The sequence below is a fragment of the Argentina silus genome (genome assembly GCF_951799395.1).
Source record: "Argentina silus genome assembly, chromosome: 11".
Lineage (NCBI taxonomy): Eukaryota > Metazoa > Chordata > Actinopteri > Argentiniformes > Argentinidae > Argentina > Argentina silus.
In genome coordinates this window covers 11,075,897-11,147,985 of record NC_139665.1, presented here as the reverse complement: position 1 = coordinate 11,147,985, position 72,089 = coordinate 11,075,897, and the positions used below count along the sequence as shown (strand labels likewise).

The 72,089-nt window shown below is 42.4% G+C and overlaps 3 protein-coding genes across 5 annotated transcripts; 2 read left to right on the top strand and 1 right to left on the bottom strand.

Moving 5' to 3' along the window:
• Window positions 1–41,429: 41,429 nt before the first annotated feature.
• LOC310811898 (uncharacterized protein) lies at window positions 41,430–45,404 on the top strand. Of its 2 annotated transcripts, none has more exons than XM_083680240.1 (5): window positions 41,430–41,563; window positions 43,264–43,566; window positions 44,018–44,284; window positions 44,472–44,624; window positions 44,789–45,404. In XM_083680240.1, the coding sequence occupies exons 2-5, from the start codon at window positions 43,278–43,280 to the stop codon at window positions 44,956–44,958; spliced, it is 879 nt and encodes a 292-aa protein (XP_083536366.1). In that variant the 5' UTR covers window positions 41,430–41,563; window positions 43,264–43,277; the 3' UTR covers window positions 44,959–45,404. The 2 variants fall into 2 exon arrangements, with proteins under 2 accessions (XP_083536366.1, XP_083536367.1); XM_083680241.1 differs by having other exon boundaries at window positions 41,503–41,563; window positions 43,271–43,566.
• Window positions 45,405–45,780: 376 nt separating this feature from the next.
• gart (phosphoribosylglycinamide formyltransferase) lies at window positions 45,781–56,817 on the top strand. 2 transcript variants are annotated; one of them, XM_083680350.1, is made up of 22 exons: window positions 45,781–45,839; window positions 47,252–47,401; window positions 47,526–47,621; window positions 47,799–47,973; window positions 48,281–48,392; window positions 48,978–49,046; window positions 49,230–49,355; window positions 49,792–49,879; window positions 49,972–50,057; window positions 50,148–50,316; window positions 50,776–51,007; window positions 51,609–51,703; window positions 52,181–52,290; window positions 52,431–52,629; window positions 52,824–53,075; window positions 53,190–53,342; window positions 53,509–53,709; window positions 53,862–54,017; window positions 54,981–55,111; window positions 55,356–55,497; window positions 55,629–55,744; window positions 55,959–56,817. In XM_083680350.1, exons 2-22 carry the CDS (start codon window positions 47,257–47,259, stop codon window positions 56,154–56,156), a joined length of 3,051 nt encoding a protein of 1,016 aa, XP_083536476.1. In that variant the 5' UTR covers window positions 45,781–45,839; window positions 47,252–47,256; the 3' UTR covers window positions 56,157–56,817. The 2 variants fall into 2 exon arrangements, with proteins under 2 accessions (XP_083536476.1, XP_083536475.1); XM_083680349.1 differs by having other exon boundaries at window positions 51,606–51,703.
• A 9-nt stretch (window positions 56,818–56,826) lies between these two features.
• Window positions 56,827–60,510, bottom strand: hemk2 (HemK methyltransferase 2, ETF1 glutamine and histone H4 lysine). Its single transcript, XM_083680353.1, has 7 exons — window positions 60,436–60,510; window positions 59,099–59,241; window positions 58,929–59,015; window positions 58,562–58,652; window positions 58,368–58,451; window positions 58,102–58,243; window positions 56,827–57,858 (listed from the first exon to the last, which is right to left on the bottom strand). Exons 2-7 carry the CDS (start codon window positions 59,224–59,226, stop codon window positions 57,752–57,754), a joined length of 639 nt encoding a protein of 212 aa, XP_083536479.1. The 5' UTR covers window positions 59,227–59,241; window positions 60,436–60,510; the 3' UTR covers window positions 56,827–57,751.
• Window positions 60,511–72,089: the final 11,579 nt, after the last annotated feature.

Below are 72,089 nucleotides of genomic sequence, written 5' to 3'. Positions count from 1 at the left end.
CAACCAAATGATTCTTCTTGTGAAGCAATCATGAATGTGTGCATTCATGTATTCAAGAAAAGATAGTGAAACAATGTTAACTGCATTTCCAATTTTAAAAAAGCTCTATCGCTGCACAAGATGAATTATATTGTTGAGCTATCGTGGAAACCCTTTTAAATAATTCAGCGATTGAATTAAGGCCTGAGGCATATACATTGTACTGTTGCTCTGAGACAGATCCATATCTCGGAGCATGCGGGAGAGGCAGGGTTCGTACCTGAAGAGGATGAGGTAGGAGTCTGAGTGAGCAGATGGGAACCCTCTCAGGAAATGGAGAACTGAGAGAGGGTATTGATCTAGTGGCTTAATTAAACAAGGTGCCTCTTACTCTTCACTCAGCACTGCAAGACATGGACCACATGGTGGGTGAACTACCTGACATATGGGTGAACCCTAGAGGGTGAGTATTAGGAGCACGGATGTGTGCGTGCTGCGCTCACACACACACACACACTCATACATGCACACATACACGCTGTATACTATACTCATTCTGTCTGACGCACACACACACACACACACCCGCACACCCGCACACACGCACACACACACACACACACACACACACACCCACACACCTGCAGAGGCTGATGTTAAGTGTGGGCTCCATCCTGGTGCCTATCAGAGGGAGACTGATGGAGGTTGGCAGACAGGCGTTTAGGGAGGAGCCCGTCTGTTCCACTGTGAAGCCGCGCCAGCCTCCATCCATCTCCATTACAGATGTCCACATGGCAGTGGGCAGGGGACAACTCAACAGAGACAGAAAGGAGGAGAGGGGAAAGAGAGGAGAGGGGGGGAGTGTGGGAGGGAGGGAAAGAGTAAAGGAGAGGGAGGGGATGGGGTGAGAGAGGAGCAAGGAAGTGAGAAGCAGGGACATCGGCCCCTAGCCCCTGCCCTCTAGCTACTTCTGTTACCCAAGGCAAAGAGAAACAAATGCCATCTTGATTATACTTAGCCATTTTTTTTGTCGTCAGGATTGGCTTGGGGCTTATTTGGAATTCAGCAGGAGAGGGAGGAGGGAAGGGAGAGGGAGAGGGAGGGAGGGAGGGAGAGGGAGGGAGGGTAGTCTGTCATAAAACACTTTTTGCTCTCTGTTCTTTTTCTATTTCTGCTCTTCTCTACATCTGTATGCAGCCAAACCATGGTCCAACAGACAGACAGAAACAAGCAGACACTAGAGTCCTCTAGTCAGAGAAAGGGTGAATTAAGGTAGTAGTGAAGTCGCGCTATTCGGTCACGGCTTTGCACTGTCCCGGCGCCCCGCTGGTGGAACAAGCTTCCCACTGCTGTCAGGACTACAGTCACTACCTATCTTCAGCAGTAGACTGAAGACCCATCTCTTCAGGCTACATCTTAACTGTCCCTCCTAAAGACCTCTTCATCCCCACTACCCCCCTGTACAGTTTCTTCCTTCTTCTAGCATTGTGACTGCTAATGGCCCCTGGTCCTAGCGTAGATTTGTTTTTCTTATGATGACTGATGTATAGATGATTCACTTACTTAGACAAATGTACTTTTTGTAAGTCGCTTTGAATAAAGGCGTCTGCTAAATGTCTAAAAAAAACATTTACATTTATGGCATTTAGCAGACACCTTTATCCAAAGCGACTTACAACAATACATTTGTTTGAGTAAGTGAATCATCTATCCAACAGTCATCATAAGACAAAAAATCATTTGTCTATGATCCCACTTTCACTCAGTAAGTATTTTTCTGGTTGTCAGACTGACTCAACCTCGAGGTCAACATGTTGGCACAGCAATTATCAGCAGCATGTGGAACTCTACCACATTTGGTGGATGAAGATTGGCATAATGAATCGGAGGTTTGGACTTGAAGTTCATCACATACATGTATTTGTTTGTTGAATCAAATACAGTGGCTTTATCCCTCAGGGTGGTCTACTTCACTCAGAATGTTACCATTGAAGCTTTCTCATAAACAATGCATTTCTCCCCACTAAGATTGTGAAATGTCAAGTTTAGTGCTTCATTATTCCCCCAAAAAGGCTAATTACTACCCATTTGATGGGATTAATGAACATCTCAGCATGATAATCTTCTGGGGGAAAGTGTTGACAAAACAGGAGCATTAAATCACTCTTAACGATCTGTTTGTGGCATGCATCAATAGCTCGTTACAGAAGTGATGTTGTTGTTGTTTTCATCAACATCAGCATTTCTCGCCAACAATAATGACCACTTTGGATGAGGAAAGGAAACTACGGATAAAAAAGCTTATTGGGTATGATGAACGTCTTTCCTTCAGGAAACCCCCCACCACACACTTCACACCCAGCCTGTTGTTGTTGTTGTTGTTGTTGTTGTTGTTGTTGTTGTTGTTGTTGTTGGTACTGTAGCAATGCCAGCCGAAAGCAGGGATGATGAGTGTATGTGGAGTGAAGGATGAGGAGATGTCTGGAGAACTCCAGCCCTCAAACTGGGCTGTCTTCCAATCACACTGCTCCACCGGATCCATATTTCTCTGTCCTTGGTGGCAGTGAGCGTTCTTAAATCTCCGCTCTGCAATGTCCAGTAAAGCCTCTTGTGACAGCCACTGTGTCTTCTTCTTTTGTGTCATCTACAAAATGCACACCTGTTCAAAATGAAAAAAGAAAGATTTAATCCAACACCTTCCATCATTGTGAGAGCATGATTTGCTGAGTCGGAGACACTTTGGCTTGTGAGATGTCAAAAACCTGCTCCAAGTGCTCCACAGGAAATTGCATCATTGCAATTTTTGGGTTTCCCATATGTCTTTGGTTTTAAGTAGAAGACTAAAATTAGCCATAATTGAATGGTATTTCTCACTTATTTTCTCACTTATTTTCAGTCAAAGCAGTTTATGTGAATACTTTGCATATTAAGGTGACCTATAACCTATGGTGCACTTCCTGTTGAGGCAGCCATTCCCATTACCATAGGCACTGGCTCTGTTCTCTGTTCACTACTCGGCAGAAATCACTTAACGTGAAAGTTTTGAAAGAAATGTCTTGACCCTTCAAAAACAACTACAGGTGGGTGAAAAATCGGTGAAGGGCACTCACACTTCTGTGTATGTAATCATAGGCCTTCCTTGAGTACAATTTGGGCAAAACCTCTGGGGCAGGTGGAGTCATTGCTTATTCATCACTCTGTAACAAGTATCCCTAGCCAGTGTGTGGACAGCTATAATACCCTCTCCTTATTTACTCTGACAAGCTCCCTGGGAGGTAGTCCTTCCAAGTTTTCTAATTTGCTGAAGTACTGAATCATTAATAATGAGTTGAGATGAAAACATCAGATCAGGTCATCATGGTAATGGCATGAGGACTCTCCTATTGTTGGTACCATCAATCAAAAGGTTGTCTGACAGGTCTGTGTATGTGTATCTGAGTGAATTAGACATAACAATCGATTTAGTCTATCTTTTATGACATTGGAATAACCTTCCAATGGTGGTTGAAATAAGAGAGGTGATGGGAGAAGCACTGAGGAAGGTGGAGGATGTTCAATGTTAGGAACTCTATGTTCAATTATCCACTGCTGGTTCTGTAAACCATCATTGTCTGGAAGGACATCTACAGGAGCCCTCAATGAAAACCTGTGCCGATCAGAATTCCAGCAAGACGTGATGGTTTAAACTGGGGACAAGAACATATAGTGGAAACACACACACACACACACACACACACAAAGATGTAGCTCTTATGGTGGAGCTTGTCTATTTGTTGACTTCTCTTTCACTACATTTCGCTGATGACCTTAGAAGTGGATCACATTCATGCACATTAAATACACTGCAGAGTACAATACCCCAAGGATGTATTGCATTACCATGGCAATAGTGTCTGACTCTACTCCATGTTTGATTCAAAAAGCTGTTGTCTAAAGACAGGCCTTGGCCAAAATGAACTCTGAGAGGATATCACTTCTAATCATCCAACATATGGTATCGGTCTGGAATTGCCGTGGCATGATAAGCCTGTCAGAGCCAAGAGGATCAGCTTGGTTTGTAAGTATTGGGATTATTATTTATTTAAAAAAAGTTATGCTTCCTTTACAGTAAAGGATAACACATTGAAAAATAGTTATTGCATGTAAAATTGCAATACGCTGCCTCATATAGCTATAATAGTGTTGACTATGATAGGAAAAAGATGTATTGTCTATGTCATGATACAAAAATAACCTCTCTCTCTCACTTACACACACACACACACACACACACACACCCTTAACCCTACAGCAGTTCCAAACTCTGAGCAGCTAAATTTCCCCTCAGACAAATGGTGAGCCTCTGTCAAGGGGCTGACGTTAAAAGTAGAGCCTGCCAGCTGGTGTGTAATCACTGTTTTAACCTCCCTCTCGGTCATTAATCATAGTCAGAGACTCAGTGAGGGGACATGATCACGCAAGCTCTGCCACCCTCCACAGCTCACTAGTTCAAGGGAGCTGGGGACCAAAGGGGGCTGGGAGAGACAGTTGGGGAATAAGAACAGAAGACGGACAAGTGCAGACCTCTGGCACTGGATTCCTCATTTCAGCTTGTAGCAAACATGCTGTGGACATTCAATCAAAGACTCGGTTCAAGGACCAAGCTGGATTGGTGGGCTAGAGATGCAATTTTTACCCTACTTTAAAACAGTACCAGATGTTTTCTTTCGTCAAATGATAGCACTTTTTTGTTGTGAACTGGTAGATATGTATGTCGAATGTCCGCCTTGTCTTTGAAAGTCATCCATTAATGCATTCCAACTTGTACTATGTTTGGCTTGCAATTACATTTGGAGCACTCAATATGGCAGACGCTATGAAGCTAGTTGAAGACTCCAGTATCATTTAGATAAAAAAGATAACCTTTTCAATATTGAGGGTTAATACACATTAGCATGTTTATAAAGAAGGGTACAATGCTGAAAGAGAAGAAGTTGCTATTCTAAGTGAGTTCTTCTGAGTGAAGATCTACCTAATTGAATTAATATGGCCCTGTATCGGTGCTGATCCAGATTGACCCTCTTAAATGAAATTTCAAATTTCATGTTTTAAACAGCCTTTCTCAACTATATGCACTCTCGTCTAATGGCCTTAATTAAGACAGCTCACTAAATTCTCAAAACGCACAATTACTGGGTTCCTTTTGATGACCCACTGTGATTATGCTTCTCGTAGCGTACAGGGACTCGTAGCGTACAGGGATGATGATAGTGTGTGAGGATGAGAGAGGAAGTGTGTGAAAGAGACAGAGAGAGAGAGAGAGAGAGAGAGAATACATATAGAAAGAGATAAATATGTCATACAGTATATAAGAGAGAGACCCTGATTTATACCACTGTATATATGTATGTTGTTAGAGTAGTTACAGCATACCATGGTACTGTACATACAGTAAGTCTACCATCAGTCATGGGACCATGTAGATGAATGTTAAAAGAAGACGTCATCATTACAAAGGCACTGGATCAATGGCTGATCAGAGATCTGTCTGACCTTTCATTAGAGGAGATGAAACAATGCAAGGCAAACCACCATCCATCTGCAGACAACATATTTCCTCACGATCATTTGTAATATGTTGGATTTCATCATCATCTACTGGCAAACGATTAGCTTTCACAGCAGCCCCCAAAACTTTCTGTGGCATCTGTTTTCGCTGAAAATTAGCATCATTAGTCATAATTACCCATATTTCCACCGGTCTCTCCATGTCATGCAGAGGCGTCCCATTCATTTGAGTCTTTTTGATTTACTTGTCATCTTTCAATGACTTTTTGTTTTACTACTCGGACTCATTAACTAATGAACTGACATCAGCAGCTAGGCTGTGGCTCAACAGAAATAATACGCATCAGCGCAAAGCCCTGGAGCCATGCATTTCATTTCAGACGTCACGTTCTCCATTTACCTGGCTGGTCTATGTCGTTTGTCCTGATTTATCGTAATTGGGCACAGTTCATTAGTCCAGCTATTCATTTCCTCTCAATCAACATTGTTTATAAAGTCAACGTGTGTTATAGAATACCAAGAACGCCCACTTGGTTAGGGCTGCAGTAATGGAAGCTAACAGGTGTCATGTTTTTACCCCGGCCATAAAATATGAAACACATTACAGCGATAATGGCTCTATTATTCTAAACGGTGTTGCTATGCTTTAGCGGCGAGAGCTTGTTGGTTTAGTCACACTTATCGTCAACTCCAGGGTGACTTGACTTCAAAAGGCATATGAGGCAGAGGAATAAACTGGCACAAAGAGAATGCCACATTGTCTTTGTTGTCTTTGATGGCCTTTTCTTCTAAGTCAGGATGACAGTGTGAAGTTCGGACAAAAGGACAAACATATTCACGATGTACTCAGTGCAGTCCTTGAGAGTTCAACTGTGGGACAGGCTGACTATAGACTCATTGTTATGGGTAAAGCATGGTATTTGATAGCGCCTGCTTATAGAGTTATTTTCCAAATTGACATAGAATCTCAAGAGTTGTATTTGCTTATATTGGATATAGTATAGTTGTTTTAGTCATAGTTAGGAGAAAGAAAAGAGAGACTGCTGAAAAAACAGCAATTACCACAACTTGCAGTGATTATTGAGAAGCAATATAATTGAGAAGCAATATAAAATGTCTCAGTAGACTCTCCAATCACCCTACCATGCTGACAATCTGACCACATTGTACAATGGAACTAATGTATTCATTTTGGAGCACAGTCATGCAATTCTCTGTGAATAACTGCCTGACAATGGGTTCATTCTGTTGAATTTAGAGATGTGTGCTGTATGTCTGTATGGTTCTTAAAGGTGAAATATTTAGAGTTCGGATGGGCCTTCACGCTTCAGCAAACAAAGGAAAGGAGAGGTGCTTGACAATTTTTTAAAATAAATCATGAGTAGGGCTTACCAAGACTAATTTGAGGCTGGATGGAGTTTGAACACTAAACAAAATAGGCAAAGTGATTTAGTATAGCTCACTGTAATCCATGTTCACAACGAGTACAGGTGACTGATTTTTTTGACATCAAGTTGACGTTGTCCTCAGATATGACTTTATAGTGGCTTATAAGTATGCTGTCACACACCATAACAATAATTATGATGTGTAGTAATAATGATGTGCTGCTCATTGACAAAGACGTTAGAAATGCATTACACTGATAGTCATTATAATATTGTATTATCCTTGAATTAAAAGTGACCAGCAGTTATGAAGCACTGTTACTGTACATTATAAGTGATTATGATTATACTTATTATATGCATTTGGAGTTATATGGAATTATGAGTCTTTATGTTTATAACTACATGTACAATTTATTATACATATGGGCTTCATAGAAAGTGTTACCCATATTTCTTCTATGGCCTTTAAATATGTATTTACAAAAGTTGAGTCTTCTACATAAAATCATGGTACCCTGGGGTGGTTGTCACACCCAGATGAAGAAGATTTACCCCTAAATCAAAGGAGTTTACTGTGAACAGTGACTGTTCTATCTGGATGTCTGATGACTGGCTCTACAATCGTTTGAAGACTCTGGCGGTTGGCTCCAGAGGGCTGCTTTCTTGGACGCTGGAACATTCTGTATGTTTCAGCCGACATTTCAGAGGGAGCCCTCCCCTCCTCCGAAGGGAACGTCCTCTCCACTCAAGGGCTTTTAAAACTCAAGCCACACAAGCCAGACTTTAAAGGCTCCTACCGATAATCCGATGAGGGACTGAACCAGTCGTTCATAGTGTACAGGAACGATAATCAGAGGCCTTTTTTCCTCCCCCTTGATGAAAAGGCAGCTGCTGGGGGCAAGATTTCGCAGGCCTCTCAAAAGAGGCCGAACATTTCAGAGTGCTCGGTTTGAATGTGCTTGGCTATAAACAAGACATTTCGGAAAAGTGTTTGAAGTATTAAAGAAGCGTTTCTGAGAATCACTGTGTACGTGTGCGTGTGTGTGTGTGTGTCTGTGTCTGTGTCTGTGTGTGTGTGTGTGTGTGTGTGTGTGTGTGTGTGTGTACATAAAATATGCCATTGTGTTTATATCTAAGAATTCTATGTCCAGAAATGATTTGACTCTGAGTTGAAACTAATCAGACCCATGGAAAGACAACAGACTGATTTCAAAACATTGTACAATACACAAGTCCTACCCACCCAAACACACAATTGTGCATTTGTCTGCCAATGAAATACTCACATAAACGCAAACCCATCAACACATAGCGTATCAAAGAGCTATGTCCACACACACACACACACACACACACACACGCTTGCCTTTATATGCATATTCACGTCAACGCAGGGTTACTTAAATTTGTAAACCCAGAAAAAGTGCAGCAGCTGGTGTGTATGCTAGGCAGGTGGGTTATAAGCACATGCTAATGAGAAACAAACATGAGCCAATCAGTATTCCGCTGGCTCTGCTTGGGGGCTGCCCACTGGGTGAAGTGTGAGGGGAAATACCAATGACAGTGGTTCAGGGGGAATGACCATCCTCTCCTAGGACTGAAACAACAGTCATATAAATATACTCTGAGGTATAGATTGACCCTGACCCTACAGATGGGGTGGTAGCCTGGAGGCTGAAGAAACAGGAGCTGTTGTGATTACCTTCAAAGCATGGCTAATCTTCATGACTGGATAACAGGTGTCATTGTCAGACACTTGTGTGTATTGTGTCTAATAGGACTGTATGGGTACAGTATAAGCATTATATTGAAAATGTCACCTAGCTAATCAAAGACAAATATGAAGCTACTAACATCTTGAGTATAGCGCTCTGATCCTTTAAGATCTACACAAGTGCCTAGGGGGCAGAGTAAAGACTAGATATCGATCGGGATTTAGGGAGATTTCCTGTCTTGTTGTTTAAGATGGGTTCCCATGATGCTCCCCTAGGTGAACTCCAGGCGAAATGTTTATCCCTTTAGAGAGCTTTAAAGGTTATAAAAACCCATACTAAGACATTTGGATGCACTGTTCATGCTTACAGTCACAATAGAATACAACATCTGTTGACAAAAATAAGGCCTTGTCATACTAACAGAACATGGGATACATATTCATATCACCAGACAAAACATAGAAACGTTTACATCAGCTTTGCAGGCATTCTCAAAACAATAGACATTTCATAACCCAACACTGGAGAAAAATCGAGAGCCATCCACATGTGCATTCACATATAATTCACATAATAACATTTTATACCAGGGACATTTCTGGGCCTCGTGGGCCCATATAAAAGTTGTACATCACTGATAAACAAAATTAATTGCCCTCTCTCTTTCCTTGAGTTAATTGCCTTTGTTTTTTGTTTTTTCTCTATTCTAGAGCTTACCACTGTGTTTGTTTTATTATTTATTCATATGCCAAATTATCATTCTTAGCTCTCTCTCCGCTCACCAGCTTCATTTCCCTTGCCAGCTAAGAGCTGAGGTCCAAGTTGAAGCTGTAGATATTTTCCTATCATGAATAAATCATTCCGGCATTTCCATACCCTTTCAACAGCGCCAGGAACATCAAGCAATGAATCAGGTGGGAAAAGTAATATACTGTATATACTGTATTTGTGTAGGGGAGACCGGGGACATGCATATTTGAATTCAACTCTATTACTCAGAGTACGCGGGGGCAACTGTAAACCTTCCAAAAAATGACAAATAAACCCACTGAACTCCAAACAATGCTGAAGACAAAAAGACACACACTAATGCTCCTTTAATGGATCCATTGTGTACCCCCCCCCAAAAAAAAATGCTTGATTCTATGAGCAGCAAAACAAGTTCAGAACTAACAATGCATTCAATAATTACCGCCTAACGAGATCTCATGAACAGGTAGGCTAAATAACAGTAACGCTAGGGCTTCTGGTTAAAAACAACACGATGGCCAGCCACAGACTGATTAGTCTGATTTACAGTCACTGTGTTACAATTTCCCCCCAACCCTAGCAGCCATGACAAACCTCATGGGCTAGCTAGCACAGAACAGTTCTGACACATCTCTTTAGCCAACAGAACAGTAATCATAATGATACAAATTAGGATTCATAGACATAAAACCTCAAGACAGCAGAAGAAATACTGTACATCAAATACGTTTCTTTCATACCTCAAGAAGTATGTTTGTAGATAAATCCTGCAGAGGGTGAGAGATTTGCTTGATTGGTATTAGACAGGAAGAGACCACAATTGAGCATGTGCAGAAGGAACATGATCACTAGCTTGTTTCTCATTGGAGAAAAGCAGGTCCCCGTTCTCCCCTACAATGTCTTCCCACATTGTCCTGTCTCAATGAATAAGTTGAAAGGCACATGAAATACATATGAAAAACAAACACACTTCATTTCTCTCAGGTGATGATTCTGTTTTTCTTTACTGGTCACAGCGGTTGTTGTAATCCCTATCGTCACAGTAAGAGACACTTTGAGCTTTATGTGACAGGCATATTTTTAGATGGCATTGTTATGCATGAAAAACTTCATATGTGAGTAGGTAACTCATGTCCCACCCAATATAATTTCCAATGTACATAAATTAATACTTTCTTTTCTATATCAGAGAGCCTTCACTGAGTTCTGAAAACATGATTAATATTTCATGCAGGAATAGTTCATAATGCATAATGAAAATGTGTCAAGATATGCACAACGGAGCTCCTGCAAGTGAAAGCCAGATTTAAAAAAAAAAAAAAAAGTTGTATATGAGCACAAGCAGCCAAGTGAAAGAAATATTCTTCTTTCATTTGGCTCTCAAATTACTTATTTTGACAACATTAAATTGGAATATTTTAGTTGGTATATATATATATATATATATATTCAATCCAAAAAACTAAACTTTTTGAAGGAGCAGGGCATAAGTTTGTTGGAAATCGTTACCTCTGGCCACCGCCGCAGTTGGAAGTTCCAAACAACATCTTCCCTAATAATAATATAACCCCCCGAAATGGACTTGCAGTGTTGGACATTAGCTGTTGTGTTCCTGCATGCGTGCATGATTCAAAGAGGCAGCCACCAGAGACACTCCCGTGGAACACAATCAGTGAGTCCAGTTCCCTAGAACACCCCTGGCAGTAACATGTTTATATCCAAACCGAGTGTCAGGTAGGACACTCCATTTTAGAAAGTGCTTTTTCCGGAAATATTTTTTCAAGGGATCTCATTCCCTGAACGCTACCATTTAAACATAGTCACAACAACCATTAGGAAGCATTTGAAAAGCTTGAATGTTACATACTGGACCTTTTAGTTAGATATTTTGATATTTTGATAATTGTCAATAGCTGAAAAAAGACAGGAAATTCAATTGAGCACCATACCTCAAAATCTGACCTATGGCCTGATAGGGGTTTTCAGCGTACTCCGTTTTGACTGTTTACTTTAGATTTGAGAATCCATTCACTCCCATGGATTAGCATTGACCATTTTTCCATGGACAAAACATGGGAAAGTGAAATCGTATAAGATATATTTTTACTTTTATATGAAAACTGCCACACAATATTATAGACATACGACTGCTCTTCTTCATGTAAGTAACTGCTTTTGTGCTTGTGTTGCAAAATCAGTGCCAATGTAAGCCTTCAACTGTCTGTCAGAAGTGTCATGAGCACTCAAGTGTTTGCAAAGCTTGTAACATTTGTTCTTGAAAGTAACTTTGGAAAAACAGTCATCAACATCGAATGGAAATATACTTCCATCAGCTGTGCCTCTATGACCGCAAATTCCGCAACACGGCAGTTCCACAATATAGCACACCCTTCCTCTCGTGTGTTATTGTAAAGAGGAGGGCTTGCGAGTAAGTGTGTCATTGAACTGTCATCAACTCTCCTGTATACCAGTACATACAGTAATATGACAATAAAACTTTGAACTGTATGCATTCTGTTATTCTGGGACTAGATTCCCTCCATCAGCACAGTCATTGTTTTCTAATTGGTAAGCAATAATGACGACATATTTGAAATTATATACGTTTAGCTAGGCTATTTAATAGCAACTAAGCCTGTCAAGGTCGGCTAAATGACCGAGACAACTGAAAAGTGAAACGTCTACCCCAGTTAAAGGTTGCAGTATGTTACGAACCGGCCTACCATCTGCCCTAAACCTACCACAGCTTTGATGTCTAGGGGAAAAGATAAGCTAACTAGGCTAGTATTTGCAACCTGACTGGGGCCTCCTCAGGGAACATTTTGCACATTGAATGTCAGATGAGAATGCGCATACCTATTATATTCATGAGACACACCGCTTAAATGTGTGTTTCTCAGCCACATACACGCATAATGAAGAGCACTGGGCTGTCATTACAATACGCACATTTGGCATATATATATATTAATCTGAATGAGCTCTCCCCTTCTTCAAAGCAAAACTGAAAACAAAACCAACCATAAGACAAAAAAGGTTGTTTTGGTATGTTCTGAATTGTATTTTTGTTTCAGTGGACGCACACGGGGAATGATACTGTGGATGACCATAACATTATTATAACTTCATGGTGCAGTTGCTTCTTACCATTGTGTTGTCATCACACCTGATCCATTTTTTATTAAGATTTAATCCATTTTAGAATAAGGCGGTACCATAAAAAATGTGGAAAAAATGAAGGGGTCTGAATATTTTCCAAATGCACTGTAAATGGGTACAGAATAGCAAAGAAAAACTGTAATCCTGATAAAAAACTGACTCAAGTCCAATTGTATAGAAATGGAAAATGGCCTTCTTCAAACAAACAAACATGTACAACCCTTTATTGAGGAACTGAATACATTGTGATCATGGCCATTCTCTGACAAGGCAGCCTACTGTGAACGGCTGTGTACACAACACTGTAACACATTGAGAGAGTAATAACGTATTGATAATAACTGTAATAATGAAAGAGATACTTTATTCTATGCTTTTGTAATCAATAACTCATGTGATTTACTGCACACGCGTCGATATGAAAACACATCGTTATTTCCACTATTGCAAGCATAAAAGTACAATTCAATTATACCTCCCTTTGGTTAGGAATCAATAGGGAACCATGTTGTGTGATGACTGTCAAATGCAGATTTTCAGAAAACTTGAATTTTCAACTCATAAACATGATGGATAGCAATGTTGGATGATGAACATCAAATGACAGCCATTAACCAACATGGTATTATGGTGTTAGCATACTGTGCACCATTGGTTTTAACATTGTCACAGTTATTTTATTTTATTTTATTTTATATCTCTCACAGGAATGTTCTCTCTATTCTTGTGAATCAACAGTGAATCACTGTCTTTTTACATATGTTGACACTGTTTGGATTCTGACATTGCTGCACCATACAATTTTCTGTCATGATGGATATACAATGATACAGCCAAAAAACTATGTTTCTGCAACATACGTTTTTCTAAAATGCCCATAGGGTAATGCTCTTTTTACAACTCAACTAAAAAAGTCTCCCATGGCCAATATACTGTGCATTCGGAAAGTATTGAGACCCCTTAACCTTTTTCCACATTTTGTTATGTTACAACCTTATTCTAAAATGGATTCAATTCATTTTTTTTCCTCATCAATCTACACACAATACCCCATAATGACAAAGCGAAAACAGTTTTTTAGAAATGATTGCTAATTCATTCAAAATAAAAACCTTAAAGATCACATTTACATAAGTATTCAGAACCTTTGCTATGACACTCGAAATTCAGCTCAGCTGCATCCTGTTTCCATTGATCATCCTTGAGATGTTTCTGCGACTTGATTGGAGTCCACCTGTGGTAAATTCAATTGATCGGACATGACTTGGAACAGCACACACCTGTCTATATAAGGTCACACAATTGACAGAGCATGTCAGAGTAAAAACCAGGCCTTGAGGTCGAAGGAATTATCCGTAGACCTCCGAGACAGGATTGTGTCGAGGCACAGATCTGGGGAAGGGTACAAAAACATTTCTGCAGTATTGAAGGTCCCCAAGAACACAGTAGCCTCCATTATTTAATCCATTTTTTAATCCATTTTTTATTAAGATTTAATCTATTTTAGAATAAGGCGGTACCATAAAAAATGTGGAAAAAGTGAAGGGGTCTGAATATTTTCCGAATGCACTGTAAATGGGTAAAGAATAGCAAACATAAACTGTAACCCTTTTATCCTTAACGTTTTGAGGGTTTATAAAGCATAATTACTGTAATAGACTAGACAGTTAACTAGAAGTTGACTGAAAGCTCTGAATCAATTGTAAAAAATTACACCCAATTAGTTAAAGGTGTGTGATCATCACTTTGATACTGGGGGTACCAAAAACTATCTTGCACTAAATCTATTACTCACTGCACTTAATGTACTTTAGTGCTTGCAGGATTAGAGCAAGCCACTTTTTGGTAATACTGAAGTGATGATCACACACCTTTTGTACCTTCAAGAGATACGTATAAATGAGTAGTAAATAAAGTAGAAGGATTGACTAAAGTTAAAGGATAGTTCACCCAGAAATCTAAATGTCTTAATCTATCAAACACCTTACTGTAGGTGACCAGTAGTGACACCATCTGTGAAGTGCCTTGCATTCCATTTGCCACAGAATCCATGTTAAACTGCTGGCTGAAGCTATGCGAACACGCTAGGCTATTGAATGACAGGCGCTTCAGTACTGGTCAACAGACAACTAAGGTATATGATTGTCTGAACTATCCCTTTAAGACCCACCTGATTCATAGTTGAATTCGATTCTGCTGGCTAATGATCCTATAGAGCCATAGAGCATCACCGCCCAGTCATTAACAACCTGAGCCTGTGGTAGCTATTTCCTTTAAAGTCCTGCAAATGGTCATTAACCTAGCTTAGCTGACGGTGCACTGTGCCTAATGGGGTCACTGATTTCCTAAACGATCTGTCTGCACCAGAGATGTGTAAGGTTACACCACTCTGCGACCATCAACCTCCTTGTGATTATTTCTTTGACCGCACATGCTCTCTTCACACCCCACTAATGCCCCTGAGGGAGGGAGAGGCTGTAACTCAATCTGACCTCAGATTCAACCAAGCACTCAAATAAAATCCAGTTCTTCTTGTCTTATCTCAATGTAAACAATATATTTGCAAGTGCTATCCAAAATGTATAGCTTGGCTATACTGTATGTGTTGATAACATTCTTATAAAGTTAGGAACAAACAAAGTCTCTCTCTCTTTCACTCACACACATGCACACACACATAAACACGTGGGCACACACACGTGCATGCGCCCGCACACATACACACACACAAACACACACACACACACACACACACACACACACACACACACACACACACACACACACACACACACACACACACACACACACACACACACACACACGCGCGTACTGAGTCCATGTCCTCTGAGTGATTAATGGTTGTTCTCAGCTCCTCGCACCCAATTCTCACCTGCAAGCACCTGTTTGATTGATGGAGCTAGCTTCTTGACAGATGGACGGATGCAATGTGGCAGAGAATCCAGGCAGTGTGAGTGACATCCCCTAAGTTCTGCCAGGCTCTGCAGACATTACCTGGTGAGTGAGAACATAGCTCAAAGAAAGAGAGAGAGAGAGAGAGAGAGAGAGAGAGAGACCATAATGTATTAAACAGTGTTCAGACCCATCATTTCTAATTGTCACTGATACAGTACATAGTTTCTAGTATTGCAGATCACAAAGCCCCTTCCATTGTCAACAAAATACACCACAGTCACATAACTTCAATCAAACATCACAGAACACAGTCAGTCTTATGCTCCTACTTAGAATATCTCAATTACTATTGTTTGAAGTGAGACGTCTCGCCTCAGCATGACGCTCTGGGAGAGTTTATGTTCTCTGTGATTAATTATGAATGATGCGCACATAGATGTCAACACATAGGAAGATATAGCCAAGCACAAAACCATCGTTAATCTTTATGTTCTGTTTATGGTTTTAAAACAATAATGTGATTAAACAGGAGTCAGGCTATGTTCGAGGAATCCCTCAGGGGGGAACAAAAAGAGACACATTATCAGCTTTAGCCCTTGTTGCAGTATGACATCAGTGATTGTCAATGTCCTTGTTTTATCATTTCAGTGGAAATTATTTAAGCATGTCTCCAGAATCACCGTTACAGTTTTTCTCAATCACTTGTCCACCATAATAGGCCTAATATACATAAGCACAACAGTAATATTTCTAGCAAAACAGTGAGTTATTTTGCATTGCTTTCACACAAAATGCATTTTAAGCACCTTTTGGCAAAACAGTTAACACAACTCATAAGACACACAAATCAACTGAGTAAGTGTTACATAACAGACATAACAGACTTATTTCCTTACAGCATATACTGTAGCTACAGTATGTCTCCCATTATAGAGAATCTCTACTCCATACATGTAAACTCTCATTGCTCAACAGAGAGTTCAACTGACAATCAGCAATGCATTTTCTGTTGTTGTAACTATCTGCTTCTTTCTGAATACTTTAGATGAATTTGATTTATATTTAGAGTAAGCGTTTATATTCGACACAAAAGAAGATATAGCACAAAGTTGTTCTGCTGAGTGAAGTTCTTACTGTGATTGTTCCACCTTTGTACTGTGATTGTTGTAATATCCCGCCCTGTTTCTTAGTTTATGTTTGTCTTTATTTCATGTTAGTTAATTTATTGTTTCCTGTTTATTTTTGTGTTACTCACCTTGTCTCTCCTTTCAGACAATTCATTACCTGCCCTTGTGTGTTTCTCATCTGTGTGATTGTCAGCCCCGCCCTGATTAGCTTCACCTGTTCCTCATCATCCTTCCCTGTGTATTTAGTCTGTGTGTTCCCTTGTGTCTGTGCCAGTTTGTCTTTGTACCTTGTGTCAAGCATTCCAGAGATTTTTCCTAGTGTTGAGTATTCCTGGTTATTTTGATCTCTGATAGTGTTTCTGACTTTGCTTTTTGCCTATCCCTTTTCGGATTATCTGCGTGACTTTTTGAACTGCCTGCCTGTGTACCAAACCCTGCTCTGCCTACCCCCTTCCTGGATTATCTGCCTACCCATTGACTGCCTACCCGTACTCACAAGTACTCGTCACCAACTTTATCATCCAAAAGGAAATTGCAAAAACAAATAAAAACCCAACAGATCTCTCTCTCCCCCTCACTCTTCCAGTGCAGTGCTGTGTGTGTATGTGTGAGTGAGAGCACCAGCCCCAAGCTAGCAAAGTTAGCTGGAAAGCTAGAAATTTGTTTACGTTGGTGGCTGATGCTATCTTGGAAAAAAAACAAAACAGGCTTCAGTTACTTCACCAACTTTATAATCCAAAAGGAAATTGTGAAAACAAATAGAAAACAAGCAGATTTCTCTCCCTCACTCTTCCAGTGCAGTGCTGTGTGTGTGTGTGTGTGAGAGAGAGAGAGAGCACTAGCCCCTCCCTCTCCCTCTCCCTCTCGTGCTCTCACAGCTGAGGAGAAAAGAATGCTTGCATTTCACGTTCTCCCTCATCTACCACCAGGTCAAAGTAGCACCACACAAGACTTAGAAATGGGGTATTTTGGCAAACGTGTTAACTGTTTAGGGGAATGTGTGTTTTGAAAAGTTTAATACTGTTTCAAGAAATGTGCTCAAGCAATCGAACAACTGTAATGCCATTTCTCTGAAATCAAGGGGAAAAAGGTTACTGCATATTTGATGTAGATGTAGCCTGTATAAAACAAAATACATTTTAAAAAATCCTAATTGAGACCAGTACGAGTACTTGTGAGTACATGTTCACACCGCTACTTTAGACTTGTCCACATCACAGGGAAGTCGTGAAGTCTTACCTATGATGTGTCTGGGTGTGCGTGTGACTTTTTATAATTTTTTGACTCCCACTAACCACTATTTGATTCTCACCTCAAAAGTCACCAGAATTTCTTGTTTAACAGGTGAGTGAAAGGCAAAATGAAAGGCATCTTCAAAGAGTGCAACTCTCTCGATCCAGGGCGAATAAATTAATAAGGTTCCCAGATTAATCTATTATCTTTTTCACTGGCAGTACGATGGCAAAGGACACAGACACACGCTCCATGAAAATAATGCAATTTTCCTCCCTCACATCCTCGCTCACATTGGTAATTGAAAACCTTCCAATTTTGTCCTCTTCGTCTTCCTCTGGAGATTCGGTCACCTCACTCCTATATAAGTCTCTCTGCTGGCCTGATGTCAAGCTTTCACCAGCTCAGAGAGAGAGAGAGATTGCACATAAAAAGATTGCACATAAATATAGTTACAAAACACTGACGTCATGAAAAAAGGGAGTCGAAGACCTCCTCTCAAAAGGCCATTCTGGGAGCCAAGTGTTTGCACCGATTTGCAAATAATTTCCAATAGGCCTTAAAACAACAACAAAAAGGTAAACAGCAAGTCCCTTTGGAGGGAAATATTGGCTGCAGGCTACAGTCGGAGAAGGGAGCAACAGCCCGTTGGAACCTTTCCCTGAGTCATATCATTTAGCATCCAGGGACTAAGAGCAGGATGCTGTCAGAGCCCTGTGGAAACCTTGTGTTCACAGCAAACAGCTCTGATACATGCTGCTGACTCATGGGAATCACAGATTCATGAAGCAAGTCTTTTTTTTCCAGGAAAACATCCCTTGTTGAACAAGAGGAATACATTAAGTATTATTAAAGTGAGTCCTTCTAGCCGGGGTCCATCAGTTGTTTTCCGAGCATGTTTGTGAGCAAGCACAGTGGAGTGAGAAGGCCCGAAACAAGCCTGTCTCCCTCCCTGCTCCCTGTTTTCTTGTCATCATCTCATACTTCCTCTCAACATCAGGGATTTTGATGTTATAGCGGTGGACTCCGGTGACGATCTTCTGCCAGCCAATTTTATTGCCAAATCACTACAGATATGCCAGGGTCATTTGGCAATATTTGAATATTTGAAAACTTGTCTAATGCAACTTGACCTGCAAAACACTGTAGTAAAAAGGGCAGCCTGAATAATGCTATTATGACTTTACTTTAGGTACAGAGGCAAAACTAGATATTATAATAGATATTTTGGATTTTTTGGATCAATTGCTGTTGAAAATAGTGGTCGTGTCTGTTGATTCTCTGAAAAAAGCTATATTTCGACAAAGCTTAGTAAATAGTCAGCCTCCAATTTACTCTGGTCCAGGTTACTGTTAATGTGTTTGTGTGCTGACACAGTGGGAGAGATGTACCAGAATGCCTCTGAGACACTGCAGGAGGGAAAACTGCATTGAGAATGAAAAATACCCCCACACACATTTTGCTGATCACTCTCTCCTTTTTTTAATCCATCTCTCTCTCTCTCTCTCTTGCTCTCTCTCTTTCTCTCTCTTACTCTCTTTCTGGATGGAGTGTGAGTGTAAGTCACTGCACCCGAAGTCACCAAATGGGCAGCATTTATGCTCCCACAACGCAACATGACTCCCTGTCTATGCCTTTCTGTCGGAGAAAGGAGGAATAATGGTAGTCAGCCATTGTTGGTTGGACAGGTTTGGTAATTACTTCTTCCTCCATTCAGGTCCTATCTTACTGAGGCACAAGCACATCACCCACGAACCCCATTATAGTGGTGCCACATGGAGAACAAAGAGACAACATTCAATGTTAGCGATGCTCGGGAAAGAGACACCTTGTGACACTGCATGATGTGCTCTTATCTCTGTTTTGAAGAACTTGTGAACTCTGCGCTAGCACGAAAGCACGATAGCACGATAGTGTTCAACAAATGTAACCGGTGGGGTTTGAACCACAGACCTCTCGCAAGGATGACATCCTCAAGGCCTCCTCAAGCCTCAGGCAGGCCTCCTCGTCACGAGAACACCCTCACTACACAACTCAAATATACGCTGCATCTCGGGGCCCCACTCATGATGCGTTCACTTTAGTCATAGTGGGATGATGATCTGTCCCAAGACATGTCATGATCATAACAGTTAATCCATCATTTCTTAATATTGCTGCTCCATGTGGCAGCGTTGTATTTGTCAAGGATAACATGGAACAACTGTTGTGGACGCCACAAAACAAGATCAATGGCGGTAGCATGGCGTTAGGAAACCGCAGGTAGCATCTCCATTGATTTGTAATCCATGTTTCTTTACAAAGGCTTTTCATGTTTTCAAAAGGCACTATTTCATTATCTATCTGGCTGTGCTGAAAGCAGTACAAAGCGTAGGAGTTGGTGCTGGATAATGGGAGTCTTTGAAATGGAGCGTTTTTATTGGCCGTTAGGCTGAGCCATAACTACAGCAGCTTAAAACAGTGCTCAGTAGGTCTATCAGAGCGAAGTGACTCCTCATAGCAACCAACTACTAGTGTAACACTACTGTTCGCTCCTCTTATTGGTCATCATTGGTAAGTCCTGAGTTGACGTGGCGTGTTGTTTTTGCTTTCCATGGAGCAAAAGGCCGCAAAACTGAAAACATTGATCAAGAATAATGAGTAAAACTCCACTCTTATTCATAAGAATGATATCCTTCAAGTCTATTCCTAACGATTTTAAATAGTTTAAATAGATGATTTATAGATGTTGTGGACAGGGTGCACCTGCAAAAGAGGCCTTTGTCTCAGTATGTTTTCCCCTGTATAAATAAAGGTTAAATAAAAAATGTGTTGTCCACAAAGAGGATGTCCTACAGCGTGAATCCATCATGGGATTTAAAACATACATTTACTTGGACACCGTTGCTTAGAAGAGGATCCATTCTCAATCAGGAAGTATAGAAAGCATCGCTGGAGCATATCATTTAAACAATGGGAGAAGACCCCAGTGTGAATCCAAATGGAAAGCCTGAGAAACATCACAAGGCCCCAACATGTCCAAACATCATGAGAAGTCCATGTCACCCCAGAGGACACAGCTGTCACACCATGGACATGTTCTCATAATAACCCAGTGTAAATGGTGTTCTACAAACTTATTTGCACCAATTGATAATCATTCTGAACCTTTAAAGTAATGCAGCGTAGATTTGATGCCTATTTCTTTGATGCATTTCTTCTTTTTTTCACAATCTAAAATGCAATTATCCTTACAAGGAAAATGAGGGCGTGTCCACTGTTTGTGAAGGGCAGGATGAGCCTCCCCATCTTCCTCATGTTCTTTTCTCTCTGTAGCCACTAGGGTGTAAACTCTGATTCATATTGATAAGGCATAATGTCCTCTTGCTCCAAAATTGCCCGGAGCGTTTCATCAAGAGTCCAGTAAACTTAAGGGCCATTGCCATGATAGGAGCGCAATATCATTTACTGGCTGTAAGACACATGCCGGTAAAAAGCAGGATCAGTCAAACTTTTGAAGAGACTGCCTGTCTTTTGCAGTGCATGAGCATGAGGAAGCCTGCTATTGGCCTCTTTTGACGCCTGTCACTCAATGTAATGCGTGATGGGAGATGAAGGAGAAGCTGAACTGGATCTGAAGGTTCACTGTGCACTTTGTGCACGTCAGTGAAATACATACGTATATACTGTACTTTGTCATGATATTGTTTAATTTGTCCTAGACAGATGTGCCCACATGAAATTAGTTTCATATTGCAATTGAGTGCCTAAATATTCTTTATGAAGCGTTTGGAAAAGTGGATTCTTGCTTTTTACTGTACTTGTGGAGCAGCAATGTGGCACAATGACGTATTGTGACACGAATTGCTGAATTCACTGACTACTTGGAAGTTAGATTACCGTTCAAAACCATATTTTTCTCACTTTTGAACATAGGAAACCATGGAAACCACATGAATTTACTCTTAGGGAGGATTATTCCTTTAAGGTATATTTCTCAGGCTTTATAGAGGTGTTCTGACAGGTTTCAAGTTGTTTTATTAAATTTCCTTTGGTGTGACATGATGTCCTTTGGGGGGACGCTTATACAATGAGTGGGAAAAAAGATTGAGTGCAAAGTAAAGCAATAAAATAGCAGTATGTGGCAGGTCCTGTCATCAAGTAAATTCATGGATTTTTAACAAGGGGACTTAAAATCGCAGCAAACCTAACTCGAAATGCAATATAACAGAACATGATGTCTTTTGATAATCATTTGATAATCAATTATGTAGAAACAGGAGTAGTCAAGGATAAATATAAACAAGTTTGTTATTAAAATTAGATTATTTGAAATGTCATATATTCATCTCTTATGGTGTCACACCACAGGACAAATTCAAGGCAGTGATGCATTCAAAGGTTAATACAATTGGACTGAAACCTCACATCCAATATTACAACATATTTGGTTGAGAACTTAAGACTCAATGTAATGTAACTATCTGATCTGATGTCTTTTCAAGGATGTTTCAAATTACTGTTAATAACTTGCTTACTTACTTACTCTTATTTATCCCCATTGAGACATAAGGCCACAGTGAGCTGCCTCCTCTGTCCTTGGCTACCTTTTGCGTCTTGCTCCATGAGAGATTGATCTCGGCCAGCTCATCCATCATTTCTTTCCCCAGGAGATATTGGGCCCACTAGGTTTCCTTTTGCCAAGTTGTGTCCACCTCAGGCTACGACAACCAACCACCCTTTAGTGGCCAGTGTTAGACATGGTTTTCGTGGTGTTACCTCATCTTTCTCAGATTGTGCAGATTGCGTCTCTGTCCTGTCATTGGTTGTTTCAAGTTTGAACCTCCAGGGTGTGAGTGATCATGTTTCAGTGACCTGAAAAGAGAGAGAAAAGGTAGTTCTTTCTTTTTATTTATTTTTCATATTTCCATATTACCATGATGGCTTTTCTACAAATGTGCATGTTTTCAGTGCTCCCTTCAGGTAGTCTTTAAAATTGCACACCAACTCCCTCATCACCCTTCCTCTTCCTACATCAAAGTAAAAAAAAAAAAACATTAGCATATACCAAAAGTCTTTTTAAATCAACATTCTAAGGACAGCTTTGAATGAATATCCAATTAAATGTGGTGTTCCTCTCCGTACATGGACAAGATAGGTACCCCATGGGCATTTTCTTTTAAACTGACGTTGCATTTTGGTTGTATCGTTGCATATCCGTCATGACAGAAAACGGTCTGGTGTAGTAATGTCTCAATTAAAACATTGTATAAAGGTATGTAAAAAGATGTTGATTCACTGTCTTATGCCAACCATAAAGAGACGATGGAAGATAACTGAATCAACCTTAAACCAAAACATTGCACAGACATGTGAAGTAGGATGGGGTAACACCGTCTCATGCAAGTTATTTTAGGATCACAGTGAGGCAGTCAGAAAGTGTCATTGAGGCAATGTCTCATAAATGTCATCCAAACCTCTAAACATAAAGTTTGCAAGACATTATAATGTTAACGTCCCAGTTTTAATATTAGTACGCACTGTTCCACTTACAGTAAATGTTGTTCTGGCGTATTCTTAGAAACATTGTATTAATATTATTTGCACCATTAGTAACATGACCTCACATTCATTGAAGTATGATAAAGGGCAATACAATTAACACTCTAATTTGATGTATGCATGTTGCACTGGATTTGAACCCCAGTCTCCCACATACTCAACTTAAGTAGTCACTGAGCTATGGAAAAATGATATACAGTATGATAATTGTTTATTCAGCATGTGAGAATAGGTCCTTATCCTGTTCTACCTATTAGAATACATTTGAAGGGGCTCCATTTGGACTCAAGCAGTATTTGACTCCTGCAGTAAATGGGTTAGGGTTAGCCCTACACCCCACACTTCTATCACTTCTAACACTTAAGCCAACAGAGCTACAGTGTACTGTAGGAGCAGCTGATCCTACGAGAATCAACTTAAGTAATCACCTCTCATATAAGGTTCTTCACACAGAAGTGGTTATCTGGACCTTGTTTGCTCATACTATGTGATGACAATCATGCTAATATCAGACACGGGGAATGCTGTACATATCAAGAGTGTCAGGATGATATGTTCTGAAATAGACATATTATTGGTCCCTAAACAAAGATGAAATAGGCTGAAATGTGGCTGCATTGCATCTAATAAATAAAACCTTCAACAACATTACTCATTTCAGAACCTTATTTTAATGTTAAGGTGACATTTCATACATGGTGCCCCATTCATATATCAGAAATGTACTTCACTGAATTGGTATAGTAATGTGTGTTTACAGTCATAAACAACTTGTGTTGTTTATATATTATGTAAATAAGCATAAAATAGCAGCTTAAAACAGATTCAGTGCAACCTAATATATGTTTTAGTAATGGGTGAATAACATTATCAATGTTCAGTATTTGTAATCAAGGAATCCTCAGTATGTAATACAACAGAATATACCACACCAACATTAGACAATTATGCAGAAAACACTGAAACACTGAAATCAATATAGATTAACTGAAATACTAGATAACAGTGCTCAGGCCAACGTTTTGTGCAGATGTGTGGTCTTCCCAATATGAAGTCATGAGGGGGTTCAGAATCTGCACTGACCTGGTGGCACAGCAAGTAACACACTGCAATGTCTTATAAGAGGTTATGAGTTTGAATCCCAGGTGAGGACACAAAAAGTGAGTGATGTCAAATAAAATGCAAAATGTAAGCCTGACTGTAAAATATGACATGTCATCATATCAATGGCACCATTCCTCGTTTAAATGAAATACAGAGCGGAAAAGTTATTTATTTTTTTGAGTATCAATTGGGGAAGGACGGTTACGTTCAATCAGTATTAGACTTTTAAAATGTTTGCGTAGCAACGTTAAGTGATGAGTATCAAATGACAACCTTAAGTCAACGTTGAAAAATAACCATCACAGAAATAAACTGTTAATTGCAACCAACATTTGATGGAACAACAAACACCAAATAACAACGTAAATCCAACATTGCAACAGCTATAGAGATCTAGAGTTTGCATTTTGAGTCAGTTTAGTTGTTTTTTTACTGTTCCACAACTGTGACACAATGAAAAATGCCCATGGGGTAGGTGCTCGAGAAATTTGTCGGCCATAACATAGTTGACACCTCCAATACCGAATAATAGATACTCTCCACCCTGTGCCTTTCAAGTCTTTGAAAGCATCATAAAGTTTCTGCTCTTTGGAGATGGAAGTGAATGTGAGCAGACTCCCTAGAGAGCTTGTCACTGAGGGTTTGGCACTCTTCTGCCCAGACTTCTGAGACCCCTTTAGTCATCTGCCTCAATGCAGATACAGTAGGTGCCCAAGCATGAACGACAGACACACCTTCAAACAGCTATGTTCAACAGGCCGTAAGACAAGTAAAACCAAGGGCCTGAAAAATAAAAGAAGACATTACAAAAGAAAAATACAGGACAAGAAAAAGACAGATAGGGAGGGAGAGAAAATGAGAAATGACTAATGAAGGTTACTACAGTATAAAATGAATGAGGAATTAAATTGAGAATTGAATTCAATTGAATTCAGTTGAGTCAAATGAAATTGATCAGTTCAGCATAGATACAAGTTTATCCAAAAATAAAAATGCGGTCCACACACATCACACTCAGCTGATTCTAGAGTGCACAGATGGTGTTGCAGAGCCTTAAAGTAAATAACACACAAAGCGATGTACTTGTCTGGCCCAATGAGAGAGCTCGTTTGGAACTGCCATCAGTAGACATATGATTTATAGTTCTGTCTACCACTTCTCTAATATTGAAGCCTGTGATTTCACTGGAACAACATAACTCTGGATTAAAAGTCAAAGGAAAACACCCACCAATCTCTCTCTCTCTCTCTCTCTCGCTCTCTCTCTCTCTCAATGACATCCACATTTTGAAGGCTTCGCCTGGAAACCTGAGCAAAGTTCCACAGTAGAATATGGCTGCAAATTGTGAGCACTTCATGAAGATGTTCGACCATTCATATGCTCCATCGCCTCATGTTTGTCAGTGATATCAGCATGACAGCATAATCAGGTGGAGAGAAAGAGAGAAAGAGAGTGAGAGAGAGAGAGAGAGAGAGAGAGAGAGAGAGAAGGGGGGGGGTTGTATAGGACAGGTATGATATCAAATATCAGGTTGCTTTTTCACAGGAAGTAGGGGAGAGGGTTTATGTTGATGTGATCGATGAGATCTCAGAGATCAGCCAAAGAGGCTTTAATGTGTGCAGCGCTCTTTTCCAAAGGTTGTTACAAAACAAAATTCAATATGAGGGCAGCCTCTTATGCAACTTTACGGTTATTGAATAAGAGTGTACACTCTAGAATGCCCCTTCAGCCAACCAGAACTGTGTATTTAACTAAGCCGTGGTAATTCTGACATTGCTAGTGTGAGGGTATGTCCATTATTAATATGCTTTCGGGATCAATAACTATGCTCCGATTTCATGTTTCTAAGTTTGGTGAACCATAAATGTTAATAGATCATGTCACTTTTGGAGTCAGGTCCAGCAAAGGTTGATAAGGCATAATATGTGCCTTCAAAACAGCCTCAATTCTTTGTGGCATTGATTCCACAAGATGTTGGAAATATTCCTTTGAGATTCTGGTCCATGATGACATGATTGCGTCATGCAATTCCTGCAGATTTTTCAGATGCACTTTCAAGCTGTGAATCTCCCGTTCTACCACATCCCAAAGGTGTTCTATTGGATTCAGATCCGGTGACTGGGAAGGCCACTGAAGAACACTGAACTCATCATCATGTTCATGAAACGAGTTTGAGATGACTTTTGCTGTGACATGGTGCATTATCATGCTGGAAGTAGCCATTAGAAGATGGGTAAATTGCGGCCATGAAGGGATGCACATGGTCAGCAACAATACTCAAATAGGCTGTGGCATTCAAACGATGATTGATTGGTATTAACGGGCCCAAAGTGTGCTAAGAAAACATTCCCCACATCGTTACACCACCTCCACCATGAGAAGGTGTACAGGTGTTCCTAATAAACTGTTCAGTAAGTGTATGTTATTAAGGGATCTGCAAAACCAAGCCCATTCATTGGGATATATGATTATACTCAGAGGTAAAATATTATTATTCAAATAGAGAGGTTTGACCTTTGCAAAACATCACAGTAAAATAGAAGGATGTATTGTAAAAGGGAATAGTAAAACAATAATATTCTTGGAAAGATGGGTTAAACCTGTGGATATCTGAAGGTTGTAATTAAAATTGGAATAAGTAATTGATTAACCGATTCACTTAAAAAGCCAATACAGGCAGTGATGGGAAATGATAAATCTCTATATGCATGTACTGTAATATATGTACAGCACCTTGGAATGAGAAATAGCTGTACAGTAAGTAGACGTAGGGCAGGACAAAATTAAAAAGGGACTAGAAATGATGCAAGCTATGCTATCTGTTAGTAAATTATATTTACTCATTTCAAAGTGGATCTACCCCTAAAAAAAGAGAGTAGGCTATGCAATTTGTGAAATTAGAAATATATGTTTTTGTTTCACAAAATATTTTCAAACTATTTCACACAGGAACATTTCACTCTTAAAATCATTGTGCCCTGTGTAAGTAATGGGACAGTGAACCATTCAGAAATTACAACACTTTTTATACATAGTCCCCATATTTCAGGGAACCAAAAGTAATGGGACAGATTCATATATGTCAAAATTAATCACTCATGTTTAGTATTTGGTACCTGCCTGAAGATTTCTGGAGTTGGGTTTAAATGGCATAACTATGCTAAGCTCGCTCTCACACACACACACACACACACACACACACACACACACACACAGCAATAGCCCCTTTCGGTATATTATCTCTAACCACTAAGTATTAGGCAGTTTGAGAGAAGGTATGAATCCTAAACAATCTGCCCAGTGCTGAGTATAGCCTGTCAAACCTGTACGCTGGAAAATTCAGTCAGTGCATCAGTCAGATTTAGAGTTATGGTGCTCAATTGAATGTCCTGTCTTTTTCAACTGTAAATATCTAATATATTTTTTGCATTGAATTATTCATATTCTAATGTTGATGAACGCAGTAGGAAAGCAGTCATAAAGAAGAAGGGGAAAATGAGAGGACCCTTTTATCTATTACAGCCGTATCAATTCATTTTATGCTGCTCTGTGTGAGATAGCCTTTTTATTAAAGCAGAGTACAGACAGAACTGCTGGTAACAGAAACCCTATGAATCTACACTTGTAGTGTGTGTGTGTGTGTGTGTGTGTGTGTGTGTGTGTGTGTGTGTGTGTGTGTGTGTGTGTGTGTGTGTGTGTGTGTACGTGTGTGTGTGTACGTGTGTGTGTGTACGTGTGTGTGCAGACATATCACACTTCCGATCAAACGCATGCAAAATCAAGCCAGTCGCACATCAAACCCGGCCACAATCAGCTGTTAGACCTTGCTGATGACATTTAAACCGTTATTTTGTTTCAACTAAAAGGGAGCCTTTTATCTGTCAATGTCAGTTTGGAATGTCATCCGTCTCCTCAGAGATTGCTTGTGATGTGTTCATATCGCAGAAAAGCGCCACCGCCGTCAGGAGAGCAAGGCAGGGAAGGGTGACATTGGAGCCCAATCACTCATTAAGGTCATTAAAGGACCATTAGCACATCACATTTTGGGTTTTATGGAAATCTGTTTCCGAGGCCGACTCCCTGTAGCTACATTCAGTGTATCTCCGGCAAACAGCTCAGTGGGACGGCAAGCTGTTGTGACCATAATTCATGTGCGCTTATGGAGGTGCCGATTTTCTGTTCAGTCACCGAGCCTTCAAAGTATCACAATCATGCTAAGATAATGGATGCCATTGAAACTACAAAGAGAAGAGTTGGGTTTAGATTACCCCAGGCCATTTAGTGCTCATGCTGAAGGGTGAGACAGGAGTGGCACAACGCGTATTTCAAGACTGATATTTAATCAGCGCCATCTCAGGAGAGAATTAAAAAAGAGAATTGCTTTCACCCACCAAGGGCAGGAGAACTTAATATTTACTCCATATAATACAGTTTTCCAGCAATACCTCTACAGTGAGGGTATGAGGGATTCATTAAGAATAGAGTGAGTGAGAGACAGATGCGGGGGATGGGGGGGGGGGGGATGGGGGGGGGGGGGGGGTTCATTTTCCATGCAGTTTTTCTCCAGCAGCGACATTCAGACTGGTACATCCCTCCCACTCTGTCAGCACACAAACACATTACAGCACCCTGGTCCAGCCGAGACATGGGAACACGCACACACGCACACACACCCACCCCCCCACACACACACACACACACACACACACGATATTCAGTAAATTGACACAAGATTAAATGGAGCAAAATGTTGTGTGTTTCCATGCTTAAAGACTGGCCAATGCACATACAGTACAGACAAGAAGTGATCTATCCTATCCACAGTGAGCCACGGATGCTGACAGCACAGTGAGTGGAATAACCTGTTAAACCATGCGAGTAGGTGTTAGTGCCCATGGTGTGAGGTGTGGCAAGACACCAGTGTACCTATTTTGTTCCTCACTTGACACAGAAGCAGCTACTTCCATCAAATTGACATGCTCAATACTGCATCACACACATGTCATTTTACTCATAAATCATACTTCAACTTCAGCAATGGTACATTCTCTACGGAAACAGCTGGCCTATATGGGACTGAGCATCCCAAAAAAACACAATTTGAGACGTACAATGTATTAACCCTCTACTGCCTATATACTGTAGACAGAGGGCTCATTGCTGTTCACTACTACAGTATGGTCTAATCGATCCTTCTAGAAGTACTTGTGCATCTTCAGTAGTAGACCCAGGTATTGTTTTAGGTTGTGGCACTTTCCTATTTCATAAATGGGTGTGTGCGATCTACTGAATCATGTGGACGACGGAGGGAGGAGAAAAAAGCAAAGTGCGGTACTGATGTGGTAGGTCTCTGTCAGATAAGGACTAGTATAGCTATCAAATGATGAGTATACTTATCAAATGACTAGTATAGTTATCAAATGACTAGTATAGTTACCGAATGACTAGTATAGTTATGGAATGACTAGTATAGTTATCAAATGACTAGTATAGTTATCAAATGACTAGTATAGTTATGGAATGGTGTGAATGTGACTCCAGTATCAGACATAAGACTGGTAGAGCGACTGAGCTTGTTGACATGGTTGTTCCCTCGCTCTTGACACTGACAAATGCACCTTGCAGTCACGCCTCGATAGGATAACTGGCGTTTTCGTGACGACTTCAAATAACTCCACATCCTGAAAATAGCATTGTCCCTTTGCTTTTTTTATACGCAGATGCGTGTTTAATATTTTTAATTAAACGATCCCTGTGTAAGAGGATTATGACTTGATGAGTGTTTCCTCGCTGAGCCACAGACTCCTTCCTCCCAAACTCATTAATTTTAGTTTTAGTTAATTCACTGACGGAGAGGCAAAATGAGATACAAGGCTTTCTACGTCTTAACTCTTTCAAGTATAGTGCCTCATCTCTAGCTTGTTTTGAGGTCACTGTATGTGCTTTGCTCTGAAATGCAGCTTAAGTAGTTCTGTAGATCCTCCTTTTAGTGATATCCATCTGATCCACCTTTCACAGGCAGCAGCCCTCGAATATCACTCGTCAATCATCAATTCCTGTCTTCCCATTCAGTGTCAATGATCAATATCATATTATCTGCCCACTACCCTCAACACTGAGCTCACCAGACACACATAGCAGGGTAACATAACACAGCAAGGTCATCCTATCTCCTATTGACGAAAATAAATATATTCCAAAATTATTATTTAATACGGCCGCCAAACTAACTACAAGTCACTTCTCTTGCAATAGTGAACTTCCCTCTTTTTTTTCTTTTCTTTATTCTGGACCCTGTTTTAAAAAGCTTTAATCCAGTCCCCAGCGACTCAATCCTAACCATCGTAAATGGATCTCTCACTACCGGATGTGATCCCAACCTACTGAAAGTGGCAGTAAAGCCCCTGCCAAAAAAATCGAACCTTGACCCAGATGATAAAAAAAATATACATATAGGTCTACTTCTAATTAACCGTTTTTGTCTGAAATAATGGAAAAGTGGTTGCTCAACAGCTCACTGATTTCCTTAACGTTAATCATGTCTAGAGAGCCTCCAATCGGGTTTTCAGCCAAAACTTAGCGCAGTGTCTGGTCTAAGTCATATCTCAGTGACATATACCAGTTTGTACAATTTAAAAGGCTGTCTAGTTTCCCCCAAAAACACAGTCAAAAATCTTGGTATTAGTATCGACTCCGACTTCACATTGTTCGTCTCACATAGCTTATTTCAACCGACACAATATTGCAAAAATAAGACATTCTCTCACACATCAATATGCTGAAAAATTGGTTCATGCATTTGTGACATCAAGGTTAGATTACTGCACTATTATCCACATCCGTTTTACAAACACAGAGTTACACAATTTCTAACTGGTCCAAAAATCAGTTGCAAGAAGTCTGATCAGAACCAGAAGAACTGAACACATTACCCCTGTCCTTAAAGTCACTGCACTGGCTTCCCAATAAATAATGATTTCAAAGTGCTCCTTATTACAGTCAAGGCACTTAATGGGTTGGCTCCATCTTACTTGGCTTCTCATTCTATGCCAGTCCGTCCCCTTCCATCCTCTGGAGATTTAGTCATTTCTACAATCACTAAAAGGACAGAGGGTGGCAAGTCTTTTTCTTACAGAGCACTATCCCTTTGGAACAGCCTGCCAACCCATGTTAGGGAGTCTGACACAGTGTCCGTTTTTTAAAGCATAAATAAAGACTCACTTTTTTGATCTGTCCTACTCCTAACTATTATTTTCCTAATTTTCAGAATTCATTTTTATTTGTATTATGATTATTTATTTATGTTTCTCTTTTTCCATTGTTATTTCTATTTTCTCATACTGTACACACATAGACACACACACATGCATGCACGCACACACACAAACACACACACACACACACACACACACACACACACACACACACACACACTTGCAACCTTGACCTTATGTTCATCTTCTCCCCTAGTCCTTCAGCACCAAGTGCTACTACCTAGCTGAGAGCATGCATAGCTTTCTTAGGTTGCTATTGTATAGGTCTTATTGTTGCTACATGCCCACACACACCTTTCACACAAATGAATCAGACTCCCCAGGAATACAGAAGGGGAATCCAGTTGGGCCTTGAGAAAGGAATGAGAATGAATGATTTAAAAAAATAAAAAAAAATAAAAAAGACTTTCAAATGGGATGTTATTGAAATGGGCCACCATGAGACTTGGTATAAATAAAAGCATTTACACCTGGTTTGCACCTGGGTTTTCTCTATAGAGAACAGAAAAGAAACAAGGAATGTATTGATTTATCTAACCTTCTTCTTATTCGTTTGAATGTATTTTTGCAGTTTCACCCTCAATGTTCACCTTGTGTAAATGTTTAGTAAAAGTGGCCCTTTTTGTTGTTGTTGTTGTTGTTGTTGTTGTTGTTGTTGTTGTTGTTGTTCTTCTTCTTCTTCTTCTTCTTCTTCTTCTTCTTCTTCTTCTTCTTCTTCTCTGTTCTCTATTCTCTGTTCTCTGTTCTTGTTAAGAGCAAGTCATTCATTTGTTTTGGCCATTGTATGACAGTCGGGTTATTAACCAAACCCTAATCCAATCTAACGGAGCAGTCAGTGGCCTACTGTCATCATCATCATCATCATCATCATCTCACTCTGCTTCTTATCGTAGATGATTCTTGAAAACCACAGGCTCATTGCCATGCAAAGGACTATTGTGTCAGTTGGGATATGGTCCAGAGGCAGCTTCAATGCTCAGATAACTCCTCCTGACAATTTAAACATATTATTTCTATGATAGTCTATCTTTGTCATCGTAGTTACAATGGTGTATCGTTTTCATTATTTTCCATTCACATTCATGTCTTTGAAAAAACTGAAGAGAACCATGGATGCGTAATTGAGACAAATATTAATATGGTTAATCAGTTATGCAGTGACTGATGCTAATGCTAAAGTTTAAATGGATTTCCTCCCCCAGGGGAAAATAAATAACAAAAAAACAGCAACATCCATAACATTACAGAATTCTGTGAGTAGAAAAAACACCACAATGAGATAGAGAAAACTATAACAGATTTAGTTTCAAAGCAACAGATACAGCCATCTGTATTTATTTAATGCATTTGTGATGCAACTTGAGATGTGCCATGCATCATAACTGTTTTTTGGCAGTGAGTCTGGTGATGTAACCTAAGTTGTCATAAGCTATCATTGAATGTCAAGTTATATTTACATGGTTGACTTGTAATGCTGGAAAGGTTATGCTGCTGGGGCAATGTCAAAACACCACAGCAAAAAATAAATTAAAATTTTCTAGTGTTGAAACTGTAAATTCAAATGAAATCTTACTTTGTTTGTTTTTTGTCTAAGGTACCCATCTCAGTTCAGTTGGCAACAACACATCATCTTTGGACAGGAAATGAGTGAGCTTGAAGCCATTTGGGAAATAGGAAGCTTAGCCACAGTGATTATCATGCACCATTATCTAGTGTGTTTCAGCTGTCTGACAGCTCTGTAATTATGTCCTTTGGCTTCCCTGAGCTCATTTCCAAACCTGTCCAACAATTAGTCATTATCGTCCTCCTTGTCTCAGCATGGGAACACACTTTTCCTGTGTGTGTGTGTGTGTGTGTGTGTGTGTGTGTGTGTGTGTGTGTGTGTGTGTGTGTGTCTGTCTGTCTGTCTGTCTGTCTGTCTGTCTGTCTGTCTGTCTGTCTGTCTGTCTGTCTGTCAAAGAGAAAGAGAGCGGAGACATTTGGTAAACACTGGAGTAGATGCCTATAGAACACAAGTGCAAAGGTCTCAAGTACAAATGGGCCCTTGTGAACCAATGCATCCAATCCAATTAAACTAAATTTACATCCTCCTGCACAGTCTTTTACTGAAAGCCCCTTTCAAAATTCACAGAGCAGGACTGTTCACTTATGTTGTCTCTTTAGGAAGAGGAATAGTATGGGGGCGTGATAGTATGTAACACACCGGGATTGGCCCATTATGGTCTGATGGGGTCATCCTCTCTGCCGTCAGGGAGCAGATGGGGAGATCAGAGGTCAGGTGACCCCCTCGGCTGCTCGAGGGCTCTTGGCTGTCTTTCGCCCACATCCTCCTGTGTCATCAGGTTGTTTTCTAAAGCCTATTCCCGGTAGAAGCTGCTCTGTTGCCACCCCGCCTCCCCTCCAGTATGACCCTGGTAATCTGGGGCTTTTTGGAGAGCCTGCGGGCCCTCGCACGGCCAGTCCCCGGCCCCCTCGGAGAGTGATGGGCAGAGCACAGCGGAGACAGAGGAAGAGACTCACCTCTGCCAGAATCTCATTACGCACCCCGCCGACTCCCAGCATGCACTTTTCTATCCGCACTCAGCTCTTTAGCCCTCGTTCTGCTGAGCATGACACCTCCTCATCCCTCCGTCTCTCCCCCTTCGTCTCTTTCTCATTCCGTCTCTCTTTTTTATGCATTAATTATTACCAACAGTTGGAATTGGGTGACATATGACTCCCCGACTGGGGCTAATCCCATTTTTCTGTTCTCACACGCACTTCCATCAAATGAGAAATGTGAAATATCACTGAGTTCACCTTTAACTCTAAATCTATATACCACCCCCAAATCTATATACACTTGGCATCTATGATGATTCAGAATGTGCTGTACTGTAGCTTTGCTGTTGATGATACAGTATCCCATGAAGAATATACAATGAACTTTCTGATGATCCATCGTATAATATGCACATGAATATTGAACGGCTGGGAATCGATTTTGATTACCAAACACATGTAAATTCCAAATATCACAAGGAGACACTGGGTTTGTGGCAGAGAACTTCTTTCTGCTGTGTTGCGTAAAGCCTCTCTCTGGTCCTGGCTCTTTGGTAAACAAGAAGTGCAGGTTCAGATCTATTTCTCATCATGACTTCCCTCTGATTCCTTGTCAAGTGTTTATTGTTTCCAAGTGATTGGGCCCCAGAAAGTTCGTAGGGGCGGATGAGATAGTGTGTGTGTGTGCGTGTGTGCGTGTGTGTGTGTGTGTGTGTGTGTGTGTGTGTGTGTGTGTGTGTGTGTGTATGTGTACCAGGTGAGGCTGGTGGAGGCAGAAATTGGAGGACAGGCTTATTATATTGCATGGAATGGAATGAGGAATGGTATGAAACACGTGTACCATTCCTCTTTTCATTCCATGCATTACAATGAGCCTGTCCTCCGATTTCTACCTCCACCAGCCTCCACTGGTGTGTACTTGCTTGTGTGTGTGAGCAGGGTCCATCTCTACATCTAGAACTCATTTCTATGCAAATGATCCAACCTCCTTTAGAGAGGCTGGCATATTCTACCATTAGGCTGGGTGCTGGCTTGAGCAGGAGTCGTGTTCAGTTCCAGTGTAAACTTACGCTATGGTTCAATAAACAAGAGGTCTTCAACTCGTCCTCAAACTATTCACATGCTTGTGGCCTCTACACTTGGATAACAAATTACAGACACTCTCTTCCTCGTCATTAAAAAACACAAGTATTCTATCATGCCAACCAAGATATTGTTTTCTTTCAATAGTACACACTTGTTGCTGTCCTAAAGATGATGTGCATGTCATTTGCCTGTACCAGAACAAGATCGTCCCAAAATGCTGGTCCCACAGCATTTCTTGCACACCCCTCTTTACTTCCTGTGAACCTCTCACAATCTCCACAATAAAACAGAAAAATTTGAATGGTTAACTGTGTTTTTTAAAGACCTGTGACGTTGAATTCAGTGGCAGTTTATTGTTTACCGGTTAGCCAGCTAGCATTTTGTTGTTGCGGAGCCAACTGCCTTTTAATGATTGTGCAGCTGTTGGACAACAATGACCAATACATATGTTAGTAACGACATCACAGGCATACTAGAAAGTCATGGTTTATATTCTCTATGGCTAATCTTTTGGAATAGTTATTTAGCTACCTAGCTTGCTGTCTTTGATCACAATGGTTTGGTGCATTGTGCCAGGATGCAGGGAATATAAAAAAGCACAAAAACGGGTTCCCCTGTAATGCATAATCTGTGACTAAGATTATATATATATATATTTACATTTGGATGTTGTAAATGAGCTAATAACGACAGTGATCGCCTAACAAAAACCTAATTGACAAATGGGACATGCAAGCGGAATGATTGAGATTCAACTAATCCAAAAGGCTAAACAATTCAGCCATTCCTTCAAATTGCTGTGGTCACCCATTCTGAACCCACTATCCAATATTATCCCATAAAATGCATGTGCAATATCTTAGAATCTAGCACTGCAGTGAAAGTGTGGATGACGTTGCTCTTGTTTTCGTTCGAGCTCTGCTCTCCCTGAGTTATAGAGGTGCAGACTTTGGCAGACAGTCCTCCACTCAGAGTCAGAGAGTCACAAAGGTTAAGGCACATAGACACTTTTCCCAAATTTGCAGTTGTTCCCCTTTAAGTATACTTTTTTCTTCTTGAGGTACTGAGTGCTTGGTTTTCAAATCTGCTAAATGTCACGAGTTGATGGCTAAATTGGCACAGTCAGCTAAGCGGCAGGGGCCAGGAAATGTAGCGGAGAAAATGGCAATTGGTATCAAAAACGCAAGGCACTCATCTGTGCTGACAACATCCGCAGTAGGCATCAGGGGCTAATGCCCCCCTGCCTACCATCCGGCCTGACGCGGACTTGTGAAGTGTCCGTCCTCCTACGGTGAACCTTTCATTCCTATCGTCTGAGACCCAATTGGCCTCATTCACAAGCTGGGTAAGCAGGCAGAATTGAACAAAGTTAAGTGGGATATTTATGTGATTACATGTTAGTCCTCTGACAATGTGAAAGTCTGTGGGGAGCAATCCCTTTAGGCCATTATTAACAACACACAGAATAACCAGGGAGAAGATGGACATGGGTTTCAATGGGAAATATGCAAATGGCGGGTACAGGAAATATACTTTGCTGCTTTGTTAAGATGTTGCTTTTGTAGCACACGTGTATCAGCTAGGCAGTGTTGGCTTGAAGTGTATGCTTACACTTGCTTTGTCCACTAGTGATTTTTCTTACCATGGTCTACTCACTCCATGGGAGCACACATTCTCAGTGACCCACAGGTTGAATAAGAATCATGAATAAATCACTAGAGTATAGTGAATGATTTAATCCAATAACACCCTTGGAGCTTTTCTAGAAGCTTCTCTAGTCATGCCCGGTGCTTGCACCTCTAGTTTGCTTCTCCTCTACGTTTATTGCTTATCTTTGGGTTTTGGGTGTGTGACTGTGAACTCTTGCTACGATCAAAAGGGAGGAAGATACTTACAGTATGCATTTGTCAGAACATCTCATTTTCTCACTCCTCTCTCGGTACAGCATGTGAGTGAAAATGGGTGTCCAGTGTTGACTTTGTGGACGAGGGAAAGAGGCATTGTGGGAACAGCTGAGAGTGCGTTGACAGTAACTCCCTCAGGCATGATTCCACGAGTGTCTCCCTGACCCAGAACCACCCACCGACAAAGTGGTCTCATTTCAATTCTAATGTGCCGTTATGGGCATTTTAAAGCATTTCTCCATTTATTATGAGTCAGCTTACCTCAGAGGCGGTGGTTAATCCTGTTGCTCCCTGCAGAGCTGAAGCACAGAGAGAGGTCACAGAGATAGTGTTTAAATAGACTCTGCTTTCCCCATTATTCAAAATGGGTGTCCATGGGGGCTGTGGGATTGTCAGCTTCTCCATTTGTGTTTCTTTTTTGCATGTGTAGCAAGGTGGACTAATCTTAGAATAATGTAACCTATTGTACTATGCCATTTTGGATAACGCGAGGTCTACGAATGAATCAAAACACTTTCTTTTCAGTATAGTACACACTATCGCATACAACGCCAGTCTTGACACTAGTCAGTGTGAGAAAAGTGAACTAGGTGGCTTCTTTCCACGCTGTCTCAGTTCCAAGGACATGATTAGTGGTCTCCTTTCAAAGGGCTTCAGCGCAGAACTTTACATTTGATACTGTATTTAGTTTCCCATGGAGGATTAGGGAACTATTTGTGATCCGGTTATCCTACATACCCTCTAAGAAGAAGAGATCACATGAGGGTCAGGAATGGCAGCAGCTGCTTGACTGATACACTCTTGTCTGGACTCTAGATTGTGCTTAAAAAAACCAGTCATCCACGGCACCTGTCAGAATTACACTCCCCTTGTAGCAATTCAGAGGACAGGGGTATAACCTTAGAACGATATGAGCTAATGACACAGGGTGGAACTGCATACAAAGTAGTATATGCCGAGCCCGTAGCTATCAAACCTCTCTGAATTACTCATAGGAATCATGCTGAAAGGGTTAGTACGGCAGTTATGACAAAAAAAAAACTCAGCTCAGGGTAGCTAGTGGGAGTGCGTTATCAATATTCTTACGCACACTCTCTGAGGAGTAGGACCAACTCTAATCAATGAGTTTCTTGTTGATTATATGGCATATTTCAAGCCGCAAAGGACATTTTGATGACATTCATTAGTTTGCTCCCATATATCGGGTTTGCTCATTGAATATCCAATACAATCATAGTGACACTCTAAATGTAAATAATAAGTTTATTTTGGTATAGGCCTCATCGTAGTATCATAATAAAATAGTAGGCTACCACAACACATATCGTGTTTTATCACTACTACGGTTAAGGGGTTACACCGATATGCATGAAGGCAGATTGTTTGCGATGAAAAACTTCGATTGATGTGTGGTGCTGTAATTAATTAATGTTGGAGTTATTGCGCTGTTAATGGTTGTCTGTGATAGACCCAAACCGTCGCTATTGTACTGCTGCATTTCCCTGTTGCCAAAAAGCGCGAGGATTATTTTAATTTCTCCAGAGAGCGCAAAAGACCTTCCTGTAGATGGGTTTGTGACAGAAATTATGCTATCCCTATTCAACCGGTATCTTTAAAGGAGCTAAGCATTGTCAAATGTTTGTAAAACATCCTGCTGTTTCCTACACCGAGAGGCTTGATAACTACCATCCCAGGGCTACATTCTCCGTGTTGTATGTACGGCTTTTGTCAGGGCCTTCCCGTGTATCAGGAATTTATGGCAACCAAGGCAAGGAAAAAGGTGTTGATAGAGACCATATGGAGATTTCACTCGGGATCAACAACACAAAGGTGGTGTGTCTCTTGGTGGTAAAGCCACAAGTGTGTGCAGAGTGTGAAGCAACACTGACCTCTAGAGGTTTTATAACTTGTTGTCACAAGTGACCACCACTCTCTTCATAGGAAGTCAGGGGTAGAATATGGATGACAGACTATATAATTATAATGCTTCCTTATCCACAAGTTTAGATCATAGTGGTTGAGAAATGCCAACAGAAGTTTAGAACCCATCTCTAATAATGTGTCTAATGACCATGACTAAAGACTAAATTGTGACAAACTGGCTTTGACAACAAACTCTGTATTGTTGTGTTAACAATGAAAATGAAAATGAACTAACAAGGAATACAAGCTGCATGTGTTGATGACAGTAACACCACTTAATTCGCTGGCACTGATTCTTACATCAGGCACATTATTTAAAGTGGCTATCAAACATCGATTCAAACCACAACAGAGCAGTCTTCCCACCACTTGGGGCTGGAGAAAGCTTTAGATGCAAGGCTGACCAAAGAGTAAAGCAAGATTAGATTTTGGGTTCTGATAGGGTGAGACCATTGAACTAAGCTCATGGCATTTACCAGTTATATTCTTCAAGAATCAATGGCCATTGATCACTGATTTACAGTAATGGTCCAAAAATGGATGTACCAATCCCAGATTTCCTCTTTAAACTAAACTTAAACTATCTAAACCTAAACTAAACAAACCTGGAGACTGACACAATACTGTAGTAAAAAATAGTACAGTGCCACATAATAGAAACCACACAGAAATACCAAACATGTTGGCATTGCATCTCAAGGTCAAATTAGCATAATACATATTGTGTCACTTCTTAACCTTGAATGCAATGTGAAAAGTGGCCACACTATAAGTAAGTATGTAGCAAATAAAACAGAAGCTATTCTAAATACAAAAGTTGACATCAGTTGAATCCCTGCCAATTGATGCTTGTCCAAATAAACAATGTTATTGTTGACTTCATACTGTAAGTCTGACTATTTCTTAGAAAATGCACCACATATAACACATCTGTTTGGAATTAGTGCTGTCAGTCAATGAAAATAGTTGATTAATTGAGTCATTGTTTCCTATTTGTTTAATTATTATTATTATTACTGGTTTTCCAGCAGGTTACTAAGAGAGATGTTTAAAATGGGCATCCAATGTTCAAAATGGGCTTCTTTGCTTTTATTCAGATGAAAACTGGTTTGGCAATGGCACATTGTTTAAATTAGCCATACAGAGTTTGCTACAATTCCAATTTCATCCTCCAGAAAAGACAGAACAAATATTACAGCAAATAATATGGCTAAATTCCAATATACTGATAGTGAAAAAGCCAATTTTCTTTTTATTAATTACATTGTGAACAAGGACAATAAAATCATGTCACACAAGCAGCTAACAAAAGTGTATGGAGGTGAATTCTCAATACAAATGTATAACCAATCGAAGCTTTGGCACAGAAATGGAAGTAAATACTTAAAAGAGAAGGGAATTAGTCTGTCTGCCACACATTAAAAACAAATGGCTTAAAATGGTTAATATATGGTTAATATAAACTGTGTACCAGTTTCACTTAAGGTCAAAAGGTTTGACAACTATGCCATATACAATTCAAGATAGTTGGGAACAGATTCTTGATATCCCAATACCATGGCATCGGGTTTATGATTTAATATACAAAACAACAATTGACAGAGCAATCCATTCTTTTCAATTTAAACCCTTATATACAATTCTGGCTACAAAAAGAATGGTCAATATCTGGGCCATTGACCAGTCAGCCTTGTGTAGATTCTGCCATGAGGAAACAAAATCAATATAACTATTTTGGTACTGTCCATCGTTGACTCACTTTTGGATTCAGGTCCAGGAATGGTTGTTAGGGCATATCAGTATGCAGATATACTTGTAAACTATATTGTTGGGGGATCCGAGGTACCAGGCCGACTTATTGGGAAATATGATTCTATTCTTAGATAAAATATTTATTTTTATGGAAATTTAATTTTACATTTTCATGATTACTTTTTTAATTGAATCGGTATACTATTTAGCAGATCCACAGGCAGAGAGTTTTGGTAAACAAAATATAATTTGTATTGCTTGTCGATTTCACATGTAAACTTTGGAGGAAGAAAAACTGTACAGGTTCTGTCATGATGTTCTCTGTCCTGGCATTGGCTCCTGTGGTAACAGTGAACGCCTACTTTGCTACTTGTGCAAGTACTTCATCGCTTGTCTTTGACTGGCATTTTTGTACACAAATAGAAATACGCTGCTGAAATATTTTCTTCCAATCAAAGCAACGTATAACAAAACAACCAGAGTTAAAAATAGAATGTGGCTTTGCATGTTTTACAAATAGAATATATGTTTAGCATGATATATTAAGATTAAAGAAACAACAGCTTTCGATTGGACTGGAATAATAAATACATGGATTGGACGGATTAAACAATTAGCTGGGTGAGTAAAGGCTACTATGGTTACTTTCGTCCTCACACGTAGCACGATTTACAGTACTGTGCCACAGCAAGTAGAACTGGGCAGTGGTGCTTATTTCCATGTCGGACAGGACATCTCACTGACCTATTCTGAAAACATAATTGCATGGTTTCAAGTTTCACAAATCCATAATGCTCAATAGAGACACAGCTACTGAAATAGCATAACGTCATATTTGTGGCAGACTGCACTGCCTAACACTAGATTAAGAACAGTAGACCAGACACTATAATAACTAGCTAGATGCAACGCTATATGTACAGTTATGTATTAGACTTGTTATAAATAGCAGTCTTTACATACTGTTATAACAGTATTTACGTGATCGCTTGTAACTGCCTATCACCTAGATGAGTCTCGCATCTTTATTCATTATGTGGAGCCTGTAATACGAACTGAATGTCCAGTCAGAGGAGTAACTTTTAAGGTAAGTATTGTGTTGAACGTCTCAGGAATGTCCATATGTTAACTGACAGTAAACAAGCAACCTACGTTGGACGTTACTGCTTTACAACATGAAGTAACACTGTCATGCATACTATCTCCCCTTTTTATTTATCTTCCTTTTCCTTTTACACCTTCTACAACATAGTGTAAACAACCATGCTTCTGTATAGCAAAAAGCAGGAACAATGCTACTGTACAACAATAAAGCAATAAAGCAACAAACAATAAAGCAACTTCAGATTCAGATTGAAGACCCATCTCTTCAGGCTTAACGGTCCCTCCTAAAGACCTCTCCACCCCCACTAGCCCCCTGTACAAGTTTCTCTCCTGTTAATTAAAAAAAGCATCGATTACTTTATCTCATGATGACTGATGGATAGATGATTCACTTACTTAAACAAATGTATTTGTTGTATGTCGCTTTGGATAAAGGCATCTGCTAAATGCCATAAATGTAAATGTAAATGTAAAATGTAACTTCACACTCACACTCAAATTTATTTTATCACCCAAAGTCCAATGACCTATAGCAGAGATGTTATATACTAGAGATACGCCACTCCCTTAATTGTCCCCTACGATGAAATCGGGGACGGGGACTACTGTATGGATCGGTTTCTGTCCGTTCGTATGTCACACACTATCTCTGTCACCACTGGGACAATTTTGTCGACTCTTGTGGTCTGTCACAAACTTGAAGCCCTCCAGGTGGTACAGATACTGTATTTCTCAAACATCTTCACATGCCCAGACACTCAGCAGAGACTCTTTTTCTATATATGGTTTCTGGGAGCTGTGTTTGCCTGAGGACACACTTCTCTCTGTTCAGATCAACTTTAGTCCAGTTGACTCAATCTCCAGCGCTGACCCTCTTCAGTCGAGCGCCATTTCATGTTATCCATGAAAATGGCGATTTCCTCGCGGCCGTGCAATGTGTTTGTCAATTTCCTCTGGAAGACTTCCAGAGCGCTCATGATTCCAAATGGCAGACGGCAGAAACAGTACCTGGCAAAAGGTGTAGCCTCATGAATATTGTCATTCTTACTGCTGTCACTGGGAAGGGGTATTTACCAGAACCCGCTTGCCGCTTCCAATAATGAGTATACTGTGGCTCCGTTCAGCTTTGCAAGGATCTCCTCAGAAGTGGGTAGGGTGAACTCACTGCTTCATTAAGATGTTGTGCATACTATGACATTTAGAACTTGTCTTTTCAGTAACTAGGTCTGAGATGGAGGGAGGGTGTGCTCACGAGGAGAAGCAGTGTGAAGCCACTGGAGCGTCACTGTGTCCTGGTGATGCAGAGGAGCAAGAGGCCATGCTGTGGTCCTTCCAGGAGGCCATGGAGAGGCAGACCCTGCAGATCGGAGCATCTGCGTGTGGGGCCACGGCTGTCGTCGATGTGCTGCAGGCTCTCGGCATCGCCGTGGCGCCCGAGACTGCTGACCGGTGTGTGCAAACGCGTCTGAGGAGGAACGAAGCCCCGCTGCCAGACTACCTGTTCTCCCGGAGTGTGGCTGGTACTGTCTTGTCTCCACCATCTGCCTAACGACAGTACACTCTGCTCTGATAGTGGTAGCCTGCTGACAGCAATAGCACATTAAACCTCTCACAATAATCACCTCCCTCCAGGCCTGACTGTAACCTCCCACTTTTAGCCTAACAACCACCCACAACACAACAGCTGCCTAACCCTGACCACAACTAACCATCCTAAGTAGCCTACTCCTTCCCTTTACTATTGTTAGCCTATCATTCTACATATACCATAGACATATATTCTACATACCACATTGCACAGTCCCTCATCCTTGACCATCAAAACCCTCAACTGTGTGTGTGTGTGTGTGTGTGTGTGTGTGTGTGTGTGTGTGTGTGTGTGTGTGTGTGTGTGTGTGTGTGTCTTGACATCTGTTCTACTGATGCATATAGACTGTTCAAACTCTGTTTCTGGCTGTTTCTTTCTCCCAGGTGCTACACACACACAGCTAATAGCAGGAGCAGAGCAGTCCAGTGGTGGACGGGTGCTAGGACGGTTCTTTCCCCTCTACCCTCGCCGGCGGGTGGAGCTGGTACCTTGGCTGGCAAGGTGGATCCGGAAGGGAGCAGTGCCTGTGGCCACCATGAACATGCAGCTGGTAGTGCCTGAGGGAGACGAGGTGCCCGATGCTTGGCACCACCAGCTCATATTTGGGGTGGGACCCAACTTCATCTACATGACCAACCCTCTAGATATTGGTGAGTCTGTGTGTGTCTGTGTCTGTGTCTGTGGTGTGTGTGTGTGTGTGTGTAACTCTTGTCTAAAGGTGTGGGTTGTGTCTTAGTGTGGCTTCTGTGTGACCATGTCATGTAGCTTTAATTGATTTAACGGTTTTTTTTGTTGAAGTAGTAGCCTGTGTTTCACCTGATGCATTCTGTGCCCCAGTGGTTGAAGGGGAGGTACATCAACGGCTCTGCAGCGAATCAGTGTTGCTTATTCGTCGGGAGGATGTGCTGCAGAGACTGAAATCAGACGCCCCTCTGTCTGCCCTATCAGATGGCCAGTCTGATTCACGGTGGAGAGTACTGGATGTGGAGGGTGAGCTCTCTCTCCCTTTCTACCTTTCTTTCAGTCTCTCTCTCTCTCTATCTCTATCTCTCTCTACTCCCCCCTCTATCTCATGATAGCATTATAGTTTAGTCTAGAAAATGCCAATGAGCACTTGAGTTCTTATTTGTGTGTTGTCCCGTTTCGCCTTGTAGGCCAAGTGAGGCAGATGATCCGTGAGGAAGACTATGAGGATGAAGACCGTCCCAGGATGACACACATAGTGATACCTGCAGCATACAGTTCAGGGGTCACGCTCTTTGCTCTCAGAGACTCAGAACTAGGGCAGGAACTTCTTCACTCCCCTGAACTCCCTTTGTTGTGACTGGACACTCATTACCCTGGCCTGCTGTGATTTAGACACAACCCTCCATGTTTGTGGCAGGACCTGAAACAGTAGGATATCCAAATTCTAATCTCATATGATTGGACACTTTGCTGATCTGCTGTGACTTTGAATGGCTTGCACATTGAAATGGTGCACTTTTAGAAAGACGGCATCCAGCAGGACAATCAAATGGAATGTGCTTCTCTGAGCCTGTGCCATATGCTAGGAAAGTCATATGGCCTTGTTGTATGTAGCATGATGTCTTTGCAATGTTGTACTGTATGGGAGTATACAATGTGTGTGCTCATGGTGGGCGCTTATAATGTATACTACACAATGACTGCCATTTTTGGTTTTAGAGGGTGGTCCCCAAAGTGGAGAATGATGTTAGTAGAAGGTATTATGAACCTTATGAATGTTATGTTTATGTAGGTGTGTTTTTCCCTCCCTGTGTTATGTTCTCTCTCTCTACATAAAAAAAAGAAAACGTGTATCATTACAGTCAGTGGTCTATTTGCGTAAAAACTACAACTCCCATGATTCCATGCGTCTATTGACGTTCTAAATAAGCACATTATTTACCTTACAATAGTTACCAGAAACACTTTTCCTCATCAAATGGGTCTGTAGGCTACAGTTATGTACTGTGAGCTTTGTGGATAGGTGAATTGAAGGGGTTGGTTTATTGCCGCCCTTTGCTTAGTCTTTCAGGCTGGCCATTCTGCATGTGTCTATCATATTGGGTCCACGTGGGTTGAGAGTTGATACTCTTGGTGCAGCCTGCCCCTTGTGAACAAACACCCTCAGTCTCCCCCAGCTGTGGACGAGGCGATCACGTCTGGCAAGGCTCGAACAACAAACAACATCTTTACATACAGGTGAGTCTGGCATCGATCCACTTTCATACAGTTCTTCAGAAGAAGTTGTAGGGGACTGCCCTGGCATACTTGTGGTACCGAAGTAGAGTTGTCCTAGCTAGCTAATGGCTTCACTTTACAGTTTCGATGCAAACTAGATGAAACTTTAGCTCGTTAGCTCAGATTTGTGTGGATAATCAATAAAAAGAGAATGAGAGTTCCGTTCAACTTTGTTTGCACGTCGACTGCACATGTGTCAATACGACGGATTGATTTGCTAACTAGTAAACTTCGCTGAATAATCTGAATGGATTGATTGTCGAATTTATTTTTATCCACTCAAGTAGCAGAAGCTAGCACAAACTTGCAACAATTGTAATTTAAAAAAAAAAAACTTTTTGTGGAGCTATTCCTTCGATTTGTTACTTTGTATCAATCAAAATGCTGCCATAACCAGCAACCATCTGGACTCAGCCCAAGCAACAAGAAGCTTGCTACCCCCATTAAAGCACAGATTGCTGTCAATGTGCAGATAAAATATGTTTGTTTGTTTCTTGACGGCCTATTTCTTATTTGAACCTAGAAAAACCTGTAATTGTGCCTCGTTGAGTCACATGAGTGAGTAATTCCAATAGAAGCGTGATGGTCGACTAATTAGGAACCACGCGTATCATGCTGAAAACGTTCCCGTGTATTCATCGCTCTATAGTACCTTATCCTATACGTCCCTGCTGTGCTGCTGATGTAGACGTTTCACAATCAGTGTATTCCATGTCGGGAAGTCAATCATTTGGGTTCTAGGTCATTCCAGGTAAGATAAGACTGGTTAAACTCTGACCTGTGGTGTGTGTGTGTGTGTGTGTGTGTGGACGACGACAGTGGCATGGTATATAGGAGCAAGGACGTCTAAGACGCAAGCCAAATACATATTTTACTGCATTACAGGACACATACATTTGGCAAGGATTGTTAAGTTTTATTCCCGGACTACTTCTCCGGTCACTTACGCATGCATGTTCATACGTCAAGGCCATTTGAATGGTTTTATGCAAATTATATAGCTGTTAATGGGCCCAGACACGAACCGACAATGACAGCTAATTGGCGACAATGTTTTTTACGGGTGGACGTGTCCCTGCTAATGTGACATTTCTATTACCAGATAAATTAAGTGGTAGGCTTCAGTAAAGGTCAACACTTCTGCACAGCTAAGAGGCCTTGGTAAGGTCCTCATTCTCTGACTCCTTGCACCATAGGTCAATTTTTACATGCAATTGAATCGCTTCCTTATGAATGATAAATTAAAGTATTTTAAAAGCCATTTAATTTACAATCACTGAGTTCTTGGGAAGGGTAGGTCTTTTAGTTTCAGGGAGTGTGTTATGGTGTGTGTGCATGTGTGATTGGTTCTCCTATATATCTTTGTTACCCAGTTGCCATGGCAGAGCGGGTGCTGGTGATTGGCAGTGGTGGGCGGGAGCACGCCCTGGCATGGAAGCTGGCGCAGTCGCCACACATCCAGCAGGTCCTGGTGGCACCAGGGAATGCGGGCACCGCCAACTGTGGCAAGATCTCCAACTCTGGTGAGCATGCACTGAAATAGCTATCAGTCATATCAGCTCTACATACTGTATCTGTACCTCTCCCTTGTTATGGGACCACTTCTTCTGGGCCTATTTTTGTGTTTATTTTTCTCTCTCTGTGCAGAGGTGTCTGTGAGTAACCACTCTATCCTGGCCCAGTTCTGTAAAGACCACAATGTGGGACTAGTGGTGGTCGGGCCTGAAGTGCCTTTGGCTGCAGGTGAGAACCCCCCCCCCCCCCTCTCTGCTGTCCTCCAGCCTGTTCGATCTCTCCCCAATCTAGATTCAATCATCTGAAATGGTATGCCAAGCTAGCGTAATGCATTTCCACTCAACCTTTCCCTCCATTTGATTTTCTCTCGTTCTCCATTGCTCCACCTCTCTGTCTCTCTGTCAGGCATGGTGGACGACCTGTCGGCTGCAGGGGTCCCTTGTTTCGGCCCCTCGGCGCGGGCTGCTCAGCTGGAGGCCAGTAAGAGTTTCTCCAAGGCCTTTATGGACCGCCACGCCATCCCCACGGCTTGCTGGGGCTCCTTCACCGACCCAGAGCAGGCCTGCAACTACATCCGCGGGTCAGTACAGGCTGGACGGGGAAGTGGAGGTCTGAGGAAGGTGTAGAACGGTTAGAGAGGAGAGGGGGAAAATGAAGAAGGGGGGGAAACGGTGCTCCATTTTTGCAGGAAAAGATGACAACCTCAGCTGAAACCAGAGGTCCATCAGCATGGGTCACCTCCGGCTAGGGTCAGGGTCAATGCATACGAAAGGAACTAAATTCAGAGTTGGAAATGGAAAACAACGCTCCATATTTCAACTTGTCCCTGAAATTGGCTGAATTGTAATGGGACTCTGGAATTGACTGAGCCCTGTGTTTTGACCCAGGGCGAGTTTCCCTGCACTGGTGGTGAAGGCCAGTGGCCTGGCTGCAGGGAAGGGTGTCATCGTAGCCCAGGACCAGGACGAGGCCTGCCAGGCTGTGATGGACATCATGAAGGTACGCTACTAATCACTACGCCCCGGAAAACAGCCCGTCTGGTCAGGGACCGCTCGTTACATCTTCGTTACTCCACACGAGTGATTAGGGGTCAATTTCCATTACCAAGTTGTTGTTCTCTCAATGATCCCTTTTTGGCTCTAAAATACCCAGCAACGTTCCACAAACAGCCCCATTCCTCTTTTCACTGTAATCACCTTGAATATGCCAATATGTCCCTCTTCCTCCTCCTAAACCAGGGGTGGCAGCTCAATTTAACTTGTATTGGTTGCGTGGCGAATTGAACTGATAATGACTTTTTTTGTTGTTGCGCAAATCACCCGCTGGCCTGATTCGACAACCTGACTGTATCTTTGACACCCTCGTCCTAAACTGTGTTGAAAACCCCAGTCTGTCCTTTTACTCGATTGCAACTAGAATGGTGTAGGGTTTTTTTCCTCCGTAGTAGCTTCTATGGACAAGTCAGCCTTGAATGTTGCTCTCTGGGGAATTTGGCGAGATAAGGTGTCACCGCCCTGACTCAACAAATCCATCTCATTTGAAGATTGTGTGTGTCTGTGACTGACTGACTGGTCTCCATTGCAGGATAAAGCATTTGGCTCTGCTGGGGAGACTGTGGTAGTTGAAGAATTGCTGGAGGGGGAGGAAGTGTCTGTGAGTGTATTCCTGTCTCTCTCCATCTTACCCTCAATAGTTGTAACTGTTCTGAAAGGACACAGAACAGTCTAATATGTGGTCATGTTGTTGGCTTTTTTCACTGACTGCCTGTGATCTATCTCTATCTATCTATCTATCTATCTATCTATCTCTCTTTCTCTCTTTCTCCTTTCTCTTCAGTGTCTGTGTTTCAGCGATGGCTCCACCGTGTCGCCCATGCCCCCAGCCCAGGACCACAAACGTCTGCAGGACGGGGACCAGGGGCCCAACACAGGTGGCATGGGGGCCTACTGCCCCACCCCTCAGGTACACACACACACACACACAACCATTACATATGTATCTATCCTATGCAACCAGGCTACCACTGACCATTGTTTCACACGGCTCATTTGTGATATTTGAAGTTTACAGACAGAACAGACATACATATTTACATAACAGACATACATATTTACAGAACAGACACATGGATAAGGGGGCAACACACAGCATTGGACAATTGAATAATTAAGGGCTAAGGGGGGGATAACCAGTCACAGGGGGGGATAAGCAGGTCATTTACATTGCTGATGAAACTGGGGAGGAATGTTTTGGAGCCTGAGATGGAGCGGGAAGCGGGGACAGACAGGGAGATGTAGTTTTTTGAGCGTAGGCCGTAAGAGGACTGGGAGAACGTGAGGAGAGTTGTGTAGATTAGAGTGTGCTAGTGAATTTGTCGTCTGCTCGTGTGTCTGTCCAGGTATCTAAGCAGCTTCTGCAGCAGATCAGAGAGACGGTACTCCAGAAGACTGTGGACGGGATGAGGGAGGAGGGCGCCCCCTACGTGGGTCAGTGGGAAATAGTAGGCCCTTGCAGGAGATTTGGGGGGGGGGGCATAATAGTTGTTTTTCTTATGCATATCTCATCCCTCTTCCTTCAGGTGTGTTGTATGCAGGGATAATGTTGACCAAGCAGGGGCCAAAGGTCTTGGAGTTCAACTGCCGCTTTGGCGACCCAGAGTGTCAGGTGTGTGTGTGTGTGTTACGTGTGTGTTACATGTGTGTAGCGTCTCATCCTGCAATGGTCCATGACACATTGGACCCCCTGTCGCTACAGGTGCTGATGCCTCTGTTGAAGAGTGACTTATACGAGGTGTTCCAGAGCACCCTGCAGGGGAAGCTGGCCTCCAGCGCCCCCGTATGGCAGGAGGGCAGCTCTGCAGTCACTGTGGTCATGGCCAGCGCTGGATACCCCGGTTCCTACAAGAAAGGTGTCGAGATCACAGGTACCCCTACGTAACGATACCCCTGCTCCATCACATGTTGTCAATATCAGATCAGCTTACAGTCTTAACATTCCAGTATATAGCGTATCACCAACCAAACCAAACGAATGCTAGTTGTGTGTGTAAGGCCCCCTAAGTTTTGGGCCCCCTGAGAGTAAGTGACTTGACTACATTTACATAGTTGACATTTAGCACATGCTTTTATCCAAAGCGACTTACGACAAGTGCATTTGTCTAAAAAAATAAGTGAATCATCTATGCCTCAGTCATCGTAAGAAAACAACAAATCTACGCTAGGACCAGGTGTCCTTGGCAGTCACAATGCTAGAAGAAGGAAGGGTTCCTTTTATATGACTATGAAAATCTTCAGGCCGGAGATATTGTGAATAAAGGTCAGGCTGTTAGGAATGACGGGGAAAAGAGGGGGCTAATTGTATTCTCTCTTTCTCTTTCTCTCAGGGCTGGCTCAGGTGGAGGAGACGGGGGTGCAGGTGTTCCACGCGGGCACTGCACTCAAGGATGGGGGTGTGGTGTCGAGCGGGGGACGTGTCCTTACGGTCACCGCAGTGAGGGCGTCGCTGGAGAGCGCCCTGCACGCAGCCAATCAGGGTGTGGAGGCCATAGGGTTCCCTGGGGCTGTGTATCGCCATGACATTGGCCACAGAGCCATCACTCACCTGACCCAACACAGGTGTGTGTGAGAGAGGGACAGCCTGAACCCCCACACACACACACTCCCTTTTTCCCATTGACCATTTTGTCTTTTTTATTATTATTTTTTCACTGTCTTTTATATACAGTTAAATATACAGTTCTACTACAGTATCTTACTGTATCGTTTTCATAGGATTTATGACAGTGTTACATTCCAGTAGTGTCTTGAGACTTAACATTCTGTGCTGCGTAGATTTTCCAATAAAATGTTTGATTTACTTAAAATTCCAGTTTTACTTTGTATGACTTGGAGATGCTTAGATAGTTATTGAAATGGAACCATTAAGCCACTTAGCTGAAGATCCACTTCAATATCATGATGCGTGCTTTTCACTACAATGTAGACCCATTTCCTTTTTTCCATCGAAGGGTTGTTCAAGGAGAGACGCGTGTGGAATGTTGAATTATTTCAAAGCAGTATCATCTATCTATGCATTATCCTCTAATAAAGGTGGAAGTGAACTGATTTGACCGACAGACCTAATGGCTTGTTTGAACGGCCCATAGAAGAGAGATTGCTGCAGCCTAATTGGCGCTTTCTTCCGACCTCTGACCCTTGCTGTGTGTTTCTCCAGCAGAGGCCTGACCTATAAGGACAGTGGAGTGGACATTGCCGCAGGCAACAGGCTAGTGGACATGATCAAGCCTCTGGCCAAGGCCACCTCTCGCTCAGGTAGTTCTCCCCCTTACGTAGACTTCAGTCTCAGCTACTGCACAGGAGTAGGTAGAAATGGCTTCTAAAGACTGATTCAGGGTCAGGTGCTTTTCATCACCCAAATGGTTAAGAGCTGCAGAGGCATTCATCCCAGTCAGCCTATCGTTCGGCTAATCAGCCTCAAAAGCTAATTACGTTTCCTCCGTTGTGAAGTTAATTTTGTGCAAATAAATAAGGTTGTTTGTCTTGTCTGTTTTATCGTAGTTTAACAGAATTATAAAGCAAATGGTTTATTGAAGTGCCTGGCTTTAACAGATGGTTGCGCACACCGTGGCTTCTCTTCGAAGTTAGTTAACAGTTTCTTGTATTGGTGTAAACCACAGTGAAATACAACGTGTTGTGAAAGACATGCATGAATGAGTTGTTACTCACACATGATGGGGGGGGGGGGGGGAACCTTACAGTGGTATTGTTGTTCCTGCTCTTGTCCACTAGGGTGCAACGCTGAGCTGGGGGGCTTTGCAGGACTCTTTGACCTGAAAGCTGCAGGGTTCATTGACCCCATCCTGGTGTCTGGGACAGATGGAGTAGGAACCAAGCTCAAGGTTAGACCGACCCTGCCAGCTCTTATTTGTAATGACATTTATAAGAGAAACATACTATAATTCCTGTCTGCCTGAGGTCGTGGCTTCACCTGCCCCCCCCCCCCCCCCCCCCTCCCGGACTCTCTCCTCATTCTCTGTAGATCGCCCAGGCGTGCCAGCAGCACGGCACTCTGGGACAGGACCTGGTGGCCATGTGCGTCAACGACGTGCTGGCCCAGGGGGCGGAGCCCCTCTTCTTCCTGGACTACTTCTCCTGCGGGCGGTTGGACGTGGGCGTGGCCACCTCTGTAATTGGTGGGATTGCTGCGGCGTGTGGGGTGGCAGGCTGCGCTCTGCTCGGTGAGGGTCCGAGATGCACTCGGGTAGATGGTGGGGGGTCCCGAGCCTTGGACGCAAGCGCTGTGGTTGTTAGCGTGTAGATAGAGTGAGAGAGAAGATCTGAAATGTGGGCGTGCGTGCGTGTGCGCTTGTGTTACCTGAGTTTATACCAGTATCTTAATCGTGTGTGTGTGTGTGTGTGTGTGTTCGTTCAGGTGGTGAGACAGCGGAGATGCCAGGTGTGTACGGCCCTGGGGAGTACGACCTGGCTGGGTTCTGTGTGGGGGCCGTGGAGAGGAGTGCCATGCTGCCCAGACTGGGGGACATCGTGGAAGGGGACCTGCTCATCGGGGTGGCCTCCTCAGGGGTGCACAGCAACGGCTTCAGCCTGGTACGCAAGGTCCTGGAGAAGGCAGGTCTCAGCTACAGCTCCCCAGCGCCCTTTGGGAAACCTGGAGAGACCATGGGTATGTTTAATAGATGTCCTGTGTTCATTACTGTGGGAAGTACCAGGGCCATGCCCTTGTCCCGTGAAGGTCCCCCCCCCCCATTGAAGTGAAGTGTCTCCTGTTGATTGGCAGGCGAGGTTCTACTGACACCCACTAAGATCTACAGCCGTCTACTCCTGCCTATCCTACGCAGCGGAGCCGTCAAGGCCTACGCCCACATTACAGGGGGCGGCCTCCTGGAGAACATCCCTCGAGTGCTGCCCCAGGAACTGGCTGTTGACCTTGGTGAGACACACACGCCACACACACACACACAACGTCACATGAATAAAAATAATAATTCTTCAAAGGGCGGGTGTGAACAAGATACGTTTGAGGATGAAACAGGATCTTATAAAGATAATGTCTGTGTGACGTTGTTTTTGAATTTGTGTGTGTGTGTCCTTTACAGATGCGTCCCGTTGGAGCATCCCCCCAGTGTTCTCCTGGCTCCAGAGAGAGGGGGCTCTTAGTGAGGAGGAGATGGGCCGCACCTTCAACTGTGGCCTGGGTGGTGTGCTGGTGGTGTCCCCTCCGGACGCCCAGAGGGTCCTACGCCAGCTTCAGGCCAACGAGGCCTGGATTGTGGGTTCACTCGCCCACAAGCAGCCTGGTGAGGCCAGGGACAGAGGGATACATAAGTGCAGTCACATATGTTTACTCTTTGTCAGGATGATAGTTGATGGACCACACAAACACAGCTCTTGGTTTTGTACAGAATGGGCTGCATTTTCTGTTTTTGATGAAGTGTGTGTGTTTGTGTAGGAGCGGAGCCCGTGGTGATTCGGAACCTGAAGCACAGCTTGCAGGTGGGCCCCACCCCCTCCATTGACACCGAAGTCCTGCAGAATGGACCGTCTCAAGGGGATGGTATTACCCCACGCAGGAGGACCAAAGTGGCCATCCTCATCTCAGGGACAGGTGTGTGTGTGTGTGTCTCTCTCTCTCGTCATAGGTCACCCTGCCATTAGAATCCTGTAGGACTGTAATGTGGCTATCATAATGCCTTAAAGCCATGTTCTACTCCATTTACATCTTATAGTTGTTGGATTAGTCCTGGATTTGATAGTCACCTACCTCACACAATTTTTATTTGTGCATCTCGCTTCATTCAATGTTTAGATGCAGCTTTTGGTCAGCTTGTGTTGCCTGTTGAAGCCCATTAATTCTGGAAAGAAATCTTAAACACACTCGAGTCAAGGTTGTTACACCAATGTTGCTTATAATTTGACATTTGACACATTCTGCTTCGAGTCATTTGGCTGTTTTTACTTTTTTGATACGTTATTTATAACTTTTGAACCTAATTTATCTGTAGCCCACTTTTTAACCTCATTTTATTGTAAGAAATTCCAATCCAAAAGGCGGGTTTTGGTTTCTCTGTGACTGCATTTGGGCACCTGAGGCACCTAACAGGCCGATTAGTGTCGACAGCATGAGAGATCTATTACTCAGGAAAAAAGACTGATGTATCGAGTATGTTTAAAACTGTAGAACAGAACATTTTATCTAGAAGCTAAAACAGACACATTTTACATTACCATCGGCGAAGTATTTCAGAGTTGCCTTTGAGTGTTGTTATGGACTTTTGAAATATATGGTGAGTCTGACAGAAATTCGGAATCTAAATATACAATCAATGCACTTAAAAACTTTCTAGGGTGGTGTACTGCTTTGAGTAGTACCATTACTAGTGCCGGAGTGCTCGCTCCAATGAGAGGAAATGTACGATTGAATGTGGCGTGATGAACACACGACTGGGTGTCAAATATCAGTGGGGGAAGTACATCACTGTTTATGGCACTTAAATGTACTGAATGTACTGAAATAGAACTGAGTATCACCTGACCTGTGTGGATGGCTTTGTGTGTGTTTCTGTCCCAGGCACTAATCTGCAGGCGCTGATTGAGTATGCGAAGCGGCCATCCAGCTCAGCTGAGATCCTGGTGGTCATCTCCAACCGGCCAGGTGTGCTGGGCCTGAAGAGAGCCTCTCTGGCTGGGATACAAACACGGGTCTGTACTTCTCAGCCTCAGCCTGAACACTACCGCAGTGGCTCCCTCTCCTGTCCAATTAAATGAGTTATCGCTGGACCTACTCCCTCTGTACTGTACTGAAAAGACCAGTGTGGTATAAACTCACCTGTAGGCTTTCATTCCATAAATTACCTTCACTTATCCAAGCCCCCTGTAGTAAAGTCAGGGTGGTTTATTTTGATGTGTAAGCTCTGTGGTCATTATGCGTCTGCTCCTTGGTCAGGTGGTGGACCATAAGCAGTACGGCAGCCGGGCGGAGTTTGACGGCACCATTGACCGTGTTCTGGAGGAGTTTGGTGTGGAGGTGGTGTGTCTGGCCGGCTTCATGAGGATCCTTACTGGTCCCTTCGTCAGGAAATGGAACGGTAGGACCACCGAGTGGTTTCTCTTTGTAAACTGTGTGTCTGTACAAATGTTTTTTTTTGTACAGATATATATTATTTTTTTCAGGAAAAAAAGTGATGCTTAAGCAGTGACGTGTTTGTGTGTGCTGTAGGTAAACTGCTGAACATCCACCCGTCCCTGCTGCCCTCCTTTAAGGGTATAAACGCCCAGAAGCAGGCTCTGCAGGTTGGGGCACGAGTCACCGGCTGCACTGTCCACTTTGTGGCTGTAAGTACAAGTCGGCCCTGAGGGCACAATGTGGTCTGAACTGACCCAGAGCAGCAGTTCAGCTCCTGCTGTTCTTCTCTACAATGAAACATAACTTTTTTTTATTTATTTTTTTATTCTTATTCACAAATAATACTTAATTTCCACCCCAGATATTGATCTTAAAGATCCCCTGTCTCTCCCCCCCCCCCCCCCCCCAATCCTTTGACCATAGGAGGAGGTCGACGCCGGGGCCATCATCGTACAGGAGGCAGTGCCCGTGCTGGTGAGTGACACAGAGGAGAGCCTATCGGATCGGATCCGGGAGGCGGAGCACAGGGCCTTCCCTGCAGCTCTCGAGTTGGTGGCTGGCGGGGCCGTGAAGCTCGGGGAGGACAACCGCATCGTCTGGAGCTCAGTCTCACAGGGCTAAACCTGCCCCCCCCTCTCCCCCACCACCACCACCACCACACACACACACACACACACACCCCACTGTCTAGTCAGCTGAGCTAGTCCACATGCCTGTCAGTTACAATATATGACCAACATTTTTTTAAATTGACAAATCAAGGCTATGTTGAAATGAGTTGAGGCTGCTCCAAGCAATGACTATAAACAAGTCAATTCCAAATGGGTTAAACGCCAACCATGCCTTTCACTTTTACAAGTCCCTAATAATAGTGTTTCAATGGTATAGTATGGGACCAGAAAATAACACTAGGTTGCCGCGGCTATGATTGCATTCTCTGTTTAATGCCATTCCTCCCTTGGCTGTTGTCCCAAATTGTTTCCTTTAAGATGTATTCCTTGTGCCAAGGCTAAAATGTCAACAGAAACACTGCACACATTCCATTTGAACCATTATAGGAGAATGTTACTTGAAGTAGAATTTAGATTACTCCTCGGTGAGAAATTGCATGAAAGGTCATCCAATATTGTGTTTGCACTTTTTCCAGGTGGGCAGATGATTGTTGCTGTTGTATTGTGCTATCATGATGAAATGAGTCAAGGTTGCTCTCTGTATAACACTTAGTGAAAAATGCCTCAACTGTGGCATTTCTATCTGTCCTTGCATTAAACTTCCCCGGTTTCCCATGATTTCTTTTTCTTTTTTTTTATTAACAACCAATGTATATCAAACATATTATTGAACAAAAACCCTTTTGTGAGATGCTTAGGACATTGTCTTTGTTGCCAGGGTATTGGTCCACAGGGTCTCTCTTCATTTTAAAAACACCGTACAATGCACACAGCTACAGTGGGGTCTTTTGCCCAACACAAAACACTGAAGGAAAACTCACTCTGTCCTACTCGGCAGTATCACTGCAATGTTGTAAAGACAGCATTTTTTCCCCCCCAACCAACAGTGCAACGGACCCATGGGGTTGTCCTGGGGGGGGGGGGGGGTAATGTAACCAGTCCTGTACTTTTGATGAGGCCTGCAACGCTGCAAGCCTGTGGTCCTAAAGCTGCTTCTAAATTCTTGGGAAGAGGCAGCTTTTTTTTACTTACCTTGCGAGTTCAAGGTAAGGACGAGAGATAAAGGAAAGAGCAGCGCTAAAATTAATCTGACTAATCCTCGTTCACACTGATGTCACATAAAGCAACGTTTGGATGGATTTTTTCATTCACCGAACTTGCTAAAAAAACAACATATATAACACTTTATAACAGTATTACTAGAGTGGGCATATAATTGGGTTAATAAACATGTCCGAGAACATAACGAAAGTATTTTAACCTGTCAAAATATTACATTATCTGAGCAATGCATTGTGAGCCGATATTTCCAAAAACGCTTCCACAAAAGTTACATCCATGCAGCCTCTGTAAAAGGTGAGGACATTTGAAGCTCCTTAACTTCATGCCTTGTACAATTTGAACAGTCTTCCATGGCTGCTGATCAGAAGCTTCCGGGTCAGGTAGGGAGAAAGGATGATTCCTTCAGTTCAGAAGGGTATCCGAACACAGCCCTAGTCCGGTTGGGGCGGCAGGTTGCGGTTCCGTTTAGGTTGAAAGATAGGGTCACGTTTTATGGAAGCACAGCACAGACAGGCTCTCCCTTCCTGCCCGTCTGGACAGACACGTCGCCCCCTGCAGGCCTGACTCAGCCAGCACACTGATGATCTCCTCTAGGGGCAGAGATGTCAGAGTTAACACTATGCTCCATTTAGTATGGGTTGAAACTGGAACAAATGGAAAAGGCACTATCTAAACCATTAAACTACTTCCATTAAAGCTTTTATCTATCTATCAAAAAATAACATTTTGGTACCATATTACTCTGGGTATTATATTACTTTTTAGAACGGTGTAGATAAGCTTACTCAAGACAATTGAGATGTACCCCAAAATGACTTAAGTAGAAAACGTACCTGGGTTGTTCTCTGCCACGGTGACCAGGTAAAACAACCCCTTATTGGAAAGCAGCTGTGGAACCAGGGGGAAAAACCTGTCCATCACCTCTCTGCCCCGCCTTCCACCGGCCCAGGCTGCCTCAATGCCTCTGCTACCAACCTGAGACACACACACACACACACGCACACGCACACACACACACAGAGGGTGCAATCAATGTGATTGTCAAATACATACACACACTTCTAGTGACAGGGCTAGGTTCAATCGGACCGTTTCCTACCTCTTCTGATGGTGTGACCACGTAAGGAGGGTTGAACAAAAGAACATCCACTTTTCCAGACAACCTTGGTGAGACTGTGTCCACCTAAACCAGAAAATAGACATGAGGGTGGACTTCGGTCAAATTGAGGGGGAGGGAGGGAGTGAATGTGTGTGCATGTGTGTGTGTGTGGGGGGGGAGGGGGGGGATTTTACCAGGTCAGTGATTACAGGCTGCAGACTGACACTGTTACACCGAGCGGTCTCCATGGTGCACTGAGCAGCGGCAGGGTTTACATCGGTACAGCTGGAGAGAACACACACAAACACAAGTCACTGACACAAGTACCCACACAAAAATAATGTCATCATGCGATCACCTACTTCGCCCATGCTTTGGGCCTCAGAAAAACTATGCATTAAGCATATTAATAATAATGTATCATCTTTTTATCTATATCATCTTTTTTTGTGACAAAAATGAAGCGGGGTATCCGTTAAACAATTAATCAGGTTTATATGGCCTTAGCCCTACGCATAACCGCGCGCGCACACACACACACACACACACACAACTACTCACAGGTAGAGAGCTGTAGGTCCAACTACTGATGCCAGGAAGGCAGACACCACCCCAGAGCCACTACCCACCTCCAGACACACAGAGGGGCTGAATAGGAGAGAAGGTCAAAGGTCATCAGATACATGTTTTGACATGGGAGTGACAGCCAGGTAGGGTCAGGAGCCTCTCACCTCGTTTGCTGCAGCTTTTCAGCGTCTTGCTCCAGGGCGTCTATCAAGAGGAAGGAGTCCTCTGCTGGCTCGTACACATCAGCGAAGGGACCTCGCCCCGCATGGGAGTACAAGGGTGTAGGATACATTTAGGCCACCGGCAGCTGCACATATACACAACAAGAGCCGTCAGACAGTAGAGAGCCACACCCTACACAACCACGGAGACTTGGTGATGTTATTTTGCGTCACTGAATGCTATTGGTCTCAGGTATCGTCATTCTAGTGCGAATCACCTGGACTTTCATCACCAGGACTCACGCCGGATGCTTTCAAATCCCGGACATCTGAAGCCACCCCCCTCTACTGGGGTATGGAAGTTGAGCTTCCTCATTGACCCCACTATAAATATCTTACTTTTGGCCACTTTCGACATTCGCTGTTGTTGTTATTTTTCAAGTTTCAATAAACTTGTACATAGGTTAGGGGTGTCATTATCAAAATAGTTACCCGTCATCACCATCAGTAGTCAGTAGTGTGCATTTCATTCATACTAAATGGTGACAGAATCCAGTATGCCAGCCTGGCATTTTGAGTATACTCAATTTCGTAAAAACTTCATGATCTTGCCTACAAAAAAACGCCTACTAAATAGGTTGCAGCATGAACTTTCAGACATGGCCCATCTCACGTATGTCCTACCTAGAAAGTGATGGATTGTATATGTGATGAAATGTTTACTACATGGACAGAGTCGCACTATCTGTCCTAAGACACTGACGCCGGATGGTATTCTTAACCCCGCAGTAAAATACATTTATGGTCAATATTAAAATATACTGTATCGCATGTCACCATTGCAACAACACTTTTATATAGTACCACAAACGCTTTCAGTAATGTACAAGTGTTAATAAAAACAAAAGGATTAAGTTGGGTTTATGGACACGATTTACAATGTCTAATGAGTGTCATAAATTCAACGCACGCTATGTTAATGCTGCATTGACTGCAACTGGCCCCAAATCAGACAATCTAGCTACTACTTTCCTAGCACTTGTAGTAAAGTAGCACAATAATTAAATTTTCAACCACTTAATGTGCTGGGCTCATAGCCACTGACCAGAGTCTGCCATACAACATTCTATTAGGTCATCTAACCCAATCAACCTCTATCATAAAGCCAAAACATGAAACTGATGCAGTGTAGATCGCGCTATAACAGCTTGATAGCACTATGCTAACTCGTGTTATCATGCTAGAGGGTCAGTCGGGCACGTTATTCATTTGACAGAGGCCCCATTCAACCCACCACAATGTCTTGCAGACATTGTTAAATATAAAACGTGGCATAATACCTGCAACCTGGTTTGAAACATAAGTGAACGTCTAACACGTGTTGTGGTAGCTGACGTGAGTTGTTGAGTTTCCCAGTTCCTGTTGTGTTGAAATGCATTGTGGGAGTTGTAGTTCAAGGCATAACTATAGGACAGTCAGAGATACAGTTTGCTTATCGTTCTACTTTTTCTTCTTCTTCTTCTTCTTCTTCTTCTTCTTCTTCTTCTTCTTCTTCTTCTTCTTCTTCTTCTTTTTCTTCTTCTTCTTCTTCTTTTTCTTTTTCTTCTTCCCGGATTTCAGGCAGCCTTGACAAGTGGTGTCCCTCCTGACATTTCTCTAAATGTAAATACCTACCACATTGTCTGTGCATGTCATATGGTCATTATGGTTTATATGTGACTGTGAGACTGTTAGTATATTACTCTAGCCCTAAGTGTCTCATACAGACATGGGGGCACCAGTGCCAGTTGCATGCATTTGTTAACACTGCCCTGGTGATTTAGTGTAATTTAGTGTAAGTATTCAGTAAAATAATAATAAGTAATTTTCCCTATTCTTTGTCCATGGACTTTTTTTTAACAGGAGAACAGGGGGGTAGTGGGGGTGAAGAGGTCTTTAGGAGGGACCGTTAAGATGTAGCCTGAAGAGATGGGTCTTCAATCTACGGCGGAAGATTGGTAGTGACTGCAGTTATGACAGCAGTGGGAAGCTTGTTCCAACAATGGGGCGCCAGGACAGTGAAAAGCCGTGACCGAGTACTGCGGCTGCTGCAGCCACGTAGAGGCAGCGGTGCCAGGCGGCCAGCCGAGGTGGAAGAGTGGAGTGATCGGGCAGGGGTTTGGAGGCTGACCATTGCTTTTAGTGTTAGATACTCCTTCATTTATTCTCACCTAGTCTTGCATAGCCATACTTCCAAATCTTTTGGAGGTCTGGAGAATGTTAGATAAGCTGATACGGCTTGGATTGAACTGGACGGAGCGATGGGAGAATGTGCTCACAGTTTCATTGGATGTTACATTCCAAGAACCCTCCCCCCACAGGCCCGTATAAAAGGATAATCCTCACCCAACTTCAAACAGAAACTAACTGCATATTTCATGGATCCTCACATAGATAGATGTTGCTCTTTTCATCAAAATACTCTTTGACCCAGTTGATCCTAGAAGTATTGTCTGAAACAAACCATACTGTAGCCTAGTGAATCGAGACAGAGTGGGACGATACACTGCACTTACAAACCTACCACTTCTTGTGACAATGGGATCAAGAACCCACTCATGAGAGGCCATGATGCACAAGCAAATGGCAGGGTCACTATAATGATACACAATCATTCTGCTTGTCTCCTTTCCTATGGCCCTGATCTGTACAGCTCCATATGGCCCTCGTTATAACTCCGATGGTGTTGTTTTACTCATTAACAATCCCTCTCGCTCTGAATTACAGACACGACAGGGACCTATAAAAACAGGGTCATAAAAACATGTAATTAGTCCGAGCGCTTAGCGATAAGACAAACAAACTTGTTTTTTTTATTTAGACATTCCTGGATCTCAAAGAGCCATGGATTTATAGGGGCCACACACACCCAAGATGGAGGCTGCTGGAGGTGCACCTTGGATGGGCCAAGTACAACATGGGACTGGGCTGTTCGGATGTGGCTCGGAGGAGACAGTGTTATGCTTGTAGGGTTCCTTTCTCGACAGAGATCTCTACAGAGCTTCAATTTCAGTTGATCATGCATGATCAGTTTGGCCTTTGTTGATGTGGAAAGAATGTAGGATAACGGTTTGTCTTGAATCGTCTCGAGTTATCAATGTAATCTTCACTCTTCTCAGAGTTTGCATCAGCCGCCACTGGAGGGCAGTGTACATCTTTACAATTTACTCTCACCAGGCCACAAACTTGCATGCTTTCTTTGATGCTATCTCATACCTAATGTTTGCGTTGTGTTAATCTTATTTTGACGTATTTTATCATCACTGTAAACGTCTGTGCGTGCCAAATGGAAATCAGGAGGCAAGAAAAAACGGTGCATGTGCAGGTAACCTGCAGCGGGCTTTATGCCTGCAGCTACTGCGGTGCGTTATGGAGAATCACAAATTGCCAGAGTGGGAGAGACAGTAGACATATGTGACCTACTGGGATCCCGTAACCCACATACTGACTGAATGGGGGAGAATGGTGTGAAATGTGCTGTGTCAGCGTTTTGTCGCTTTTATGTTTAGATTTGTCAAACGTATTGGATTTTTTATTCCAGCAAAACTGTTAACTTCAATTGAATATGATGGCACAGAACCCGGCTTCATACACTCCCTTAGCACTAAAGCCTAATGGATACAAACCAGCTTATCTGTGCTGAATGTTCAGGGCCTCTACTCTCTTCTTCTCCACTTAGATGCCTGAGTGGTGTCTTAATGTTTGAACATTAGCAGCACTCAGGCAACTGACAGCGTTGTTTGTCTTCATCCCTCTGCCAAAACGACAATAGGCTATCGCTAACTTTACTGGGCAGCTTTTGTTGTTTGGTACAGAGTGATGTGTTCTCACTGTGCATGAAGTGCAGTTCTTGTATTTGCCCAAACAGTTTTTCTTTCGTTTTTTCTGTGTTTTTATAGGGCCGCCACCAATGTTAACCAAAATGTACACTGAGTCAGTGGACTGAGGGGCTTTTCTTCAGTGAATCAACAGGGCTGCTAACAGACTAAGGCCAACTGAGGGGGTTGTAATGTCACCTCCACAGAGAAGAAACAGCGGTTCAAATTTGAGTTTATTGAGAGGTAAGACATAGAAGGGCTTTGCAGTGGTCTCTAAGCACAAACATTTATGAAGGAACAGAATAAGTAGTTGTTGTAAATGAACTCCTGCTCTCTTCTCTCTGGAGTGTACTGGTCACTTTTGCCAGTTTGTTGGGGTACGATTTGGGGCCAGTGTAGTTCCTGAGCTAGTGCTATACTGCATAAATGTCCCCATAAATGTCTGAGCCATTAGAATATGACAGGCTGCCCAAGGCCATAAAACCCAAAGCGAGTGTGTCAATGGGAAGGTAAACTCTCAATCACTCAGTAGGGTCTTGTGATAGGAATGAGGATTTACACATACTAATTCAAGTGATGTATTATGTGATGATCTGTATGCCAATACCAGACCTATATCTCCCTCTGAATGTGTAGAAATTAGATGTGTGAGAGAGAGCATACGTGCGCAAATGTGTACATGTGTGTTTCAGGGGCCACGTGATCCAGCGCGGGACTTGTGTTATGCCCTCATTGGGTTGAACAGCTGCAGCTTGTTAAAGTCAGTCTTGCATTATACCGAAGATGAGGAGAAGAGAGGGATGAGGAGTGAAGAGAGGCTGGGGCCGGGGAGACGTGGAGGGGGGGGGCTCATATAAACAGGGTATTTGCCCTCCATTTACCAGAAGACTAATAAAAAACAATTAATGAGTTGTTTTGCTCCTAATCGTCCCCAAGTGGTACTGAGGCTATCATTTTGACAGTGAGGGCTCACGTTGAGCTGACCTGTGGCTGGGGAGTAGCCAGAGGGAGGGCAACACAACAGCAGCTCTTTCCTGCATTATCACCTCACACTTCCACTCCTCCCTCAGGGTCTCACTAATCTATCCACTGGCCTGACAGTGATCAGGCCCACTAGCCCATATGGGAACAGGTACATGTTGTTATGGCTATGACCATTAGCTGGTATGCAGTAAATGTTATGGATGACCTGTGACCACCTGTATTAGTAGTTGATAGGGACACAGAGGTTATAACGTGTGAGCCATGAGTGTTTGAATCAATCCGGTACAGGTACAAAAACACATTTCGAATGGGTCCTCTCAGTACCTGGGCTCCCCCTACGTGGAGAACTGGGAGGTGTGTGTGTGTGTGTGTGTGTGTGTGTGTGTGTGTGTGTGTGTGTGTGTGTGTGTGTGTGTGTGTGTGTGTGCGTGTGAGTGTGCGTGTGTGTGCATGTGTGTGTGTGTGTGATATAGTGTTATTAACTTGTGTGTACAGTGTGTACAGAGTGAATGATGCAATCTGGGCTATGGTTGGTTGAGAATTCATCCCCAGTGTTTTAATGACAGGTAAACCAACAGTGATATTTAATGAAAGTTGCATCATTTTTGCTGGTTCACCGTGTATACCAGGCTACCATGACCACATATGGTTAAAGGGAGAGATTGAGTTTGAGGAGGGATGGACCACACACAGATTATTAGAGCCATGTACGGAGCTCAAAGACACATCGTTCTCCATTAATGATCAATTCCCTTCAGAAATCATGGATTACCATAAATGTTTATTATGGTCATTGAAATGTTAGTTATTTTGGCTCAACAATCATATACAATTCAAGACAGTCGGGAACAGATTGTTGATGTCCCAATACCATTCATTTATGGATTGACACAGCAATTGGTTCTTTTCAATTTGAACTCTCTTATATAAAATGTTTGCTTCAAAAATGCTCAATATTGAGAATGCTCCATACATGGGGCCGTGAAGCCTTGTGCAGATTGTGCTACAATAACAGAATCAATAGATCATCTATTTTTGTACTGTCCATCAGTAGCTCACTTTTGGAGTCTGGTCCAGGAATGGTTGTAAAGTCATAATATCACAATCTATATTGTTAGGGGATCTGAAAAACCAAGCCTATTCATTGGGAAATGTAATTATTCTCATAGCTACAATATTTATTTTGAGGGAAATTTCAGCAGAATATAAATCGATATAATACAAATAGAGAGGTTCAAGACCTTTGTAAAACATAGGATAAAATAAAAGGATGGATTGCAAAAGGGAAAAGTAAAATAGTAATATACTTGGAAAGACGGGTTAACCTGTGGACATCTGAAGGTTGGAATTCAAATTGGAATAACCAATTGATTAAATGATTCACTTATGAATTCAATACAGTTGTTAAATATATGTACCTTATGATGGAATGTACAGGAAGTAGAAGTATAATTATTATTTTCTTTTCATCCATTAGGGGAGGGTTCGGGTAGGGGGAAATTATAGACCTTAAATTATATCTAATTTCAAAGCTGATCTACCCCTTAAAAAACCGTAAAAAATAATGGGATATAATGGGATGTCCATGATGTGGATGCAGTGCTGAAACAGGTCAGATCGTCCCGTTCTCTGTACTGTCCCCTCCCCTTTCAAAGAACACTCAGGCAAAGAAGGCACTCATCAAATGAATTGGTTTTATACTTTATACACACTTACTTATCATGTCAACATTCTTCCCAACTGGCTCCCTTTCAGGGTTTGTATGTCAAAACAGTACAGTCCCTATTATGAAGTAGACCTTTAGTTGCACTTATCATCAGTAAGAACAGTCCTGAAATGAAGCAGATAACTATAATTAAATACAGGCATTCAGGCAGTTTGGCTTGCTGGATCTCTGGATGTCTCCAGTTGGTACCTTGTATATTATCAGCTGATAGTGTCTGGTATTATCAAAGCAAAAAGAGAGCAAAAGAAAAGGATATTAGAGTAAAACAAATGAAGGGATTGTGCCAAGGTTGCTAGCTACAGTATATGGTTTGGGATATGGCTATGGACACAAGAAGGAGAGGTGAAACACACATAGTATTCATTATAAGTAATTGAAACCATACAGTACATATCCACATACATGTTTCAAACACGTGTTTGTCTGTGTTGTTTTCTCATAGTGGAAGTCATTATGGCTACGCCAATTAAAAACAGACTCATGAGTGTAATTTACAACAGGAAAAGAAATAGTGGAGGTAAGAGAACCCAAAACACACACAATTAGATATTTTCTGATGAGGGCTCTAGCAGTGAGAATCTTTATTGGTTTGTGATACAGCACACACAAAAGGAACAAACACAACACACACACACACACACACACACACACACAATGGAAAAGCACCTCAGAAACTAGTCCCTGATGACAAAGTAGAACTGTAGGCTATGATGCAGTACAGTATGTTAACATTCTGTTACTATGGAAATGGAATGTTTCTATTTTGTTCATTAGTAATGACAGCAGTACAGAATTCAGGTCTTTATGATGCTTCATCCTTTATGATGCTTGATCCTTCATATAAATGCCTGTCACTAACAATGCAAACATTCCACTCTGACTAGAATCCCCTTCAGTTCATCTTAACAAATAGCTATTTAAATTTCAAGTGCTTAAAATTGTATTCTCAAACTGAGCTATGGAATCGAGTAGCACCCCAAGGGTGTATGGACCCATAGAGGTATTTATTTTAAGCTGATCATATTTGTACAATTCCAAAGTGTCTGTGTGATACGATATGTCAATCTGATTAAACTGTTCTGTATAAAGAGCTTCTGCCAAAGCAACCGGTATCTGCAGACCTTGCAGACCTGCTGGCAGGCCAAATACTATGAATCACAGGTAAGACTCACCCATAGAGAACGAAGAACACCCCATATAGTACAATAATATATTGTCATTGATATTCAGGGTGACCAAATCACAAAAGAAACATTATATTGAAAGACAGATCTAAACAAATAGATCTTAGTGCACTACAAACTATAGCATGTGATATGTGTAATTAAAATGTCATGAGAAGCATATGACTGAAATGTTTCCTCTTGTAGTCCCCTATTGTCTCATGTGTAACCGTTGTCTTGCAGAAGAAGGGCATGGTTCATTTTCTACACCTCCAGAAAGAGGGCAATGTCCCAACTCATATCACCCCAGAGGACATGAGTGACTGGCTGGTCGCTCAAGGGAAGAAAACCTTGAGGGAGAAGTGAGTACAGCGTGTGGCCTCATGTCCACGCACACGTCACTGCCATTCTCTGCCAAAGGCATTTAAGAGAACATTGATAAAAAAACAACAGGGAGATTGTGTTGTAGAGAGAGTTAAGTTGCCCTGTGTTTTATTTGAAGGTTATGGAGGAGTGCTCTGGAGGAGGGCAACGACCTTGTTAAATTGGTAAGAGTAACGTCCAAAGGATTGTTAGTCAAAGCCACATATTTACAGAGTTTGGCAAGCTCTGTTTGATGAATGTAATATCAATGTGCACCATTAGCACCAAAGTTTCAATGACTATGAAATTCAACTGAGAATGCCCAAAATAATACAATTGATATAAAAGGTTTGGTGCCAACATGGAGGACAGTTTATGTTCTCCACTTGCCATGAGAAGTAGATCAATTCTCTATTACTATAACATTTGTGCCAATCTTTTTTCCTAATTTCTAATGGAAACTAATGATACATCTGTGTCCTGTATCAGGCCTGGGAGTTGAACACAATTCTGAAGATGCGGGACATGGAATATGAGGCTCTTGAAGATCTGCTGAGCATGGGGCCAAGCCACACCTGTGCTTCCCTCGCTGATTCGTGAGTCATATTAATTTGCCGCCTTATTGAGGATAGCTCTCTATGTAAGGTGCTTTCTCTAGGACAGTGACTGCCGATGGCACTTGTTCTTACAACCAGTAATGCAAGACAATGTTCTGGAAGCATATGGATGTGATAGGTTAAGCATTAAATTATGTCTTTGCTCTTTCTCTGGCTTTCAATGTTGTTTTAGGGAACCATACATCAATGGCTTGGTCCAAAAAGCTCTCGACACCCTTACTGAGAATGTTGCCAAGGAGCCCAGCCAGGGCCTATCCAGCCCTGAACTGGTGGTGGTGGAGATCATCCCCAGACTCCTCCAGGCCTTTTGGCCCCACCCTGCAGACGGCGACAGTAATAATATCATGTTTTCTGTCACACTCAGTGAAATGGCTCTAGGTTTGGCCACATCGGTCATCAAGAAGCTGGCGTCTGCTCTGAAGGACCCCGCCCCTCAGGCCCTCTTCTCACGCCCCATTGGTGTGCTCCTGGTAGAGTCCCTCCACAGGAGCATTACATCCATGTTCAACCCTGGACAGCTGAGGAGGAAACTCTTTGTTTCCTCTGTGACCGATGTGGTCGCAGCTGAATTACAGAGGATGTTTGAGGCTCCAGCTGCCACCATCCCCTTGGAGGAGGTACCAGTCTCCAGCCTGGCAGAAGACACAGCCCCTCAGGCCACCAAAGGTGTGGACGTGGCCACACAGACTGAGGAGGAGATGGAACCAGCTGAGGCGGTACCACCTACCAGCGAGGTAAGCTTTGGTCTTGTCAGCCATGTCCAATCGAAGGTTTAGTGGACCACATGATCAGATCGTACATTGAAAAGAGGGTAAAATGTATGTTCTCGGTTTTCAGACCCTCGTTGAAGAGAGCATTAAGGCAGAGAGCCAGGGGGAGATAAACAGTCTACCAGCAGAGGAGAAGGCCAATGAGGTAAGCACTGCCCATACTGTAGTATTGTATTGACTGCATAACCGAGCTATGAAATGTTTAACTTAGTTCTTCTGCTGTTTTCAGACCCTCATTGATGCCACCTTGGCTGCTAGCCAAGACAAAATGGAGGTGCCAAAGGAAGCCATCAGTGTCCAATCAGGTACAAGAGGTTACACTAACACATTTCTGATAATTTCCTTTCATAACAAATGTTCTCTTTAATTAAGTATGGTAGATATTGACACGCCTTCTTGTAATTTTCAGATGAGGCCCAGGTCAAGGCCAAGCGGAGCGTCCTCTACAGGCTGTGGAGGGCATTCTGCTGCTGTGGCAGCTCCCAGGCCAATGATGACTGAATATAAAATGGCAAAAAACTAGCATTGGTACTCCAGGCCATCATCAGGGTCAACATCTCTATCAATAAAGCATTCATTTTGCATCGCAATTGGTGTCAATTTTAGCTTTTTATCTGAGCATGTGTATGAAGGAAAGGTTGAGCTGGTTAATTAAGTGGTATTGTTTGTCTGTGGTATTAACTGTATCTGTAGAGCATTCACAATATGCCATTTGCATTATACTGTCATAGTAGCCACCGTACCTGCTACTGCGCATGGGCAGACCTCTATGGCTCAGACAGCACTCATGTTACCGCTTATGTATGTCCTGTTAATCCATTATGTTATTCCAAAAATACTGTTCACTTTATAAAGTGTTCCCTCCGTATGGACATTCACATGGTGTCAGAAGTAAACGCGGACATAATGGACTGTACAAGTTTTGAAAAAGGAGAAGGAAAATCAACTCACCGATCGAGTGAGGACAACGAGCTGACAAGCTAACGTCGCAAGCTAGCACTAGCAACGAACGGAGTATCGTGATTGCTGACGGATTCCGCAGACCCGACCCACTCATCTTCGATGGGAACGTCGCAGAGAACTGGCGAGTGTTCGAACAAGAGGATGACATTTTCATTGCAGCGGCACACTCCTACAAGTCATCCCTCACACAGGCGTATATTCTCCTCAATCTAGCAGGATCGGAAGATATTGAACGCGAGAGATCATTTGTATACGAGGCGGAGGTAAAAGCACCCGGAGAAGGAGGAGCAGTCATCACGCCCGCTGAGTCAAAGGATGACCCGGTATGTTTTTATGTTTTTGAGCACACCTTTTGGCCGTTACAGATTTCTCAGGATGCCATTCAGAATAAATGCAGTCAGCGAGGTGTTCCAGCTCTCAATGGAGCAGATATTCGCCGGATACCCCTATGCCATCATCGTTGACGACATGATCGTCGGAGGCCGCAGTGAAGCAGAGCACGACGCAAACTTATGAAGGTGCTCGTCCGCACGCGTCAGGTGAATCTGAGACTCAACCCCCTCAAGTGCAAATTTTTAATGCCTCTCTGTAAACAGCAATGTGGTGGTCGTACATTTGCGCATGGACACCTAATCCACATTTTTTGTGTTGCCGCTCCAGACGCCGGCCGGCTATCTTTAAAGAGCACAGTTCTTCGGTGTACCAGGGGGCGCTATGCTTGAATGAGACTACCCTGGTTTTGAGAGGGGCCAGCTCATTCAGGGTTCTGTTGAGAAAGCTGTTGTACAGTGAGACTGCATCCTCAAGTGAGCTTAAAACTAGTCCATTATGACAAAGTAGAACTGTAGGCTATGATGCATTACAGTATGTTAACATTCTGTTACTATGGAAATGGAATGTTTCTATTGTGTTCATTAGTAATGACAGCAGTACAGAATTCAAGTCTTTATGATGCTTCATCCTAAATGCCTGTCACAAATGGACACATTCCATCAGCATCACAATAGAATGTAAACATTCCACTCTTACTAGAATCCCCTTCAGTTCATCATTACAACTATCTTTAGCAAATACCTGTTTCAGAGCTATTTCAATTTCAACGACTTCAAATTGTATTTTCAAACTGAGCTATGGAATCGAGTAGCATCCCAAGGGTGTATGGACCCATAGAGGTATTTATTTTATGCTGATCATATTTGTACAATTCCAAAGTGTCTGTGTGATACGATATGTCAATCTAATTAAACTGTTCTGTCTAAAGAGCTTCTGCCAAAGCAACCGGTATCTGCAGACCTTGCAGACCTGCTGGCAGGCTAAGTACTATGAATCACAGGTAAGACTCACCCATAGAGAACGAAGAACACCACATATAGTACAATAATATATTATCATTGATATTCAAGGTGACCAAATAACAAAAGACACATTATATCTAAAGACAGATCTAGAGAAATGAATAGCGCACTACACACTATAGCATGTGATATGTGTAATTAAAATGTCATGACAAGCATATGACTGAAATGTTTCCTCTTGTAGTCCCCTATTGTCTCATGTGTAACCCTTGTCTTGCAGAAGAAGGGCATGGTTCATTTTCTACACCTCCAGAAAGAGGGCAATGTCCCAACTCATATCACCCCAGAGGACATGAGTGACTGGCTGGTCGCTCAAGGGAAGAAAACCTTGAGGGAGAAGTGAGTCAGCGTGTGGCCTCATGTCCACGCACACGTCACTGCCATTCTCTGCCATAGGCATTCAAGATAATATTGATCAAAAACAACAGGGATATGTAGAGAGAGTTAACTTGCCCTGTGTTTTATTTGAAGGTTATGGAGGAGTGCTCTGGAGGAGGGCAACGACCTTGTTAAATTGGTAAGAGTAACGTCCAAAGTATTGTTAGTCAAAGCCACATATTTACAGAGTTTGGCAAGCTCTGTTTGATGAATGTAATATCAATGTGCGCCATTAGCACCAAAGTTTCAATGACTATGAAATTCAACTGAGAATGCCCAAAATAATACTATTGATATAAAAGGTTTGGTGCCAACATGGAGGACAGTTTGTGTTCTCCACTTGCCATGAGAAGTAGATAAATTCTCTATTACTATAACATTTGTGCCAATCTTTTTTCCTAATTTCTAATGGAAACTAATGATACATCTGTGTCCTGTATCAGGCCTGGGAGTTGAACACAATTCTGAAGATGCGGGACATGGAATATGAGGCTCTTGAAGATCTGCTGAGCATGGGGCCAAGCCACACCTGTGCTTCCCTCGCTGATTCGTGAGTCATATTAATTTGCCGCCTTATTGAGGATAGCTCTCTATGTAAGGTGCTTTCTCTAGCATAGTGACTGCCGATGGCACTTGTTCTTACAACCAGTAATGCAAGACAATGTTCTGGAAGCATATGGATGTGATAGGTTAAACATTAAATTATGTCTTTGCTCTTTCTCTGGCTTTCAATGTTGTTTTAGGGAACCATACATCAATGGCTTGGTCCAAAAAGCTCTCGAGACCCTTACTGAGAATGTTGCCAAGGAGCCCAGCCA

Excerpts from the sequence above, each read along its gene's own strand:
- LOC310811898 (XM_083680240.1), top strand. The coding sequence starts at position 43,278 with ATGGAGGGAGGGTGTGCTCACGAGGAGAAGCAGTGTGAAGCCACTGGA. Across the intron at positions 43,567-44,017 it reads GTTCTCCCGGAGTGTGGCTG|GTGCTACACACACACAGCTA; the intron begins GTACTGTCTTGT and ends TCTTTCTCCCAG. Across the intron at positions 44,625-44,788 it reads GAGAGTACTGGATGTGGAGG|GCCAAGTGAGGCAGATGATC; the intron begins GTGAGCTCTCTC and ends TTCGCCTTGTAG.
- gart (XM_083680349.1), top strand. The coding sequence starts at position 47,257 with ATGGCAGAGCGGGTGCTGGTGATTGGCAGTGGTGGGCGGGAGCACGCC. Across the intron at positions 50,058-50,147 it reads TTGGCGACCCAGAGTGTCAG|GTGCTGATGCCTCTGTTGAA; the intron begins GTGTGTGTGTGT and ends CTGTCGCTACAG. Across the intron at positions 55,745-55,958 it reads GCACTGTCCACTTTGTGGCT|GAGGAGGTCGACGCCGGGGC; the intron begins GTAAGTACAAGT and ends CTTTGACCATAG.
- hemk2 (XM_083680353.1), bottom strand. The coding sequence starts at position 59,226 with ATGTATCCTACACCCTTGTACTCCCATGCGGGGCGAGGTCCCTTCGCT. Across the intron at positions 58,653-58,928 it reads GGACCTACAGCTCTCTACCT|CTGTACCGATGTAAACCCTG; the intron begins GTGAGTAGTTGT and ends TGTTCTCTCCAG. Across the intron at positions 57,859-58,101 it reads CGTGGCAGAGAACAACCCAG|AGGAGATCATCAGTGTGCTG; the intron begins GTACGTTTTCTA and ends CTCTGCCCCTAG.